At 37.7% G+C, this 64,376-nt stretch overlaps 3 protein-coding genes across 5 annotated transcripts; 1 reads left to right on the forward strand and 2 right to left on the reverse strand.

The window, feature by feature from the left end:
• Positions 1–5,870: 5,870 nt before the first annotated feature.
• On the reverse strand, positions 5,871–7,872 carry LOC129776538 (triokinase/FMN cyclase-like). 2 transcript variants are annotated; one of them, XM_055782243.1, is made up of 2 exons: positions 6,652–7,872; positions 6,429–6,593 (listed from the first exon to the last, which is right to left on the reverse strand). In XM_055782243.1, the coding sequence occupies exons 1-2, from the start codon at positions 7,708–7,710 to the stop codon at positions 6,567–6,569; spliced, it is 1,086 nt and encodes a 361-aa protein (XP_055638218.1). In that variant the 5' UTR covers positions 7,711–7,872; the 3' UTR covers positions 6,429–6,566. The 2 variants fall into 2 exon arrangements, with proteins under 2 accessions (XP_055638217.1, XP_055638218.1); XM_055782242.1 differs by having other exon boundaries at positions 5,871–7,872.
• A 7,331-nt stretch (positions 7,873–15,203) lies between these two features.
• On the forward strand, positions 15,204–17,158 carry LOC129779364 (inhibitor of growth protein 5). Of its 2 annotated transcripts, none has more exons than XM_055786781.1 (4): positions 15,204–15,376; positions 15,435–16,000; positions 16,674–16,829; positions 16,894–17,158. In XM_055786781.1, exons 1-4 carry the CDS (start codon positions 15,340–15,342, stop codon positions 16,993–16,995), a joined length of 861 nt encoding a protein of 286 aa, XP_055642756.1. In that variant the 5' UTR covers positions 15,204–15,339; the 3' UTR covers positions 16,996–17,158. The 2 variants fall into 2 exon arrangements, with proteins under 2 accessions (XP_055642756.1, XP_055642757.1); XM_055786782.1 differs by having other exon boundaries at positions 15,435–15,964.
• A 4,219-nt stretch (positions 17,159–21,377) lies between these two features.
• On the reverse strand, positions 21,378–35,825 carry LOC129779363 (zinc finger protein 300). Its single transcript, XM_055786780.1, has 4 exons — positions 34,891–35,825; positions 22,668–22,944; positions 22,499–22,599; positions 21,378–22,434 (listed from the first exon to the last, which is right to left on the reverse strand). The coding sequence occupies exons 1-4, from the start codon at positions 35,767–35,769 to the stop codon at positions 22,168–22,170; spliced, it is 1,524 nt and encodes a 507-aa protein (XP_055642755.1). The 5' UTR covers positions 35,770–35,825; the 3' UTR covers positions 21,378–22,167.
• Positions 35,826–64,376: the final 28,551 nt, after the last annotated feature.

Genomic DNA, 64,376 nt, shown 5'->3' on the forward strand with positions numbered 1-64,376 from the left:
CGAGAGTGAAATGTTGATCAGCAACAATCTCGTTTGCGTGTTTCCGTTCATTCACGACAACTCGCAATTTGTTCGGTCTAACCCTGCGAATTTCAGATACAGAAGTGTATCTGGCCAGATCTTTCATGATCTGAATCACGTTAAGGTTTTTTCCTTTCGGTTTTGGCCGGAGGAAAACAACCCAAGGGCCAGTTCCAGGTGCATCTTCTGGATAAACTCTGACACGTGGAGCGGAGACAACAGAGGGGGAAGACGAGGACGAGGATTGGGTTGGATCGGAAGCATCAGAAGGGGGAAGCGAAATCGATGATGGGAGAGGGGGAGTGGAAGTAACAGTGGGTTGAGAAGGGAGGCTTGCAATTTTCTTAGAGGGGGGCTTGGTAGGATGAGCGGATTCGTCCCCAGAAGAATTATCTTCCTTATGAGGGACTCGTTTATGTTTTTTCCCAGATCTTGTATGAGATTCATTATCGGAGATCTCCATCTCTGGAGATCCTCCACTATTCTCCATTTTACAAAAATTTCTGTCCTATTTCTAAATTATTATTGATTTTAACAATAATCTTAACAAAAAAAGCAAAAAAAAATTATGATAATAATATTAAACAATGAACAAATGAATTGAATAATAATATTAATAATAAATATGTGTACCTTAATATATAATGCGCTCTACTGCCCTAATCAGGGAGAGACAGAGGCTACGCGCTACGGAGACAACACAATAGCGTAAGAATAGCTTACGCAGCCACGTGATGATGAATCCCGTTTGCGACAGTCACGCGATGGCGATCCCGTTATGCCGAATCAGTTCAACAGCCGCAATCCGGCTCGCTGCAAGAGCGCTGCTTCCTTTATTCCTTCGTTCCACTTCACAAAAGGTCAGGTCGAAAGCGGACAGCAATGACCTTCACTCGAACACGATTCACTCGTACCAATAGCACAATAGCAAAAGTGGCAACGCACAATACCGACACTGAACTTTACTCGTCAAGAGTTGGATAGCGAATGTCATTTATGAGAATTTATTATCACTATATTTCATCAGATATTTGTCTTCCATCGTTTACTCCAGACCGTGCTCACTTCACCATCAGCAATTCCTCAATTGAATACGATCTGTCGATGAAACAAGCAATACTTGGGATTTCAGATCAGCTTCGACCAACTTTCATTCCCCGTATTTTTAACCGAAAGTACCAAAAAGTCAATTGCATGAAAAGATACTTCACTGATGGGTCTCGCCTCAATGGATCCACTGGCTTCGGTGTTTTCAATGAAAATTCAAGCGCCTTCCGTAAACTGCAGGAACCTTGTTCCGTTTATGTTGCTGAGCTGGCAGCAATCGACTTCGCATTGGGGATGATCTCCAACAAGCCTGCAGACCATTACTTCATTTTCTCGGATAGTCTCAGTTCGCTTGAGGCTCTCCAGTCGATGAAAACTAGTAGGCACCCATCTTATTTCCTCACAAAAGTGAGACAGCAGATGAGTGCACTGATCGAAAGATCTTATAAGTTAACCTTTGTTTGGGTCCCCTCTCATTGCTCAATTCCTGGCAATGAGAAGGCGGACACTCTCGCAAAGGTGGGTGCCCAGGAAGGCGAATTGTTTGATAGACAGATTTCATACGATGAATTTTTCCAATTACTGCGTCAGAGTTCTCCTTGAGTTGGCAAACCGATTGGGACACTGGAAGTCTTGGGCGGTGGTTAAATTCAATAATTCCAAAGGTTTCTTCGAGAGCGTGGTTCAAAGGTTTGGACTTAAGTCGTGACTTCATTCGTGTAATGAGTAGACTTATGTCCAACCACTACTCGCTAGATGTGCATCTCCAAAGAATAAATCTTGTTCAAAGCAACGTCTGTCGGTGTGGAAACGGTTACGATGACATCGATCACGCAGTTTGGCAATGTACGGATAATTACGCAGCCAGAGAGTACCTTTTGAATGCCCTTGAGGTCCAAGGAAGACAACCCTATGTTCCTGTTAGAGACGTGTTGGGAACTCGCGACATCTGCTATATGCAGTTGATCTATATGTTTGTGAAACGGTCTAGTATAAGTATTTAATGCTTTTGTGTTTTTCTTTTTCGTTATTAGTTTGTTTGTCTTGTCCCCCCATCTCAACGTCGCCCACCCTCGACAGCTAGTCGAGCACCAGATGCTATCCCTGGTCATTATGCACAATGCTACAGTGCGTGCGGCAACCCTCGGTTGAGACAACGATACCTCATATCCATATCCCCAACCTGACCCGTCCCACAAAAATGTTGCCCTTTTAACCTCGAGTAAACCGCGAGTATTCGGTCGAATCCTACTAAACATAGAAATTAGTTTAATTTCCTTATACCCCATCCTTTTCCTGAGAAAAATATGTCACCCTTTTAATCTCGAGTCCACCGCGAGTAATCGGTTTCCCACATTACTAACCATAGATTTAAGAAAATTGTTCATATATATAGTTTTAAAAATATATTTAAGATTTCGGCTCCTTTAAACTTATGTAACTGAGCCTGTAAAAATAAACGAATTTATAAAAAAAAAATAGAAATTAGTTGAAACTTTGTATAAACAAACCTTGAATTAGCGGCTCCGCAAAGCTTATGCGATTGAGCCTTACAAATAAATGAACTGGATAAAAAAAAAGAAAAGGGTTCCTCAAGATCTAGGTAGTGCGGACTGAATCAAAACGGCTGTCAAAAAAGATCCAATTGAAATGTCAAAAGAGATCCAACGATCAGGAGTGTTATTTTTCTTATGATAATCAACACTATAAAAGAGGTATTGTTGTCAAGGGCAAAAATAAGTAAAATTATAAAATGAACGAACTACATATTTCCGTCAATTGTTTAATTAACCATTGCATCTCTGAAAGAGCATCTCAGCCTTTCACTGAGCAACGTATTTTTAATGTCCCCTCTCTTTGTCATAACGTTTTTCCGAACGTAATAAAAACAAACAAAGTCAGAGTCACGTAAATGTTTACTCCTGCGATTTGGAAATATTCGATAAAAAGTGGAAGGAAGAGCTGCCAGATGATTTTAAAAAAAAAGTCTGTAAAAACATGTGAATGTCTGTTAAAAATGTGGAAAAGTCTGTAAAAGTGTGCAGATCTATAGAAATGTCTTTTAACGTTAATTTTCACATATTCATTAATACTTTGTACATCACGATGCACGTAAGATTGTATTCTGTATATATATATACAGCCATTCCATGCCAAACTAATATAGTGGTTCTCAGATCTTCGTCAAAAGTGGTAATTTTGTTCTTTATCGCAAAACATTAAACTCGTATTTTTTTAATTTGTCATTAGGGTGCCCATTTCCATTTTAGGGTGATCCCAAAAATCATTTTTTTCCACTTTTTCCCAAATGACTTTTATCAAAAATTTATAACTTTCGAACCACTCAACCGATTTAGATGATCGACATATCAAATTTAAGCCAATGAGCTTTAATTGAGAAATATTTAACTTGCATATAATATGGATCCTATTTTTAATATGGATTGAAAGCTGAGAATTTTTTACATAAAATATCTTGATATCAGAGATGCTATTTTTTTCGTTTTTGAAATATGATTTTTCAAAACTAATCGATGGTTCGAAAAACAATGTTTCCCCATTTTTTCCACTACAAAAAGTCATAACTTTCAAACTATTGGACCAATTCATATCATCGACATATCAAATTGAAGCTTACGAGTTATTTTTCTTTGAAAAAATATTACTTTTGCGCAAAAAATTGAATTTTGTTTTTGTAATTATTGATTTAGTTAGTTTTTCATAGTTTTCTCGGTTAAAGATAGGAGCGCTATATTTTTTTATATTTTTTATGGAAAGCTGAGGATTATTTACCTAACATATCTCGATATCAGAGATGCTATAATTATCGTTTTTAAGTTAGAATTATGTAAATTTAACATGTTTCAAGTCTTCGATCAATATTCATATGTGACTAAACTAGACCTATGCTACTAGAATCCAATCTTCCCGCAAGTGTGAATTTTGCTTATTGGCTTCAATTTAATATATCGATCATCTAAATCGGTTCAGTAGTTCAAATGTTATGATTTTTTGCAGAAAGTTATTTTTGGACAAATGGGGAAAAATGATTTTTTTTAAAATCATATCTAAAAAACGAAAAAATAGCAACCCTGATATCGAGATATGTTGTGTAAAAAATCCTCAGCTTTCAAGAAAAAATATAAAAAAATATAGCGCCCTCTAGTCGAAAGTCATAAAAAAATAAAAAACGATTACAATCAATAATTACTAAAATATAATTATTTTTTTCGCAAGTTAAATATTTTTTAATAAAAGGCTAGGTCAATTAAAAAAAGTCGATCATCTAAATCGATTCAGTGATTCAAAAGTTATTAATTTTCATTTGTCATTTTTGGGAAAAAGTGGAAAAAAATTATTTTTCGGACCACTTAATAACTTGGAGCCGATCTGGCGTGGAGGTAACATCCATACTTCTCACGCTCAAGATCACGAGTTCAATTCTCACTCCCGACATTCTTCCAAAATGGAAGGTAAAAGTGACGAACCAGCCAGAAGCGTTGAAAGTCAGTATAATACAGAAAAAAAAAAAAAAAAAAAAAAACTTAATAACTTATGTCCTGTAATGTGTTTAAATATTTCAACGATCTACACATACATACATACACATACATACGCGTTGTTAATTTTTATAAAAAACAGTATTTCACCGTTGATATATTGGACATCCACCAAGGCTTGCGGTCTTGTCGTTGATGAAATTTATAAGAAAATGCAGTGTATACTTTCCATCCGCCATGCAAGGCTATACAAGTTTTAGATCACCACACGGCCATGAACCATGTCTGTCGTAACAATATCGAACAGTAACCCATATTTCGTCATAAGCAGACCCGAAAGCAAATGTAAGTTGTTAAAAATAGAATGAAAATTTTTATTCGATGTTGTTTAAATACTTAGAAGACATAGTCCTGACCCTAACTTAACTATTTTTCAATAAATCTCCTTGCATTTCAGCAAAACAATCTTATCTAGAACAGAAAATATTTATCAGAGACAATTTTCGTTCAAGATTTTTCCTTACCTGTAGAGAATGCAATTTTTCATTAATTGTGAATAACCGTATCCTCTCTTTCGTCTGCAATGATGTCAAGGCAAAAGTTCATACACACCAGATGGGCCAACCAGAAGGACTGCTGGGCCGCAGGTTGAGTATCGCTGGTCTAACGTCATGTGTATTGATATATACTAAATATAATAACTTTTCTGTATTAAAACTATGGAAAAATGTCATATGGTGAGTCCAATATTTTTGATGTGATGAATAGATGTGAAGAATGTTTTACAGATATATCTGTAAATTTACAAACATATTTGGAAATCTGGCATCTCCGGTGGTCTGAGAATTTATTGCAAGAAATCGCTTGAAAACATGCATGAATTTGCTTGAGAATGAAGTGGATTGAGTCCGCACCACTTAGCTCAAGATAATAACCCAAATCTTAATGATTCCATTCGTGATCAACATTCGATTTCCTTTTTTCACTTTCATAAGCGGCCTATTCACTTGCGCAGATCATAAAATCAATTTTTTGCTCCTGTCAATAAGCTCCTACTGACACCTTAAAACAAACAAAACTAAACATGAGAATGGGAATTAGCTGACACAGTCACTATGTAGAGCGATAAAATATATATCAAAGATAGAAAAAAAATGACCGGTGACTTCATTTTTTCCAAATACCGCACAAAAAAAAATCGCATAAAAAACCGCACAAAAAACTGATTTTACTGTATAGATGAGAAATGAAAATGTTAAGATCTGTCATCGCAATACTGTTATTTTAATGTTGTAAATGAAATTGAACAGGTAGCTCAGTTGGTCACGCGTCGCCTCTGAGATGAATAGATGTATTTAATATTGTACATAAAAATCCAAATAATAAACATAGAGTTCTATTCCTATTCTGTAATTGTTTGTTTGCACGCTTCGAATAAGGCCCTGGCCCAAATCGACACTGCATGTGCTCCCGGATCAGGATATTGATAGGATTTTGACGTTTGTGAACTGGCAGAGTATGCTGCACGACCTGATTTAGGTATCATGAGCTGAGTTACACGTGCAGCTTCCTCACATCCCTTAGTAAAATTTTCTATGCAATCCAACACAGACATTTCCTGGCTGACGGACAGCTTAAGACGATTTTCACCTTCTCTCAGGGCGTCAAGCATTGTGCGGTCTCCGAGTTGAGTGAGAGCATATCTGACAATGGTATCATTTCCGTAATTCAACGCCTGATTCCAGTGATGAATATTCACATCTTGATTATTCTTCTCATCGTTTATGAAAGCCTTGGAAGCTCCCTGGAAGAAAAGACTATACAATGCGCCTGATGAACCACCCATTTCTTGTTGCAGAATAACACTGATTTGTTGCATCAGCCGCCGAGGATGTCTCAGGTCTAGTTTACCATCTTCCCACTGTTTCATAATCGAACCTGCCCCTTTTGCTATGGTAGTTCCAGTGTCACCATCACCTAATTCCTTATCTATGGCATTCAACATGTCTTTGCATGAAATAAGAGCTTCACAAACAAAAGTTATAATAGTGGATATAAGATTGGCGCCAAATTTTTCACTTACAACAAATGTTTCTTCCGATACTGTTGAATTCTGCAATTCAGGTGGGCCAATGATGATTGATTCGGATATAGGCAATTTAACGCTCAAAGACTTCCCAAAAAGTGTGCACGGAACTGTCACATCGAAGTCCAAGTATTCAATTAACTTAGTAGAGTATCCAAGGTTAAGAAGGGTAACAGAGATACCTTGCTGGCCCAAAGAGGACAAGTATGTCCCACAGTAGATTCTAGTGACATTGAAATGTTGTTCAATTTTGCAAGAAAACGCCTTTATAAAAACTCCCATCAGAAATTCGGACGTTCCACCTAAATTGTTCACCAGTAAAGCTACTTCTGCTGCCTTCGGTATGTTGCTAATGAGCTTGTTGATTAAAATGTCAATAACATCTTCAAATCCTCTAGTCGCATCCATTGTGTAAACACCAGGTTCACCATGAATACCTTTGCCAATTTCGATATTTTCCAACATATCATCATTTTGGTGAAACGTAAAGCCAATTGTAGCAATATTGTTTTTCAGCAATCCCTCGCCGAAGCTATACACATCGTTAATGCTGCATCCCATTTCTGCCATAGCACCTAATATTTTATGTACCATCACAACACCTGCCAATCCTCGTTTTCCAACCGATTTCTTTACATTACGGTCATCGATAGAACAGTCTTCTCCTACCAACAACATTCGTACTTTGTTGAACCCTAGCGAAGATTGTGCTCTCTCCAGCGCTATCCCAAAGTTCAATCGATCACCGGTATAATTCTTCACGATGAAGATAACACTTCCATCCTGATGAGCGACCACTTTCAAGCAGTCCAGTATAGCGGTAACAGATGGAGAGCTGAAGATGTTTCCACAAATCGCTCCCGTCAACATTCCTTTCCCGACGAACCCTGCATGAGCCGGTTCATGGCCACTTCCGCCTCCGGAGATTAGTTTCACTTTTTGATCGGTTGGATTGTTATCCAATCGAACAATACAATTTCGATCTTCAAGCAATTGCAGTCCACCGTGTGTTCGGATTAATCCTTTTAATGAAGATGTGACATCCGATAGGGACATTTTTCCGTATGAGCAATTCCCTGCGAGATATATTACATTCGTTCAGCGCCAGGGTAATCGAGTTCGTTGATGACCTCTAGCCTACGTTTTGCTAACTGATATTGTCGATATTGATTGCGGAAATCTGAAACACTGGAACAGAGCAAAACAGCATCACTGATAAACACGGTGTTTACAAACATCATGTGACCAATGCACGGCTTACAGAGACAAGGCTAGTTTTGACGTAGGACTACGTCTTTCATTTCTATACCGGGGTGTAAAATCAAAGTTTCGAAAACGAAAGCGTTACGCCGGAGACCAAGATTTTGAGCATTAATAGCTCCTAAACAACTGAACGAAATGGTATGATGAACACTTCATTCGAAAGATAAAATGTCTACGCGTTATATACTTGTTACTTTTTGATCCAAAAACTTGTTTCAATAGTCTTAAAATTGATTTCAAAACAGGCTATTGAATACACCAATCGGTATATAAGCGAGCGCCACTCGGAAATCCACTCAGTTCTAATTGAACAGCGATTGGAGCATGTTGTCGCTGTTGTGGTGAAGCTCTTAGTTTATCATGAAAGCGCGAATGAACGGTGTCACCAAGAGCCTGTTTGTGCACCTTATGCCAGAAGGGAATCCATCAGGAGGAGAGTGACGCCGCAAATGGTTCCCCGGGAAGAGATCGGAGCAGCCGCCACACACACACATACACGCGCGGAACTCTTCGTTTGGATGCCATTCAGCAAAATAATCTGCCAGTTCCCCTGGGTACTGAAAAATACATTCATGCGAAAGAGTTCATTTTAATGTTTTTGACGTAGGACTACGTCTTTCATTTCTATACCGGTGTGTAAAATCAAAGTTTCGAAAACGAAAGCGTTACGTCGAAGACCGAGATTTTGAGTGTTAATAGCTCCTAAACAACTGAACGAAATGGTATGATAAACACTTCATTCGAAAGATAAAATGTCTACGCGTTCTATACTTGTTACTTTCTGATCCAAAAACTTGTTTCAATAGTCTTAAATTTGCTTTCAAAATAGGCTATTGAAATCACCAATCGGTATATAAGCGAGCGCCGCTCGGAAATCCACTCAGTTCTAATTGAACAGCGATTGGAGCATGTTGTCGCTGTTGTGGTGAAGCTCTTCATTTAACATGAAAGCGCGGATGAACGGTGTCACCAAGAGCCTGTTTGTGCACCTTAGGCCAGAAGGGAATCCATCAGGAGGAGAGTGATGCTACAAACGGTTCCCCGGGAAGATCTCGAAGCAGCCGCTACACACACACACATACACGCACGGAATTCTTTCCGTTTGGATCGAGAAAGATCCGGAAAATAATCTGCCATTTCCTCTAGGAATTTAAAAATACATTCATGTGAAAGAGTTTATTTGAATGTTTTCTATCCATGTAACACTGTGACCAAATATGTTTCAATCAAGTGCTATTAACAGATGGTTATCGAGTTAGCATTAACCACTGGTGGGCTTCCAGTATCGAGGAAAATGTGGAAATATCTAATCGTTACTGAAAATAATCTGCCAGTTCCTCTGGGAATTTAAAATTACATTCATATGAAAGAGTTTATTTTGATGTTTTCTATCCATGTAACACTGTGACCAAATACATTAGGTTTTGTGATTTTTCAATCAATCGCAATCAACAGGATAGCTTCTGAAGATTATTCTTCCCCATCAGTAGGATATTTCCGTATCCAATATTGGATGCATAAACGGAAACGTAACGCTCTCGTTTTCGAAGTTCTCCAAATATTTATTCATTCAGAATGAATTCAGATTCAACTTCATACAAATGATCTCTAAATCAACGATAGTCCTACGTCACCCTTGCGGTTATACCATAGATATAACCCACTTCCTGTTTTTTAGCGAGTAAACATTTTTTTTGATGACGTCATCCAAATTGTCAGTGTAATGGCCAGTTGTATTTTGTTTTCCGACTTACGCGTAAATGTTCCTGAAATGAAAAATCGAAAATGGCTCAATGAGCTGTGAGCGAGTGTATAAATTATGAAAATGACATTATCGGGCCAAAAAAAGAGATTCTTTCGCTTTCCGAAAAACCGAGAATTATGTTCTTTGTGAATAAATGTTTTATCAAAATATTCATGGTGTTAAATATAATCAACTATATTATCATTGTTTTCAATGAAAATTCGAGCGCCTTCCGCAAACTGCAGGAACCTTGTTCCGTTTATGTTGCTGAGCTGGCAGCAATCGCCTTCGCATTGGGGATGATCTCCAACAAGCCTGCGGACCATTACTTTATTTTCTCGGATAGTCTCAGTTCGCTTGAGGCTCTCCAGTCGATGAAAACTAGTAGGCACCCATCTTATTTCCTCATAAAAGTGAGGCAGCAGATGAGTGCACTGATCGAAAGATCTTATAAGATAACCTTTGTATGGGTCCCCTCTCATTGCTCAATTCCTGGCAATGAGAAAGCGGACACTCTCGCAAAGGTGGGTGCCCAGGATGGCAAATTGTTTGATAGACAGATTTCATACGATGAATTTTTCCAATTACTACGTCAGAGTTCTCTCTTGAGTTGGCAAACCGATTGGGACACTGGAAGTCTTGGGCGGTGGCTATATTCAATTATTCCAAATGTTTCTTCGAGAGCGTGGTTCAAAGGTTTGGACGTAAGTCGTGACTTCATTCGTGTAATAAGTAGACTTATGTCCAACCACTACTCGCTAGATGTGCATCTCCACAGAATAAATCTTGTTCAAAGCAATGTCTGTCGGTGTGGAAACGGTTACGATGACATTGATCACGCAGTTTGGCAATGTACGGATAATTACGCAGCCAGAGAGTACCTTTTGAATGCCCTTGAGGCCCAAGGAAGACAACCCTATGTTCCTGTTAGAGACGTGTTGGGAACTCGCGACATCTGCTATATGCAGTTGATCTATATGTTTGTGAAACGGTCTAGTATAAAAATTTAATGCTGTTGTGTTTTTCTTTTTCGTTATTAGTTTGTTTGTCTTGTACCCTCATCTCACCGTCGCCCACCCTCGACAGCTAGTCGAACACCAGATGATATCCCTGGTCATTATGCACAATGCTACAGTGCGTGTGGAAACCCTCTGTTGAGACAACGGTACTCCTTATCCTAATCCCTAACCTGTCCTGTCCCACAGAAATGGTTGCCCTTTTAACCTCGAGTAAACCGCGAGTATTCGGTCGAATCCTACTAAACATAGCAATTAGTTGAAACTTTGTATAAACAAAACTTGAATTAGCGGCTCCGCAAAGCTTATGCGATTGAGCCTTACAAATAAATGAATTGGAAAAAAATTTGTTGTTGTGATAGTTTAGACGCTAAATAAAAACCTCTTTCATTGAAATATGTAGTGAAAATTGGTCAAATTTCTGATTGTCAGTTTGACATACGGTACAATGTACAACCAAAGTATGTCTGTCATGGTACGATGGTACCTGTACAACGCTGTACACGTACAACGCTAGTACAGCTGTAAGTCTGTCCATGATATTACAGCGCAAGTATAAGCCGTGAGATCAATGATTCTGTCATTGCTATCTACAGTAGCTCAAACTCGAATTCGTACACCACCATGTAGATTTCTTTCCCCTACAAAAAATCGTGGACAACGCATTAGGCCGAGGACATAGTGAATGCGATGCGATGTGGGCGTGGGCGCGGGATCGTTTGCGGGAAAGCTATTTTGTTTACGACTGTGGAAATCAAATGCAAACCGCCCGGACCTGACATAGTAAACGCGATGCGAACGCGATTTCAGTGCGACGAAACTGTGTGTTTCGTCGACGACGATTTTCATAATTTGCTGTTTCGAACTCATCGAACGAAAATAAAGATTGAGTTGTTAAATTATTATTTTCGTTTTGTTCGATGAATTAAATAACTTTATTCTAATTTACATATGCATTATGTAAATTAGAATAAAGTTATTTAATAATTTAGTTATTTAAAAAAATTATTTAATAGGGCCTGATTCTCGAATACACTTTACGGTGGAAACGAAATGAAATGTATTTGCGATGACAACGGTACTGTGTCGACATCTGGTTATGAAATTAGTTTCCCATTAAAACTGATATTATAATGATATTATAATATCAAATTATCTTCAGATAAGATTTTTGTATGACATTATCATACCACATGACGAGAACAAAGTTTTCCATTCACATTGAACAACAGTTTGATACGAAGAAGTTAATTTTCATTAATGATTTTCATTTGAAAAGTGCTCATTCTGCCTGAAAACTCATTATTATCTTCGACAGTTCACTAACTCGTAAAACGTAGTTCAGTGGCGTGCCGTTGATTTCGTTTCCACCGTGAAGTGATAACAATACCTCTTTTATGTTGATTATCATAAGAAAAATAACACTCCTGATCATTTGATCTTTTTTGACAGCCGTTTTGATCCAGTTCGCATTACCTAGGTGGGAACTACCTTGGAAAGTCCGGAAGTGATTTGTTTTTGAGTTTTAGGCGGCGGGGACACTGGGTGCAGAAAAGTGGTCGTACGAATTGTATGCAGTGAAAGTAAACAAACACATTGAGTTGTATTGGTGTGGCTACATTGCTTCGTTCGAATTCGTCAGCTTCAATCGAACTTTTTTTTTGTTTCTCTTCGTACAATCAAATTTTCGTGCGTAGTCCGACATTTTCTTAGTTCGAAACCAAAATCGAGATGTTTCACCGATCGTTTACATTTTGCGTTAGATCGTCAATTGTTGCGTATTTTTCTGAGAGGCTATTATACCCGTAATGTTTTTTCCGTGTCAGAATAGTGGTTTGTGATAAGAAAAGTAACACTTGATACCTTTAATTTTGATTGGTTTCATTTTGACAATAAATATGAATCTATTCGCAGGATGCAGACGATGCAGGTTTCAAAAGGGAACAATAAATATATTAGGGGCTGTCCACAAAACCACGTGAACAACTTTAGGTGGGATAGGGGTTACGAAAATGTCCACGCATTTCCACGGTGAGGGGGGAGGGGGTTAAGATAATGTCCACGTGGACACGTAAAGTATATTTTTAAACAAAACATTCATATTTATAGTCAAAATTAAATGAGATCTGCTCTATATTTACAAGATATTTTTATTTTTACGCCCACCCTAAATACTCTGTATTGAAAAATAAATAGACTGAGTTGCATGAGAGTGCTGCCCGGTCAGACATTCATATTTTTTCATATGGCTGGACTTCTTCCCGGAGATGTATATTCTGGAAAAACGCGCATGCACTAGCACCGATCAATTTATTCCAACCGGTAATAGAGGACCATGTATTCCGTCTGGATAAAGACACAAAGAATGTTGTAATTTTTGTAGTATGAAAAATCACGACTTATGTGCAGGTTTCGATTCAGCTTCTACTCTTGATGACAAAACGGCTTTGTATTTATTTTCCGAGAACTCCCAGCTTCTTGCATGAGTTCACGGGTTCGACTGAACTACTATGATATTACCGCTAAAACTGATTATTATAATATAAAATCATTTTTAGACATAACCTTCCTTGAAAATTTTTCACCCCTCGAAAATTAATATCATTTTAAATTACATAGAATACATATTGACGTGGGACTACGTCTAACCGGAATATATGGAGGGTAAAATGAAAACCTAAACACAGAACATGCAGGAAAAAATGAAAGATTTCGAATGCTTATAGCTCGAACATTTCGTACTGGATAGGAGAAATGTTTGCATCACTTGATAAGGAATATTTCTACGCATCTATCGCAACTAACAAAATGTTGTTTTTCATTAGATAAACAATTGAATAACTGTAACATATTAGGCGTTATCTAAACGCCCTAACTGCATCGTTTTGATTGGCCCGATTTACGGTTTCCCTAACACAGCCATCAAAACCAAGCAGCCTTGGGGAAATCGGCATTGCAAATACATGAAAGTAGGGGGACTTTTGTTCTCATCGAAAAATGTTCCCTAACACAGACTTTAAAACCAAGCAGCGAAATCGGCATTGCAAACACACGAAAGAGCCTAGAGGCGAGTGAACTGAAAAGTTTAAACCCTCTTAAAGCCAAAAAGAAGAAAAAGAACACACGAAAGTAGGGGGAGCTTTTGTTCCCACCGAAATGTGTTCCCTAATAGAGATTTCTAAACCAAGGTGCCTGGAGAAATCGGTATTTCAAATTCATGCAAGTCGGGGGTATTTTTGTTCCGACTGGAATGTGTTTCCCTAACACAGACTTCAAATCCATGAAGCGTGGGGAAATCGGCATTGCGAATTCATACAAATCGGGGGTATTCTTGTTCCGATTGAAATGTGTTTCCCTAACACAGACTTCAAAACCGAGGTTTCTGGGGAAATCGGCTCTGCAAATAAATGCAAACTGCGAGTACTTTTGTCCTCGCTTGCCTTCGTGCAGAGTGGAATATGTCTGTCCTAACATGATCTTCTAAACTTAGGAACCTGGGAAAATCGTGCAGCCACTAGAAGCGAATGAACTTCCCAGTTTCAAGCAAATTCGAGATTCGAGAAGTATGTACACTTTTGGGATGCAAACTTCGAAGGGAAATGTAAAATAAAATAATCGTTTGATAATTTTTTTTTGTCTTTATTAGAAAGATTTTCAGCCTTAGGCTGGTTCATCAAACGTTTGATAATTCTTCCGTACATATATTTTGTTCTAGTCATCATACCATACGTAAAAGGTCCGTCATTAAATTTACTTGTAACGAAGAACAATCAATCACAATAAATGAATTGACTTTACACGGCATTTGTTCATTTTTTTCACTCACAGAGCAAATATATTGAACTCAATTGAATTTGGAAACTGTTTTATTCAATCAAGAATTTAATCAATACAAACGAATGATTGCTAAGCTAAGGTAGTTCCACGTAAACCTTGCGGTTATATCATAGATATAACCCACTCATTTTTTGATACGAAGAAGTAAATTTTAATTAATAGTTTTTATTTCCAAAGTGTGTTCAATTCACCAATTCATTGTCATTATCCCTTCCCAATAACGAAGCACAAAGTTCAATGCAGTCTATACAAATAACGTTTATTCGTTTGAGTGACAATTCGGGTGTGTTGAACGATCCAAAACTAGCAATACATTACAACGATTACAACATTTAGACGGTTTGAACAGCACGATGATATCAACATCGGTGAATTCAAAACATATCGTTACTAATATAGCTATCAATTCTATTAAGAAAACATGTAATAGAAAATAGAAACAAACTTGAAATTAGATTTGAGCGAAAAATATAGGATTCTCTTGATTTTCTTCTAAAAACTGGAGAAATGTCCACGTGGTCAACAGGGGGAGGGGTATAAGAATGTCCACGCTTGTCCACGGAGGGGGAGAGGGGTGTCTAAAATCATGCTTTTTCTGTCCACGTGGTATGTGGACGGACCCTTACGGAATTAATAACTTTCGTGCCATCCCTAAAAATAAGGGTTCGTTTCCAATCGAGATAGTTGTCAAACAGCAGAGGCCAAACAAAAACAATTACCACAATTGTAATGGCTGCCTAATTTTCGCAAATATAAATTCAATAAATAGCGAGAAGTTTATCGTTTTTGTGCGTTACCTTTCGGTTTATTTGTAATTTTGTCGAAATGACGTCCGCTTTGTATTTGGAGCATTACCTGGATGGTGAGTAAAAGATTCTATGAGAATGCTGAGTATATGTTTATTCATTCATATGGAACAGGTTTGGAACATCTGCCAAACGAGCTGAAGCGTAACTTCACGCTGATGCGGGATTTGGACTCGCGTGCCCAAGTTCTGATGAAATCGATCGACGAGAAAGCCAACGAGTTTATGAAGCAGCTGGTCAACTCAAAGGAGAACTTTCCGGAAGACGCCAAAAAGGAGAAATTGCGTAAGATCCAGGAGCTGTTCAACAAGGCAAAGGAATACGGGGATGACAAAGTGCAGCTGGCAATTCAAACCTACGAGCTGGTCGATAAGCACATTCGCCGGTTAGATTCCGATCTGGCCAGATTCGAGGGCGAAATCCAGGACAAAACGTTGAACGCCCGCGAGAAGTTGGAGGAAACAGTCACGAAAAAGGGTGGTCGGAAAAAGGTGAAAGATGCGAAAAACGCGGCCAAAAAGAAGCGTACCCACTCGTCGGAAGATGAAGGCAAAGCTACCGGAGCCAGTGCTACCGGGACGAGCGGAAATACCGCTGGAACCACCAGTACTAACGGTAAAGGCAAGAACAACAAGAAGCAGAAGGTAAATCAAGAGAAAGAAGGTCGCAAGGGTAATAAGGTAGGATCATCGTTTCATCTCCATTATTCATATTTTATTTTCACGGATTTAACATTTGTGTGATGTTATGAATGTATAATGTATTAACACTAACTGGTAATGTTAGGTAGCGATGAGGGCCGATGGCTGTTTTTTTTTCGCGATAACAATGATAGCATTCTGTTCTGCAAGACAAGACATATAATGAACTCAAATATCATCTTTTGAAATATAAAATGACAGCGAGTTCGACAAAGCTTGTACGAATAAATGTAGGCTGCGCGGAGGCTCTTCTGTTACATAGTTTTAGACTTGTGTCATCAATCGGACATTTATTCTCACTAAAATTAGTTATAAATGTTCGGATGACTTCAAATCATACTGTTCTATTCTTTTTATTCTCATGTCATCATAACGACGGATAGAAATACTTTTAGCTACTAAAATATCTTGTATATGCTCCATTTCTTGGCTCATTATACACTTGTGCTTATTATCATCGATGAATTGTGAGGTATTTGCGAACAGAAAAAAAACTGCATAGAACTTATCGAATGGTAATCAGCAAAGTGTTAACTGGGTACCTAGAATTGCTTGTAAATTCCCTCTCTGTGATAAATGTAAAACATGAAAGATTTTATCTGAGGAAACAAGTTAACAAGTACACGCTTTGTTCTATTCAATTCCATTTCAGAAAAATGCAGAGCTAGACGATAGCGCACAGGAAGGTGGTCATACCACACCCCATCCGAGTGATGTGCTGGACATGCCTGTTGATCCCAATGAGCCCACTTACTGCCTGTGCCATCAAGTGTCTTACGGCGAAATGATTGGCTGTGACAATCCTGATGTAATGATGACTATTTTTTTTTATTTCGCGATCATTTCGCTAATAACTTTCGCCCTTCTTGCAGTGTCCCATCGAATGGTTCCACTTTGCCTGTGTTGGTCTCACAATCAAACCGAAAGGCAAATGGTTTTGTCCGAAATGTTCACAGGACCGGAAGAAGAAATAAACGCGGAATGCGCAGTATTAAGTATACCTAGCTGCTAAGATTTGATAGAGGCGAATAGTTTACGTGACAAAGGAATATTTTAAGCGAGTGCGAATGTTTCGGATATGAATGTATGAGAAATATAAAGATTATCTTGTATTCAAATAAAATGAAGGTCGTTGAATTGCACGGTTTAATCAGTTTTAATTTGAAGGAAAGGTCCTTTAATTTCTAACAGAACTATATTTGTCTAAACATATGCATTTCAGTCACTTGTAAACGAAATAATTAAAATATATGATTCTGGCTAATACACTGTGTTTCATAACTATAGAATCACTAATTTTTTCTAAGTTTTCAGATATATGTAAGAAGTCGGTTGAATTAAAGTATATAGTGCAGGATATAATAAGTATCTTCATATATAAAACTGGAAAACTGACAACTTCCAGAAATAATTATATGGGTCTACCTCAAGGCTCATGTCTCAGCCCCCTCCTTCATAATTTTTATGTGAAAGATATGAAAAAAAGTTGTTTGGCAGAACAATGCACGCTACGACAGCTTTCAGATGATGGTGTGAATTCCGTCAGAGGTCCCCATGCCGAAAACTTGCAAAGACCATTGCAAAATTTCCTAGATAACTTGTCTTCTCGGGCAAGGAATTTAGGGATCGAATTCTCGCCACAGAGAACTGAACTGGTAGTGTTTACTCGAAAGTGGTCCCCAGCCCAATTGCAACTTAAGCTTTTGGGCAGAAGCATTACCCAATCATCGACCTTCAAATACCTTGGCGTCTGGTTTGATTCAAAATGCACTTGGAATACCCACATTACGTATTTGAAGCAAAAATTTCAAAAGAGGGTCAACTTTCTCCGCTCGATTTGCGGCACGTGGTGGGGAGCTTATCCGGGAGATCTCATAACGCTTTATAAAACAACTATTCTATCTATCCTGGAGTGTGGCTTTTTCTGCTTTCTCTCAGCAGCTAAAAGTCACCTTTTAAAATTGGAACGAATTCAATATCATTGTTTGCTTATAGCTCTCGGCTGTATGCGCTCAACGCATAACATGAGTCTCGAGGTTCTGGCAGGAGTAACTCCTCTACTGAACCGATTCTGGAAACTTTCTCTCAGAAATGAAATGCTCTTGTGATTGAAAACTTTGAAAAAATTCTTCATCTAAATATACAACCTCGGTTTATGAGAATTTATCACCACCATTTTTCGTCAGATATTTGTATTCCATCGTTTACTCCAGACCGTGCGCACTTCACCATTAGCAGTTCCTCAATTGAATACGATCTGTCGATGAAACAAGCAACACTTGGGACTTCAGATCAGCTTCGATCAACTTTCATTCCCCATATTTTTAAACGAAAGTAGCAAAAAGTCAATCGCATGAAAAGATACTTCATTGCTGGGTCTCGCCTCAATTGATTCACTGGCTTCGGTGTTTTCAATGGAAATTCGAGCGCCTTCCGTTAACTGCAGGAACCTTGTTCCGTTTATGTTGCTGAGCTGGCAGCAATCGACTTCGCATTGGGGATGATCTCCCACAAGCCTGCAGACCTTCATTTTCTCGGATAGTCTCAGTTCGCTTCAAGACGGGTCTATGGCACTAGGTGAGGCCGTTTCGTCACTAAGTTGGTTAGTGGTGCGGTATATGAAAACAGTACGGAAGAAAGCAGAAGGGGAATTATTTCCTTGAAGCGTGAAAGAGACAAACTGATCACGAGCGAGCTTGGGCACAAGCGTATTTAGTGATCCCCGATAATCGTTCGATTAATCGATTAATCGAATACTTCCTATAGAAATCGATTATTAATCGAACGAATACTGCACGACCAATAATCGAAGCGAACGAATAATTTACGTTGATTAATCGATCCAAACGCAGAGAGAAAAAAACCTACGGCCGCTGCAGTTTTATCCTGAAAATCAATCATTATCTTTGGCGCTCCCTTAAGTTCGTAAACGAAGCTCAATGCCGTTAACGCGAATTGAGCTTCGTTTACGACTTTAGGGGAGCGTAAAAGATAATAATTGATTTTCAGGCGGAATGAACACTTTTTTGATTACATATGGCTTTCTAGCAAATGAGAAATATTAGTCAAACTAATTATTTCTCTCAGTGTTGCGATTAATCGATTAATCGATTATTTGGGGCGATTAATGGTATCGAATAACAAACTGCTGAAAACTATTCGATTAGCTGATGAACGATTAATTTAAAAAATCGGGGATCACTAAGCGTATTGTGTTTTGTTTACAAACAAAACACAGTAGACTTCCAAGGTGGCTGAAGAGTGGTTTTAGCAAGTTGGCCCACCTTAGGATATACCTCTACGCGCCTTGGTTCGCTTGAAGCTCTCCAGTCGATGGAAACTGGTAGGCACCCATTTTATTTCCTCACAAATGTGAGGCAGCAGATGAGTGCACTGACCGAAAGATCTTATAAGATAACCTTTGTATGGGTCCCCTCTCATTGCTCAATTCCTGGCCATGAGAAGGCGTACACTCTCGCAAAGGTGGGTGCCCAGGAAGGCGAATTGTTTGATAGACAATTTGATTATTCCAAATGTTTCTTCGAGAGCGTGGTTCAAAGGTTTGGACGTAAGTCGTGACTCCATTCGTGTAATGAGTAGACTTATGTCCAACCTCTACTCGCTAAATGTGCATTAGAGTGCCAATCAAAATATCAATCTCGAATTTTCAAAGCGAACTTGATTAAAAATGTTGGGTGATTTTTAGATTTTCAGAAAACCTAAATTTGGACATCTGCGACAATAATAAATGAAGTCCGAATGAGAATTTTCGAAAACCCCGATTTCGGTGATTTTTCGGTTTTCAAAAAACTCAAACTTTGACCGCTGTGCAACAATAGTAAATGAAGTCCGATTGGGTTGATGTTTTGCATAGGACAGTTTTTTTGTGGGAATTAACAATTTTATTCAAGCTCGCTTTGAAAATTCAGGGTCACTTTTTTCCCATACATCCAATGGCACTCTAATGTGCATCTCCACAGAATAAATCTTGTTCAAAGCAATCTCGCTTATCCCGCGCGGCGAATGAGGTGAGATGGGCCAAGTCACTGCATTCCCGTAGGCGAATGGCGTGACTATAGTTTATCACTAGGTGAGATTTGAAGTCGTGTCCTCATATGTTATCGACTCGGGTATCAAAAAGAAGTTTAAAAGTTAAGTACCTTCCACAATGAAGCGAGAAACTTTGCTATCTCACGTCACTCGCCGCGTAGAATAAGGGGGAATGTCTGTCGGTGTGGAAACGGTTACGACGACATCGATCACGCAGTTTGACAATGTACGGATAATTACGCAGCCAGAGAGTACTTTTTAACTGCTCTTGAGGCCTAAGGAAGACAACCCTATATTCCTGATAGAGACGTGTTGGAAACTCGCGACATCTGCTATATGTAGTTGATCTATATGTTTGTGAAACGGTCTAGTGTAAGAATTATATGCCCTTTTTTTTGTTTTCCGTTATTAGTTTGTTTGTCTTGTCCCCTCATCTCACCGTCGCCCACCCTCGACAGATAGCCGAACACCAGATGCTGTCCCTATCCTATTATGCACAATGCTACAGTGCGTGCGGCAACCCTCGGTTGAGACAACGAAACCTCATATACATATCCCTAACCTGACCCGTCCCACAAAAATTGTTGCCCTTCTAACCTCGAGTAAACCGCGATTAATCGGTCGAAACCCACTAAACATAGATTTAAGTTGAAATTTTGTATAAACAAATCTTGAATTAGCGGCTCCGCAAATAAATGAATTGGAAAAAAATTATAAAACTGGTCGTTTGAACTTTATTGTTGAGTCCTGGCGCGAAACATTAAAAAAACTAAATCTCCAGTGTTTCATAACTATAGAACCAGATGGAAAAACTCTCATTCCTTTACAAAACTAACTTTAATTTCACATGAATTACAAGAAGTTTCTAATTCGTAGGTCATCTTCAGTTCTCAATAACCCATTTGGGGTGGTTTCGACCAAGCTGTGCTATGTTGTAGTATGTATCTCGTTCTACACAGAGGATACTGCTCGTTTAAGCTCTTCAAATCGCTCATACTGCTTGTAATGAACGAATGAACAGTCAGAAGTGCAACGAAGTACTTCAGAAACATTTACTTCTGTTTTGCTTCGAAAACAATGTGATAATTGGGTAATGTGGCATCAATTAACACGTTCGACGCCCAACGCGACGTTTTTGAGTTTCTTGCAGAGCCCAACTTGCGATTAAATTATTAAATGAAGATCAAACTTAGCTTATAGATAACTTTTACATGATCTAGCAATGTTTGTTTTCAATTGAAGACGAATTGATGACAATAACACATGCCAAAGTCATAGTATAGGGGTTTTGCAAAAAACTGCAGTACAAACCATCCGTACTATAAATTAATAAAAAAGTATAGTATAAACAGCATAATATTATGGTTATGATTTTATTATTTTTCTCCATATCCTATAGTTACATTTAGATGCCTATTCTACCTTCTGAAAATCCTACTCAATTCGAGCGAGGAAAGTGTCACCCATATCTGGGTGACGGGGCGTCGAAAGTGTTAAGAAAATCCGGAAAGTCATGACATCGTTTAATGAATAGGGACTTCAGATTCTGGACTGGTCAGCTTGTTTACCAGATCAGAACCCTATCATGAATAGGAGCTTAGACGAGCAGTATCCTCTGTGTAGAACGAGATACACCCTACAGTATGGCAGAGTTTGGTCGAAACCAATCCCCCCATCCCCAGTATCCTCTGTGTAGAACGAGATACACCTCCCCCCCAATGGGTTATTTGAACTGATTGAGAACTAAAGATTACCTACGAGTTAGAAACTTATTGTAATTCATGTGAAATTGACCTTAGTTTTGCAAAGGAGTGAGAGTTGTTCCATCTGGTTCTATAGTAATGAAACACCGGAATTTAAGTTTTTTGAATGTTTCGCGCCTGGACGCTACAATAAAGTTAAAATGGCCAATCTTATAGATGAAGATAGTTATTATATCCTACTCTATATACTTCAATTCAACCGAAGTCTTGCATATCTCTGAAAACTCAGAAAAAATGAGTGGTTCTATAGCTATGAAACGCAGTGTCTTGGGAAATTGCTACATTATTGCTATTGTTAAATAATCCTCGATCTGCTTCGAGCTATGCTCCATACTACGAAGGTAAACTGGGTGGCTTGAACTGGCATTTCTTCGCATGCGTTCTCATGTTGCTGGACTGGGTGAAGGTTTGGCCACAATTAAGATGAGGGCATTTGTACGGCTTGTAGCCCGTGTGATAGTTGAGATGTGTTTTCAGATGATGCTTTTTAGTGAATGCCTTGGGGCATATTGGACAAGCGAAAGGTTTGATTCCTGAGTGCAACCGATGGTGTAGCGTCATGTTGCTCCGGTCAGCAAAGCTTTTGCCGCAAACTGAGCACTGTGAATGCAAGGATGAATTAATGTAATCCTGGAAAACATGTTATTATTTGTTCGTTCTATACCTGATAAGGTTTCTCGCCTGAATGAGTACGCAGATGTTGTTTTAGAAGCATTTTCCTGGAAAATCTCTTGCCGCATTCATTACATTTGTGAGGTTTTACGCCTGGAGGGATCGAAGTGTGACAATGAAGTATTTGAGACTCTTAAATAATTAATGTTCGCCAGACGTACCTGTGTGTATTCGAATGTGCATGTTAAACGCTACCCGCTGATTGAAAGACTTTGGACAGTGCGGACAGGCGTACTCTTTTTTGTTTCTATGTATTTTCAAGTGACTGCTCAGATATCCCTTGTCGTTGAATACTTTGCCGCACTCCGGACATTTTGCGGCGAATTCCTTCGTTCCACGGTGGACGGATATGTGGTACTTGTAATTGCGCAGCTGAGAGAACCCTTTTCCGCATTCCTCACATTCGAAGCGGGGCGTTTTGTGTGTTTTCTCGTGCGTCTGTGAGAAAATCAAGGAAGAGAAAATAAATGAACACTTTCAATGTACACCCAAAGTTAATTTTGAGCACATATTATGGCATCCCGATTTATTACATTAAATGAGCCGAAAAATAGCAGAAAACGTTCTACTCCCCAATACGTGTATATCATTTGTATAATATACTAGCTGCCCCGGCAAACTTCGTCCCGCCCAAAACTTGTTTTTTGTTATTAATACCTTCAAACATTCACATTTTCTTACTAAGTGCAAATTCATGGGTCCAATCGTAAAACTGTTCATTCTTCTAATCGACCCCGATGAATTTACCTTTTACTATAAAATGCCTAGTACTTCTACCAAAACTCATCATTATAATATCAGATTATTTTCACACACAATTCTCGTTCAACATTTTTCAATCACTTGCAAATAACATGTTTTTTCGTTACATGGAATAAATGTTTGATACAGAAAATATAATAGAATAAAGACAGACCCGTCCCCTCTTCTCCCATTACAGAGGGGGGAGGAATGTCTATTCACCATGCCTCCTCCATGCCTCATAAAATCTTCACATGTCAAATTTGGTTTCGTTTGCTTGATTAGTCCTTGAATTATTCGGAAATGTATGCGTCATGTGTATGGCAGCTCCCCTCCCTCTCAGAGAGACGGGTGGAGTGTCTATTCACCATAGAAACGTTTTGTGTTTCCTAAAACCTTCGCATGCCAAATTTGGCATTTTCTTAATTAGTTTTCGAATAATGCAGAAATTTGTCTTTCATTTGTATGGCAGCTCTTAGAGAGGGGGTGGAGTGTCTAACCACCGTGAAAACATTTATTGTGCCCTAAAACCTCCATATACCTAATTTGGTTTCGTTTGCTTGATTGATTCTCGAGTAATGCAGAAATTTGTGTTTCATTTGTATGGCAGCCACAATGAGGTGTAATATTTTCAAGCTTTTGTATGACAGCACTCGCAGCTATATAGATAGCGTGATCGTGTGAAATAACTTTGCATTCCAGCCGGCCCCCATTGACGTCGAATGAACTTTTTTTGGGCACAATCCCAAATGAAATGAGAAAAGAAAACAGAAAGAGATGTCTGCTCGCTTACATACAAACCTTTTTTTAAGCTTTTCAAACAGCTCATTATTTGCGCATTTTACCCTCCAGCACACGAAATGGCATTATTTCTGCCAAAGATGAAAAGTTTTCAGCCAACGCTAGTTTGGGTGTATGATTGGAAATACAAGTCGGACTCGATTATATATAATTCGATTATGTACAATTCTAGATTCGATTATATACAGTTTGAATTATTTTTTATATTTCGAATATGATTTATTTCATGAAAAAAATATAATGTTTTAACTAGAGGTGAAACGATATTCGGTAATGATTCGTAAATCGGACTATCCGCTCGGATACCGGGTATTAGAAAATATAAATAATTTCTTATTAACACAAGATAAACCATAACAAAATAGCTCATTAACATCATTCATACATAATTAAAAATATTGTTTAATTACATTTATTCCCAGAATAAAATTAATATAATTTCTAGCAAATCTGTGTAGTTGAATATACTCCTCAGAGTGCCGCCAAATTTAAGGATCGTGATTGCTTCCTATATGAAAATGTTTTCACAAAACAATGGGTTTTGTTTGCATTTGAATGTTTTTATTGAACGCGATACTGACCATTATTCTTGCTTGCCATTTCGTTGTAACAATCTAAAAATGTGTCATAAACTTCTCGTGTAAGATTTCGTCTCTTTGCTTAATTTCAAGAAATTCTAAGTAGTCTGATATAATCCTCGGGGCCAAAAAGGTTGTATTAAGTAATTTGGATCTTCTTCCATGGCTTCCTAATAGGGTTACCATCTGTCCTGATTCAGCAGGACATGTCCTGATTTAGCAGGACATGTCCTGATTTTGTGATATATTTGGGGCGCCCTGATTTATTGTTCACAATCTAGCCTTTGTCCCGATTTTAATGAGAAATTCAATTTTGTTACAGTATCAGAGTTTTGTGAGCATATAAAGAATAGCAGTTGTATCTTCCACGAGATTTTTCAACTATTTTCATTTTGAGATTTTGTTTCACTGGCCACGGTGATGTTTTTCTGTTTCGTCTCGATATTCCAAGATAATTTTCTTCAAATTTCTAATCGAAAGTGTCATTAAACCGACGAAATGCACCAGAAGTACCTCATTTTCACAAAAGAACATGACGATTATGATGCCAACGCTGCATATATGATTCAAAAGTGTCGGTGGCTTATAGCAGTATTTAGTTTAGCCATTTTGTTGAAACAGAAATTTGAAATCAACAATGAAACATTATAGGTAGATCTAATTAGGAAAAGCATATCTATACACCGAAACATTGCCAGAATATTTGATTGGCATCCGCTTCCAAATCCATGTTGAACTATATGAGCTTGAGCGTGGGTAGACTGTACAATTCGTGATTGACCTGAATCAGCGAAATTGCACAAAAACACACTGAATGACGCTTGGGAGTAGCATATCATTCTCATTGTGCAAGTTTCGGTGAATCGAGCTTTAGATAGTCAATAACGACGCCAGCCACGTCCTTACAGTCACCAGGGGAAGGGAAGGAATGTTAGTATGATATTCGCCGCTCGAAAGCCAGAAGGGTTGCCTCTATAGCGTGGTCCCCTAGCGTTTATCAAGAAATGGCTAGTTGTTATTGGGGCAGGGTTAACAGAATCAGGATTCACTGTGATGAGTGATGTGATTCATCGTGCGTAGTGTATAGGTATTTTTTCTGACCTTATAAGGTCACTGAGAAAACTCCCTCAAAAGCTCTCGAACTATACATCTTTATTTGTCCCTCTCGTGTTACGCTTGAAAATTTTTGGCAACCTAAGAAGGTCGCCGAGAAACCCTTTCAATATTCCTCTAATAGAACATATATTCATTAACCTGAGAAGGTCATAGAGGGAACTTTTATAAGATGTTTATCCATTTTCTTATCCAAATATATAATTTAATAATTAAAACGTTAAAGTAGTAAAGAATTGAGGAAATAATGAATGGGAGAATTAGAAAACAAACAATTGAAAATCAATTAAATTATGTGTGTATGAAAAAAGGAAACTTATCTGACGCTACTGCACTTATACACTTCTACGTCGTCATGTCTCTCCTTGAGCTTACACTCAGTAGATGATTCGTAACGTTCAACACTAGGACACCAACTCATTTCTCGCACACAACCCAAAATGATTGCACAGGCTTCATTATCTATATCGAACACAACCATAGCGAACGCGAGCATATAACCGCTCTAATACAAAATATAAACACTCGAAAACAAAACGCGCACGATTCGAAGAAGAGACACTTACCCGTATCCCGAATCCATGCTGAACTATGTGCTGCAGAAATCCAGCCGCTCAGAAAATGTGAGTTGCAGAAGGAGCTCTTGCGTTTCAAACACCTGGCTTGTACTGCGGTACTATTGCCCTGGATGTTTGACTCTCATGGTCAAACATTCTGGCGGAATATGGTTCGCCCAAGAAATATGTTGAATAAATAAATTTTACGTGTTTTTATTTATTTATATCTCAATGAATCACAATGGTTAGGTCATAATCGTAACTGTGACAGGTGTCCTGATTATTAACTCCGACCAGATCCCTATCCCTAACCATGAGTCATGTTTGTGGTAACAATATCAAACTTTCACCCATATTCGTGACTCCGACTGGTTTGAAACTCGATCGAATTTCATGATTCGATCGAAATAGATTTTGTGTTCTGAAATCCGTTCGACTCAAATTCAATTGTTTTATGCAAATGCGATAACCTATTCTTAGCGCAAAACAAACGTCAAAATGGAGCAATTTACTATCTATTAGCAAAGTGTTGAAATTTAAATAAAAATTTTTACTCGATATTATCTGAATCTTATCTTAGAAGATATAGTCCTAACTTAACTTTTCGCTTAAATTTTCGCTCAAGATTTTTTCCCACTTCCAGAATTTTTTTTCTCTATTATTGTGACTTTCAACACATTTCGACTGGTTCGTCACTTCTACTTCCATTTTGGAAGAATGTTGGGAGTGAGAATTGACCTCGTGATCCCACTTTCAGAAAATATTTTATTCTATTACATAGAACATATATTTAATACAGTAGCTCTACTTTCCTTTATTTTTTATGTTTGTTTCTCTGTTAGGTGTGCACTACGGCATCCAGCTTTTTATTCCTACTACGCTTCAAGCTTATCTTCTACTTATTGATGAAGGAGTAGACTGAGAGCTGCAGCGACTAAGGAATAATCTGTTTGATGAAATTTATAATCTTGATCGGCGACATAATCCAATCATCCTTGGGCTCCAGAATAACCTTATCAGGGTGTTGATGTCTGCATCTTGTTAGATGTTCCGACTCGGAGGTTCCGAGGCTTTCGGCATTACAAAAGTGAAATTCCATGCCAAATCGATCAAAAACAGCAAATTTTGACCCGACCCTCTCCATTTTTTTAAAAAAACTTGGTATCTATAATGGCAACTATTAAAATTCACAATTTTCATTGTCATATGACCAATTTAAATTGACCAATTCAAATTACGAGGCTGTGTTGGCGTTGCTCATGATAGTGTCTCGCAAGTGTAATGTATTCTTCTTCTCGCTGCTTCTGTTGATTGTGTCGCAGTCATTAGCTCACTACCTTCGCGTTCGAGTACACTATGAATTGTTGGCACAACCACGACATCGTAGAATTGACGTTGTCCTGACTGCATCGAATCATCATACGATACAAATACCAATGCAAATCCATCGATCACACGAGCTCTTGTTTGTTTCATCTCCTGTAATCACATATTCATAAATATTTATTCAAAATGAGCAATGAGGATCATAATGAATGAAGTACCTGTAACGGGATCTCGTTGTTGAATGCTATTACAATATGAATCTTAGGAGAGGCCGGAGATTTTTCGTAAAAAAAACTTCTGACTTGCTCTGGGTCGCACCTATTCTAAACCTTGTCAATCAGAATACATAAAAGGCGTAATAGAAATTGGAATAAAAATATCAATTAAATACTAATAAATATGTCGAAAGTAATTGTACGATTAGACGGTGAAGTTCCTCTAGTAACGTTAGTTCCATTGAAGGACCAATTGAAGTTTCCATCAACGTCTCCAACAACATGGGATCTACAGACGTGTTCTCCATCTGATGTAAGGATTTTTTGTAAGGATTAATGACAATAGCGTGATTGTCATTTTGTAATCCGAGCACTGTGATTTGAAGAATTTCAATAATCCATTGAGAGGCCCCCAACTCGCAAATTGAGGTTACTTGCGCCTGTGTGGATGGAAGATCGATAACTCGGACGAAGGGCCATTTGTCATTTAACAACGTGAAAAAATTCGTTCTGTTTGAAAAACGATCGTCGGTTAATTTATTTGGATATTGATCATACAACAAATATAAAAGCGCGGTTGAAAAATAGTGGGACATGTCTTAAGAGGGTGTAAATATGGGGTATATGTGGGCTAATTCAAATGAAAAACAATCTAAAATAATGTTTTTCAGAAAAATGAAAAATTTCGATGCATCCTAAAATAATACGTGATGACCAAGCGGATTGAATAATATAATTTAGTTTGTGATATTTTGAGTACACCACTAACTTATACCAATGTCCACTTTGAGCAGCCTATTCGTATTTAGAAGGCTAGAAATATCATTACTAGCTTCGGTTATTCTCTAGTCAAATCTTTGCCTCACGTGGTTTAGCACGTAGCACGTTTAGCATTTAGCCTGCATCAAGAGCGTTTGCACAATATCAGGATAAGGAGATGGATCGGGAACAGTGGGATTTGGCTTACCATCACCGTCATGATTACTTTCTCTGTATCCTCGTGGATTGTGTTCCTAGCGACAAGATACAACAGTCCAAGCAAGTGACGTGCTTATAATCACATCACCGATTCTGCGCTCTCAAAATCGTTACAACTTTCGAAAACAAACCATATATATTTTTATTTTCTTATTTTGAAACTGTCAGTCCCAGTCAGTCAGCGCTTTCTTATTAGAAAGCTCAATGTCGGCCTCTACCGACCGTCATGGTAATTCATAGCGCCGTCTCGATGTTAGGATAAACTCCTTTGAGAGAATATCTGAGAATAATATTTAAGATGCTTAAAGGCGTCGAAAAGTACAGGTTAGGGAATAGGTCCTTCATCTGCGTCCTGAATACTTCCACCTTTGATACAAGTTCCTCAGTATCAAGTAAGTTTTCGTAGATAATTCTCAACAGTAATGCTCAAACGAAAAAACTATACAATGAATCGTCAAATGGTCAAACGACGAAGGTTCCATTAAAGAATATGAATTTCAATGAAAAGCATACTCGATTGATTCAATTTGAATGAAAAAATTCTTTCAGAAACTATCTATATCATAAGCAAATGTCTTCATAACAACTTTATGTTCATTTTTCTTGCGTTTACAGTAATTCAGTTCTTGAATTAACTTATTATACTACCTATTGAATTTTTGCATTATGCATTTGCAATTATGGGTATTAACGTAGTACAATGTAAACAACCATACTCTGGTAACTATATAATCTTCCATTACACCTAAATGAAGCATGCATATAGAAGTTATAGCTTATATACAGCTTATATAGATTTCAATACAGGTTTTCGGGGAAAAAATAAGATAAAAAGATTTTTTCAGATTAAAAACACATATTTTATAATGGCAACCCTGCTCATGATGGATGTTTTTTTACTCAATTGAAAGATGAAATTAAACCCGGGAAAATATTGCTATTGCAAATTCTTGGATTTTGGCGTCACAAAGGGTTAGCCCCCCCGACAAATTCCGGATTTGCCACCCGCACACTACGCTGCTATGTAGAAATACTGCAAAATTTCATGTTGTCATGTTCTTGAAATGGATCTTTCAGTAGGATAATAATTCGAAACATGAGAGCAGACGTGGGAAAGCATAGTTTCAAGGCAACAAAATTCATGTGATCGATGGTTAGCTCAGTGACCTGACTACACACTATCGAAAATTTGTGGGCTGTCATAATAAGGACAGTTTATGAAGCTACGCGGAAAAATGAGGAGCAACAACAGAGAGTAGTTCGCCGTGGTAAGCCCGGCCCCATAAGGGAAAATATTGTTTTGTGAGGTCTGAGGGCACATATTGTTATGCTTTCCTCACAGAACTCACTAGATTATTTTCCATGAGATATAAAAAATAGCAGTGCTTTTAAACGGCAATTTTGCAAGTAATAGTAAATTTTTAAAGCTGACATAAAAACAGAGTTCATCAACTAGTTCGGGTGAAACATGGGATTAACACCGACACCCTCGATTTGTCAATGAATATACTTGACACCAGTTAAACCAGTTCTAATATGGCAACCGCTCAATGGGAGATATTCTTATTCTAGATGTCGTTATCGGATATGGATAGAACCGCTCAACTGATTCCGGAGATATGGTCCGAACAAGCTCCGGTGAACATGGAATATGGAAAACAAAGGAATTTGATATTAGACAAATCTATCATGTGGCACCTCAAACCACACCACAATTCAATTACAATTCCTTCCGAGGGCTGTCTTTATTCGATCATATTTTCTGTATAAAACATTTATTCCATGTAACGGAGAAACGGAGTACCAATTTTTTTCTCAGTGTTTATTTTTTCACATTTTAACATCAATACTCTGTAACTATTTCTAAGACACTATTTCGGTAGGACTCATAGTTTTTGAGATATAAATTATCAAAGATTTCTCTTACTAAAATCGATACGCCCTTTTAAAAAGTTACACATGAGTCAAAAAAATCCCAATTGCTGTGGAAAACTCATATTTCCTCCAACCAGGGTTGCCACATTTAATTCTGTAATTTTTTTTGAAAAAATCTGTATGTCTGTATTTTTAGCCAAAAAATCTGTATCGGAAAGTTAATGGGAAAAAATGAAAATAAAGGTTTATTTTCACTTTGAACTTATTTTCCTTATTTATGAGTTGTTAAAGTCGTGTCAATGCAACAAAATAAATCATAGAACAGTTTTTCGCCTCTGAATTGTATGATGTTTTTACATGATTTTTTTTTAACTTTGCCTTCAAATTTTCCGTCAACTTCATCCTTGACGCTCCTCCTTTAGCCGATACATAGTTCTCCGCTTTCAAAATAAAGTCCATAATTGTGGGAGCCAACCGATTTCCGGACTTTTTTTCACAACAAATTCTTTTACAGCGAGGTCAGCTCTCCAAATATAAGATACCCAACATGATCAACAATAACACTCTTTTCTCATTATAAAGTTCGCAATTGAGAACTTTCTGATTGAAAAGCGCGATTGGCGTTATTGATGAGCAAAGTTTAGGAACAGTATAAACGATTTAGTCATAGGATCGTTTAAATGAGTCAATTGGCGAGTTGCTTATGATCATACTTAACATGGAATGAAAAGAATAGTTTAAGCTCTTCAAATGGCTCAAGATTTCGCTTAATAACTGCCTCCAACGAAAGTCATTTCATTGCATTGCGTTCAACTTTTTTATAAATCAAGGTATTTTTGTATGCACTGTAATAAATTTAAAATTTAGAATTGAATTTGAAAAAAATCTGTAAATTCAGTATTTTTTGCTGAAAATCTGAAATTCTGTATATGATGATGATGGTCCCCCCCCCTTTCCCCTACAGATAATTTATTTATTTTTTCTCAACATTGAAATCATTTTAACTAACATAAAAAACGAACTGATTTCATTTACAGATAACAAAATTGCAATGTCAAAAGATAAGCCAATACTCAGGCATGTCCGCCACAGAGCCGATACGGTCCCGACGAGGCCCTTGCAGCCAAGTGGTCCACCAAAGCACAAGTCCAACCGCCAGCCTTGTTTTGGATTGACTATGAATACCCTCATTCAGAGAAATCGAGAAAATTTCCTTTACGAAAAATTCCTAGACCGGAACTTGAAAAACTTTCAATTTAATATCCTTTAGATCTGTGTCTCGCGCGCGGCGCTCAAACTTTTGTAGACTACTTTTATCTTTTTTTAACTAATACAACTATAAGAACGACAAAATAAAAATAAAAATAGTCCATCATCACCAAGGTGACAAACATAATAGAAATCAATACAAATTTAAAAAAAGATAATTTAAAAAAATGAAATAATCTACATAATATAATCCATTCAAAAAAAACTTCGTCAGATTCATTGAAAATATTGAAAACAAACTGCAAAAAAAATTGTCCACAATAAATTATCCGTTCGTATAAAACTTCGTCAGTAAAGATCTTCGTCATAAAAATAGGCAAAAACTCGTTCGGCTGTTAATAAAACACAGCTTTTACATGTGAAACACAGTACCTCTTAAATTCTGTAAGTGTTGTTGCACAATTAATATGTCTTGGCATCGAGTTGAACACATTTATTCCTTTGAAGTACAACGAATTTTGTGAAGCACATGGCAAGAAATTGGGTGTTCCTAATTCATTCGCGTTTCTAGTGTTATAACTATGATAGTCACTTCCTCTTTCAACTCGATCACACAAATATCGAGGCAGCAAACCGTTAATTCCTTTAAAAATGAACACCATAGTTAAATAAACAATTCTTTGCTTCAAGGATAACCATTGCAGAGCGTCCAACATTAAAGCTGAGGAAGTGAATCTGTTACATTTTAGTATCAACCGCATTATTTTGTTTTGCAAGCGCTGTAATCTCGATATTTGTGTGTCATTGGCAAAAAATTAAATGGAAGAGCAAAAGTCTAAATGAGGAGAGATGATTGATTTGTATAGCTGTATTTTGCTGCAAATAGTTAAATCGTTTTTCAATCGACATAAGATTCCATACTTTTTGGCAATTTTCTTGGTGACATTGTCAATGTGAGTGTTGAACTTGAGTTTGTCATCAATAATCACGCCAAGATATTTAATGACCCGAACTCGATCAATAGTCTCATTATCAATAACGATGGAGACGTTTTCATTTAAACGATTACGCGTATATTTAGTTTTACTTATGTTCAATTTCAATTGCTTATACTTCAACCATCTACTTAAAGAATGGTAATCTCCATTCAAATGTAAAACGACCCGATCTAAATCATTAGCTGCAACGAATAACACAGTATCATTTGCAAAAAAAAATGATATCACAAAATCGTAAAACTCTTCGCATGTCATTGATATACATAATAAATAAAAGGGGCCCAATACACTTCCCTGAGGTACTCCAAGATTATTCCCTAGGGGATTGGAAATTGAATCATTAAAAATAGTCCGTTGAGTTCTGTCATTTAAATAGCTTTCAAACCATATGCAGTACTCGTAAATCCAAAACGCTTGATCGTGTTCAACAACAAGGGCCTAGAAATTGTTTCGAAAGCGCGTTTTAGATCCAAGAAAACAGCAATAATATTCTCTTTGCACTCTAGCTTCTCTTTCCATTTTGCTAATACCAAGTTCAATGCGGTTTAACAGGAATGACAGATTCTGTATCTGAAATTTGGCGATAAATCTGTAAAATACAGAATATTCTGTATATGTGGCAACCCTGCTCCCAACCCAAACGGAATACAAACTTTCATTCTAACGAAAATTCTCATGTTTTGTCATTTATCGATTTCATTTGGAATTCCTCAATTCCACTACCGAAAAATTACATCCGGTTGCACATCATCGGCACTTGCGTTTGTTTTGATTAATATATCTTTGTTTTTTGACGAACCATGGTGGGTTGAATTTGATTAAAACGTCTAAAATAATAAATACTAACATGTACTGTGTTCAAAAACATAGTTAATTGATGTTTTCTAGTAAAACTCAAGGGGTGACGGTCTTATCCCCAGTGACGGTTCCCTCGGTTCCGCTACCATAGGGAGTCCGAAACTGATAGATAATATGCCAGGAATATATGCAACGATCATAAAAACGAATGCACTACAAAGCACTAACAGCAAAGTACTTGAGCTCCCTATCCACGAACCTTGAATTGATCCTTTTATTTGTTACTTTTGTTGATTGATGTTTTTTTGTGTTATTGTTCTGAACGTGTCAAACATAAACTTTTAACTGACCCGAATCTTTTTTTTTAACCAGAATTAAATATATTTTATTACGCCATCAATGCTCCATCATCAGATAACATAAATTTGGAGAATTAAATTTTGTACAGCACTATAAATGGATTTTGATATGTCCCATTTATTGATTACATGCTTTACATAGAATTACTTTTTGGTGATGGATGGAAGCGCAGAAGCGAAAACTAAAATGCCGACGGTTGTCACTTCACATCCATATTGACTATGATTTTTTTTCTAAGCTTCTTTATTGTTGCGTGTTTTTTTTATCCCATTTGTTTGTTGAAGGCTCATTAGAATTTTAGCTGTAACAGAGCCAAATTTTAATCGTGTACATGTCACATGTTTATCATATCCATAATTAGCACATAACACAGTTGCCACTTTTCGGCGTAATAGTATTCCTTCTATTCTATTGCATATAGTACATTACATTTCACACTAGCCATTAAGGCGTAAGAGTATTCGTTCTGTTCTTCCATTGTCCAGTTAGACCGGACAGCGGAGACAGTTGACATGATCATTGTTGAGTTATTAATAGAATAGCAGCCCGATGTTTCTTGCAGAGCAGAGCAGTTGTATGGATGAATCGTGGACGTAGTTATTCTGTAACAACACAAAGATCGTCAATGAGGGCCCTGAGTTTTTGAACTCACGATCGATCGCTTACTAAGCGAACGCGCAACCAATGTGGCTACGGAGACACCCTTGTTGCGTGTTTGTAGTTTATTAATTAGTGAAACCCTACTATTCAAACTTACACTTTTGAAAACACGAATAAAAGAACTCAAACGACCGAGAAGCAACGAACAGCGCTATATAAAGTATCTATCACTTACCAGAAGAGTATCATGGGTGCCAAAAATCTTATCACAAATTTGGCAGTGAAACGAGTACTCCGGGAAGGCCAGTGGAAACGAGCCGACGGGCGTCGCTGTCTTTGGTGGCAGATTGTACCCCAAAATATCCCCAGTATCCAGTCCGAAAAATGGACGTATATCATTTCCGTTAACACTCGTGCTGGCGCTGCTCGAAGCACTAAAAATACTGTTTTGGTTTTCATCACTTTTTTCGATTTGGCATACGCTATTCAGGACGCTCGGAGTTGTGACACTGTTTGGATGTTGCAGTTGATGCTGTTGCTGCTGGTGATGAAACTGTTGGGTCGCCATCGATGCGGCAGCAGCATAGGCATTGAAGAGCCCAACCGGATAGGGATAATTGACAGATAATCTGTTTCGTTCAATTACACCGCTATTAGCATACGCGCTTAGCATCACTTTTCTCTCAACTTCCGTTTTTATCAGAGGTATCAACGAGCTGCTGGCAGCAGGCGCTATTGGTGTTGCCGTAGCAGCAGCTGCGGTTGCAACGGTTGATTCGATGACCGTCGCTGGTTTTACGCTGGCTGTAATCTTTGGGTCAAACATGAACGGTCCTCGGGAGCACCAAGGATTGGCAAGAACTCGATTCAGGGGCCGATGGTTAGGCGTCGAAGACGATGGCGCCGTCGCCGATATGAAAGCAGATGATGATGGTTTGAAGTCATTATGTTCGTATTTCACACAAGTCTTCACTGTAAGATCCACTTTGTGTTCGACTTCCACTGTCCTCGCAGTGGAGCTTGTATTTTTCAACAAAATATTTTCGATACTGAAATTAGTGTGTTTCTTCGGAAGAAAATTCAAATCACTCATTTTGCTAACGGAAAATCCCATATTATAAGGAGCAAAGATCACCGGCTTCGATCCGGGGGAGCTCGCTAAATCACAGCCACACGCGCGCGCTCAAGCCTAAAGCGTAATATTCGAAAACAAACCGCATGCGCAAGAGCGGTAGCCGTTGGAAAGCTCGCGCAAGCAACCATTAACGTCTGTTTATTTAGATAAACTGTTTGATTACGATAAAGCTAACCATCTGAGAAGGCTCTGTTGTTGACGATCGCAACACGCTCGCGCCACAGACGCCGAGCATCTCTCTGGGATGCTGCCACCGGTTGACGTGAGTTGAGTGACAGATACAACAAGATTAACTCTGAATAATTTGTATCTCACTTCCTCGCGTGGCTCTCTGTGTGGCTGGTTGTGTATATTCTATTATCTCCCTGGCTGTTGATAGTCATTCATTCTTCCTCAGAAAAGAGGATGAGGCGATGGACAGTAGGAAATAATCGGTATCACTCATATGATCATATGACTCATATGTCGGTGGATTTAACGATGATAAAAATTTTAATTTTTTCGTGAACTATTCAAGAGTCTAGTAAATCGAGACTGATACATTAAAAACATAATTGCAATATTACGAAAGAAAAAATTCTTGGGTCCGTCCTCCAAAATGGTAAAATTACAGACGCTCTCTGAAATGAAACGACAAACAAGTAGATTATGGCCATCGGAATACACATTCGCCCGCTTTGCCCAAAGTTTGCTGGTTGCCCATAGGAAAGCGCCGCCGGCTCAATGGTTTCGATTCTTCGTGTGCCTTCTTCTGTCGCGTGCGTTTTATGATCCTTATGGCTATCGGGAGACACCAGCGAAGCTTATGATGTGCCAAAGAGACAATCATGATGTGTGGTGGATGTGATCTTGTTATTCTCTGTCTTATCGTTTGGAGGTGAAAGCTACGACTTGTGAGAGAGAAAGAGAGAAGAAAAGCAATACGGAGAGCCAAAAAGCTAAGGAAGTTACTATGAACGAAGAGTCAGCCGCGATTGGTGAAGATGGGATGCTTGACGATGACGAGATCGTACGTTTATCTTTGGGGCTCGATCAGGGTCTAACGCTATAATATTTGACATATTTTACATTTGACGACGATATGTGGGCTTTTTGATGGCTTGATATTGCTTTGTTGAGCGGCGAACGGTTTCGATGGAACGGAGGAAATATCGAAAATATGTAACATCGCGAGCATCGCCATATCCACTAATCACGGACACTCCCGATGGGGATGACCACCGGAGTGTTAGTTTCGAAAGCCCGAACGGATCATCGAATGGAAATGACTCGCATGGGCGCAGGAATGAATACATTTGTGTATTTAGACGTTTCCATGATCGACATTTATGGGATTTATATCCGATCGGATTTAATGCGTTGCCTTTGGATTTTTGCTTATTCTGTTTTGGAAACGCAAATATTTGTTCGTTTGTTTGAAATGTTTGAAATGTGACATTCCGGTCACAAAATTTCTAAGCATTCGATTTCTCCCAGCTTCAGACGTTTCTTTAATCCGTTACAGTACGGGTGTTCTATTCAACCGATAGACAATGTTTGGGCGAACCTCGAACGGAGGATCTATTCCAATAATTTGGTGGCTCAAGCGGAGAAGCAGCTGATCTTTAAGGCCACGAAAGAGTTGAAGAACATGCCAACATCCATCATATCATGGGCCATGGCTAAGGTTCCGTTCGATTGTAGTAAGGCCGCTCTCATAGCAGGGCGTCGATTTTTTTCTGTAGACCTAGGAGATAAGGACATAATGAACTAATAAACGTAAGATTTAAGGAAAATTGTTCCATTTACTTATCTTTTGTAGTTTATCCGTTGATTATTCTACAGTTGTTGAAGGTCGAATTTTCGTGGATTTTTTCGGATGTTACAAATAAAGTGAAGTGTTCGGGTATTTTGGTTATTGTTTAAGGTATATTTGAAGATTTATTTTCCATTTTTTGAGTGTACGGATAATGATTATTACGCTGTTGACAGCTGGATGCGTCGATGCTGTCTGAAAATCGGATCTTGCAGGTGGTATCGGTTCTGAAGCACCGGAGTGTCGTAGAACAAAAAGAATATTGTGAAACATTAGGACAATACCTAAAGCGTTGCATAGGCGTTTTTTGAAAATTCGAAAAATGAGATATTTTTCATGAAAAATCACTGTTTAGAAACTCATAAAAAATCGAAAAAATATGATATCAAAAAAAGGCTATGTAACGCATTAGATAATCCATTTTTACATGCTGATAAAAAATTTCAGCCAAATCGGTCAAGTATATCCTGAGATATCGATACCACCAGTTGAAAAAACATGGTTTCGAGAAAAACGCGTTTCAAAATTCGTACAGCAATACTATATCCCTTGAGGTGACTTTATACTTTTGGCTGAAACTTTCCAACGGAATCAAATATCGAAAAATTCTTTTAGGACAACATTTCTGAGGGCATAATCTTCCCAAAAATACAAAAATCAAAAATTCGTTTTTTTCGATTTTCCAGACTGAGGTCCCCTCTTAATATGTAGTTAACAACACCTAAACCGTTTTTGGGAAAACAAGGAATCCAGACCAACATTTTGACCCCGAGAGACTAGCAGAAATATGGTTAAAAATTCTACGGTGTTCTGTCAAAAACTCAACAACATCAGTTAGGTGTCGGTCCATCCCGGTCCATCCCTCTATGGGTGACACCCATGACCATGATATGCAAGGCATAGTCATTTTCAACTGAGGATAGTCAGCGGACTATGAAGAAACCCCCCTTCGTGTTCAATCGGAAATGACTTTTGGCTTCTTCACGCAATTTCTTCGTCAACATGACTCAAGTCGTAGACTAGACGACTAGACTATCTCATTTCATTCTTCCCCGTTAAATGGACTTCATTGCATTTTTAAGAGACTCCCAGAGATGCCAGGTTTGAAGACATTTGACTTACTGTGAAGACATTTGATTTTGTGAAGACATTTCAGTATTATAGCGTATGTGAATTTTTGAAAGATACTATTTCCATAAAATTCTCTCGCTTTTTTCAAACTTTTCCAAGCAGAATATCGACAAGTATATAGAATGAATTCAACAACAAAGCAACTTTTCCTTCAAATTATGGAGAACTTCAAGCGCTCTGAATATAATATGTCTCTAGAAGATATTAGTTTATTTGCTCTCGAGAATTCGAATGATTGTGACATTTTATTTTTATTATTTTGGGACTATACTATACAACAGATTAACCTACATCTTTCAAATGACCACTTCACAAATCAATGGTTTTCCGGTTACATGCCGTTTCAATAATTAGTTGTTGGATAGAGTTTGAGCTATTACCAAAGCTTCAAAGTTGAAATAAACAAATTGAGTGATCGCAGTTCCGTTTTTGTAGAAGAACGGGGGCGATATTCACTCAATCAGCGGTATATTAAGCCAATTTTCATTTCTGAACTCATGAAATGTAGTTCGCTGTTGCTGAATATATTTAAATACAGGTCGGACTCGATTGTCCGGAGACTCGATTATCCGGGATTCGATTATCCGGAATTTTAGACTCGATTATCCGGAGTATTTTATTTTTGATTTTCGGAAATTTTTAATAATTTGTATAATAATTCCATATTGAATAGCCAATATGGGTATCAAATGAAAGGGCTTGTCCCGTTGAATGATTGATCTGAAATTTGGAACATACATTTAATTCTACTGTCATTATAAAACTGCGTATTCCATGATCTTGAAAAATTCAATTTTTCGCTAAAAATGGCTGAATGGCTTGATTTGGAGAATACACTACCCTACGAACAACATTAATTTCGAAAAGGTCACCGCCACAAAATGTATTTTTGTATCTGTATTTTTGTCTGTGTATTTTTAGCAATCCCCTCAATATTAGTATCAAATGAAATGATTTGACTAATACAATACAGTATATCATCAAAATATTCCAAAGAAAGTTTACCTAAATAAAAATTAAAAAAATATTTTTTTAACTGGTTTTAATGTACTGGTAAAATATACTAATGATACAGGTAATTTACTAAAAACTAGAAAATAAAATAAGTAAAAAAAAAAATTAAACGGTTTAATGTACTAAAAGCTAGAAAATAATTAGAGACGAAGCAGTTTGTAGTTATTACATCCGTTCCTTCATTAATCTAGGGCGATGATGAGACTAAAATAAAATCGTGGGGAATATGATGAAACAACTGACAACAACAACTGACAACTGGATAATGGAAATCCAACGTTTATTTCTTACCTAATTTTCATCGGAATATTTTCACGATGTACTGTATTCTATTAGTCAAATAATTTCATTTGATACCAATATTGAGGGGATTGCAAAAAATACATAGTCGACCATTTAGTGGCGGCGACGTTTTTGAATTTATGTTGTTTATTATGTTTCGTGTTCTCCAAGTCAAATTATTCAGCCATTTTTTAACGACGGCCAAATTGAATTTTTCAAGATCATGGAAAACGCAGTTTTATCATACCAGTAGAATTAAATGTATGTTCCAAATTTCAGATCAATCAGTCAACAGGAACGGGGTAAATTTTCTATTAATGTGGGACAACCCTACAAACATTCAAACATACATAGTAACAGGTCAAGCTGAAAGAAACCATTTAAAAAGTAATTAGTTGTTTGGGGACTGCGGCCATCTTAGAATTGGTTTTTTCATTATCTGCTATGTTCTACTAGTCGAGAAGTTTCTTTTGATAACCATATTGATGAGGTTTTGGAAATATATATATATATGGATTAGCATTTTTCATGAATTCATGTTCTGAGAAAAATTGTAATCCGCCATTTTGTAGCGGTCGCTATCTTGGATTTACATTTTTCATAAATAACTGTATTCTACTAGTCAATCCCTTTCATTTGATATACATATTGATGAGGTTCAGAGAAAATTTGTAATCCGCCATTTTTTAGCGACCGCCATCTTTGATTTACTTTTTCCATAAATGATTGTGTTCTACTGGCCAAGCCCTTTTATTCGATACCCATAGTGATGGGGTTTTGGGAAACCCCATTTTGATGGGATTTTGAGAAAATATGTACATAATCCGCCATTTTGTAGCGGCCGCCATCTTGGATTTTCAAGATCATGGAATATGCAGTTTTATAATAACACCAGAGATAAACATGTGTTCCAAATTTCAGATCAATCGTTCAACAGGAAGGGGGCTAAATTTTTATTAATGTGGTACAACGCTACAGACAAAGTTACAAAGTCACAAACATACAAACAGGTCAACTTAGATAAAACCGTTGATTAAAAAAAGTGCAAATCATAACTATATTACGTTTACCGAGAGAAAATTAGTTTTTTTATGACTCGATTATCCGGAGTGAAAAAAAAATCAATACTCCGGATAATCGAGTCCGACCTGTATAACTGAAATAAACACTACTGGTGAGCTGAATTATCGTACACGAAAATTACTCACACGTATAAAATAGCGTGCAGCGTGTGTGCGCTATTTTGTACAAGTGAAACACAATTTTCTGCATTACTCGAGAATTATTCAAGCAAATGAAATCAAACTTGGCATGTGAAGGTTTTAGGGTGCAATAAATATTTCTATGGTGGTAAGAATATCCACCTCCTCTCTAAGAGGGGGCTGCCATACAAATGAAACACAAATTTCTGCATTACTCGAGAATTATTCAAGCAAATGGAACAAAATTAGGCGTATTGAGATTTTAGGTTGCAATAAATGTTTCTAAGGGGGGAGAGGGTCTGCCATACAAATGAAACACAAATTTCTGCATTACTCGAGAATTAATCAAGCAAATGAAACCAAATTTGGCATGTGGTGGTTTTAGGGTGCAATACATATTTCTATGATGGTTAGACTCTCCTCCCCCTCTCTAAGATGGGGCTGCCATGCAAATGAAACACAAATTTCTGCATTACTCGAGAATTAATCAAGTAAATGAAACCAAATTTGGCATGTGGAGGTTTTAGGATGCAATAAATGTTTCTATGATGTTTAGGCACTCCTCCCGCTCTCTAAGGGTGGGTTGTCATACAAATGAAACACAAATTTCTGCATAACTCGAAAACTATTGGTATTGATAACAAAAAACAAATTTTGGGCGGGACGAAGTTTGCCGGGTCAGCTGGTATATATATAAAAATGGAGTGATGTCTGCCTGTCTTTCTGTCTTTCTGTCTGTCTGATTCTTATGAACTCGGAAACTACTGAACCGATCGACATGAAAAATGGTATGTAGGGGTTTTTGGGGTCGATGAAGGTTCTTATGATAGTTTGAGACCTCTCTCCTCTTTCTAAGGGGGGGCTGCCATACAAATAAAACCCAAATTTCTGCATTACTCGAGAATTAATCAGGCAAATGGAACCAAATTAGGCATATGGAGATTTTAGGGACCAATAAATGTTTTTATGGCGGTTTGACACTCCTTTCTCCTCTCTAAAGAGGAGGAGGGGAGGGTGTTGAACAACTCGAGAACTAATCAAACAAATTGAATTGAACTTAGCATATAGAGGTTTTAGGGATCGATGAACGTTTCTATGGTGGTTCGACACTCGACCCTCCTCTCTAAGGGGAGGCTACCATACAAATGAAACATAAATTTCTGCATAACTCGAAAACTAACCAATCAAATGGAGCCAAATTTGGCATGTGAAGGTTTTTGAATAGACAAATGTTTCTATGGTGGTATGACACCCCTCCCTCCTCTGAAATTGAGAGGGGCTCTCGTAAAAATGAAAATAAATATTTCAACCAAACATGACAATTGAATTTTTTTTTAATGTGATAAAACGCACTCCTATATCTTCTTCTATCTATATAAATAGAAATGGATCACCGAATGTGTTGATAAGAGCAAAACTCGAGAAATAATTGTCCAATTTAGGGTTGTCTTTATTCTATCATATTTTCTGTATCAAACATTTATTCCATATAACGGAGAAACATGTTATTTGCAAGTGGTTGAAAAATCTTGAACGAGGATTGTGTCTGAAAATAATCTGATATTATAATGACGAGTTTCGGTAGAAGTACTAGGATTTTTTTTTTGTAAAAGGTAATTTTAAAGGATAGATTAGAAGATCAATCAATGAACTGCTCTGCGATTGGACCTATGAACGTGCGCTTAGTAAAAACGTGAATGTGATAACGAAAAATAAATTTTGGGCGGAACGAAGTTTGCCGGGTCAGTTCGTTGGTTTGAGTTCACGGTGGTGTGACAATAAACCGTCCATTAATGGTGTAACTACTTTTTTGCATCAGAAATTAAGTTTTCTTTTCACTTTATATGGTCGTAAAAATAAGTTTGAATGACAGTTGAATGAAGAGGCAGATTAGTATTCATTAGTCACGTCAATTAGAATAATCATTGACTGGAATAAAGGGTGTGTCACATCAAATTGCATCACGGAAAAAACGCTGTAGAAATTCGCCCAGTAGACCGATCCTTTTGAAAATTTTAGACAGTAAAATAAAAACTATTAAACAACTTTTGGCATTTTCTTTTTATTCATACTCCGAGCCCAAGCCCGTATGCTCGCACCTTCCTCTTTACCCCGTCCATAAGGTTCTGTACAACGTCAGGTTGTATTTTTTTTTGAACAGAAATCCATTTTCTCTTGAAGTCCGCCTCCGATTTGACAACTTTTGGGTTCTTCCGGAGGGCTTGCTTCATAATCACCCAATATTTCTCTATTGGGCGAAGCTCCGGTGCGTTGGGCGGGTTCATTTCCTTTGGCACGAAGGTGACCCCGTGGGCTTCGTACCACTCCAACACGTCCTTTGAATAGTGGCACGAAGCGAGATCCGGCCAGAAGATGGTCGGGCCCTCGTGCTGCTCCAATAGTGGTAGTAAGCGCTTCTGTAGGCACTCCTCAAGGTAAACCTGCCCGTTTACCGTGCCGGCCATCACGAAGGGGGCGCTCCGCTTTCCGCAAGAGCAGATCGCTTGCCACACCATGTACTTTTTGGCAAACTTGGATAGTTTCTGCTTGCGAATCTCCTCCGGAACGCTGAATTTGTCCTCTGCGGAGAAGAACAACAGGCCCGGCAGCTGACGAAAGTCCGCTTTGACGTAGGTTTCGTCGTCCATTACCAGGCAATACGGCTTCGTCAGCATTTCGGTGTACAGCTTCCGGGCTCGCGTCTTCCCCACCATGTTTTGCCTTTCGTCGCGGTTAGGAGCCTTCTGAACCTTGTATGTACGCAGGCCCTCCCGCTGCTTGGTCCGCTGGACGAATGAACTTGACAAATTCAGCTTATTGGCGACATCCCGGACCGAACTTCTCGGATCACGTCTAAACTGCTTAACTACGCGCTTGTGATCTTTTTCAGTGACGGAGCATCCATTTTTGCCGTTCTTCACCTTCCGGTCGATGGTTAGGTTCTCGAAGTATCGTTTTAGTACTCTGCTGACCGTGGATTGGACGATTCCCAGCATCTTACCGATGTCCCGATGTAACAACTCCGGATTCTCGAAATGAGTGCGCAGGATTAATTCACGACGCTCTTTTTCGTTCGACGACATTTTTCCAAATTTACGAAAAATTAACAGTGAAGCATGGCCAACGTGATCTATACACTCTTATCTGATTATAAGCGATAGCTGAAGATATAATTCCTAAAAATTAAATTTCTACAGCGTTTTTTCCGTGATGCAATTTGATGTGACACACCCTTTAGTTCAGTCGACCTCGCTCACACACTCTTCAATTCACTTATAGCCAACCCAATGCATGTTGGAGGCGAATGCTGGAGTAGTGCTAGTCGAAGTGAAGCGACTGAGAGGAGAGTCGATATTTATTTTTCATCTTCGAAGATTTTGGGCCCTAATGATAAGTATATTATATTGAAAAAAATCATGATTTTGAATTTAGTTAACCGATTATTATTCATGGTATTATCTAACAAAACAAGTCACTATGGAAAAGTTTTTTTATGTTCATTATTTCTCATACTACGTCTTTCTTTTCTGTACTGGGGTGTAAATTCGGAGTACAAGGTTTTGAGCGTTGATATCGCTCTGCTGATGAACGAAGTGGTATGAAATAACTTTATTCGAGAGATAGAAGGCCTACGAGAGATGTTTTTTTTTTACTTATTTGGGTGTCGAACGTCAAAAAGAGATCATAAGTGAAAAAATATTGTTTCGTGTGTGTTTGAACAGACCGCAAGACAATTCCAAGGGAAAAAAATATCCATTCATCCATTTATTGAGAATTGATTTAGAGCAACTTCAAACAAATGATTACTAAGCCAATGGTAGTTCTACGGTTATATCACAGATATAACCCACTCCTAGTTTTTTCGTTTAGGGTGGGAAAAGCTGTAGATTTGAATAACGATATCATTCAACATTTGGGAGGTCAGGGTTTAATTTTCATGAAGTCCTGTACACAGGCTATCGACGGCTCCAACCATGTTATAAGAACAACACGATTTTGCTAAGAATCTACAGTGTGTGACTTTTTTAAAACCGTTTAATCTGTTTATTCGTTTTTCACAGTTTCAACTGGTCGCTGAGAAATGTTTCTGAGCCACACAGGTGTGTTGGTAAAAAGATTGTAGCAAGCTCGATGAACTACACCTTATAGTGCTGTGAAACCAATTTAAGAGCTGATCACTCCACTGGAGTTTTGTGCGACTCAAATAGTGGATCAAGTGCACAGTCCTTCCTACCAGCAGTTTATAATTTGATACTTCTGTGTTATCTGTTCTTCTGATGCGTTGTACTACATGAAGTAGATCTATCGCAGAATATTTGCAAACCAAAGGACCATCTCTGAGTAACGTAGTGATCAGGCTCAGTTCACTGGTAATATTCATCATTGTTGAAAGGAATAGCCCCAGTCGACATTGCCATTAAAAAGGTTTTATCAAAATCCAACGATCAAAAATTTCGAAAAAAAATCAAAAATACTGAAAAGAAAATTCCTCATACGATTAGCAAACCAGATGAAAGACCTTTCGGACCCAGGTCAACGATGGAGACGGGAATGTTGGAATGCATTAGACATTTTTATCGGGAATTACAAGAACGGTCAAAATCGTCTAAAGGAGAAACCGAAATTTTTAAAGCAATTCAAGCTCGACACATGGTATGAGTACCTGACAGCGAACTGAAAAAGTCGGTTTGACAAACTGGCAACTACGATGTTTCGGAGAGCCAGCTTTTGCTAGAGATACCAAGACTCCGTAGACATTTGAAGGCCGCGGGAATCAATTCAAATGATGCCATTAATGAAAATGTATTAGATGTTTTACAGTTCATCATGAAGTGGGACTTCCAAGAATCGCTTCCAAATCTTACAGTGATTTTGAAACTATTTCTAGCCGTGTACGTTTCTGTGGCATCTTGTAAAGAGATTTATCAGAGTTGAATTTAACTGAAATTTTGCGGGCAGACATGTTTAACACGTTGAGCCCCGTACTGTTATTGCTGCGTATTCATTGAGCCCACAACAAGAGAGCGAAAACGCACTTAACGGGAAGCACTTGTACAATATAGTAATTTTTGTCCAGTTTCAACCCCAGTGCCAAATTAATTGCTTTCAAAACTCTTTTTTATTCACTCAGTTTAAACCTAGTTTCGCACTAGGTTCAACCCGAAAGCTGTTAGTTTTGCACTGAGATGTTTCACAGGTTGGCAATCGGATTCACCAATACAACTATACTGTCTGTCAAGTTCCGAGTATTGTTTTGGAAGATAAAAATAAACACTATGGAAATGGAAAACCTGCTGCTTTTGCTTTTGTATCATTGGAATCGTAATCCAATTCGGATTCTGATTTTGAAGAGTATCTTCGCGTAGACGGCATTAAGCTTCGTGTGCTTTCATTGGGAGGCGAAAATAATGATGGATATTAAGGTGGAATAAACATGCTTTCAAAATCAAAATTATGTTTTTTTAATTTTATGTGATGAAATAAGAGGTTTTTTCCGAAATTGTAAAAAAATATTGAACGAAAACTGTGTCTGATGATGATTTCATATAATAATAGTAATTATTTGTGGAACAAACAGGGAATGCATCGACAAAAGGTTAAGTGAGTGTCAGAACTACATGCGTTGGGTAATCAAACAATATGAAGTAGAAATTTTCATTCAAACTTTTCAAATTTTTTTTTATATTTATACTGCACTTGCCCCTTCTAATCTGATAGAAAATAATTTACCTCCCAAGCACTAATATCGCCACCAGACGTCGACACTGTACATTTGTCATCGCAAATATAAACAAATCAGACTATATAACCCACACCAACAAACCGCAGCATTCGTGAAACTGGGATCGTTTTTTTTATTACAGAGTCAGTTTGGAACCAGCTCAATTTAAAAGGAATTCGCTATAACTGTCAGTCCCAGTGACCATCGCGTGAAGATTTTATGATTTCTTGTTCGTCAAATCTAATATTAGGCTGTCAAAAAAGTCCTGCGGTATTTCCGCGAGGTTGTCGTAGTTCTAGTTGTATTCATTGTATCGAGTCATACTATAGCTTGTTGGAAAGGTATTTTTGCTATAATATAATATAGTCCTTGACAGCGTTTTGTTTGGTTAAGTCGTTCGTGAGTTATAGTGTCGCAAATATGGAGCAAAATAAAGAGAAAATCCGACATAGTTTACAGTACTACTATGACAAAGGCAAAAATGCATCTCAAGCTGCCAATCAAATTTGTGCAGTTTATGGACCCGATACAGTTTCCATTTCCTCCGCACAACGATGGTTTCAACGTTTTCGTTCTGGTGTAAAGGTCGTCGAAGATGCGCCACGCTTCGGAAGGCCTGTCGTCGAAAATTGTGACAAAATCGCTGAATTAGCCGAGAAAGACCGGCATAGTAGCAGCCGTAGCATCGGCCAAGAGCTGGGGATAAGTCATCAAACCGTTATTAACCATTTGAAGAAGCTTGGATTCACAAAGAAGCACGATGTATGGGTGCCACACACGTTGACGCAAAAAAAAACATCTTTGACCGTATCGACGCATGTGAATCGCTGCTGAATCGCAACAAAATCGACCCGTTTCTGAAGCGGATGGTGACTGGCGATGAAAAGTGGGTCACTTACGACAACGTGAAGCGCAAACGGTCGTGGTCGAAGCCCGCTGAAGCGGCTCAGACGGTGGCCAAGCCCTCATTAACGGCCAGGAAGGTTCTGCTGTGTGTTTGGTGGGATTGTCAAGGAATAATCTATTATGAGCTGCTTCCCTATGGCCAAACGCTCAATTCGGACCGGTACTGCCAACAACTGGACCGCTTGAAGGTAGCACTCATGAAGAAGAGGTCATCTTTGATAAACAGAGGCCGCATTGTCTTCCATCAGGACAACGCCAGGCCACACACTTCTTTGGTGACGCGCCAGAAGCTCCGGGAGCTCGGATGGGAGGTTCTTTTGCATCCGCCGTATAGTCCGGACCTTGCACCAGGTGACTACCACCTGTTTTTGTCCATGGCGAACGAGCTAGGTAGTCAGAAGTTAGCCACAAAAGAGGCCTGTGAAAATTGGATATCCGAGTTTTTGCCAATAAGGAAGCGAGCTTCTATAACAGGGGTATTATGAAGTTGGCATCTCGTTGGGAACAAGTCATCGAACAAAACGGCGCATATTTGACTTGAAACAGATGATTGTAACTAATTTTATGAACAAATGAAAATTCAAAAAAATACCGCAGGACTTTTTTGACAGCCTAATATTATAATAAATACGTTTCATGTTTCGATAAATTAGATTTTTCATTCTAAAATGAAAACTAAGTATTATTGGAGGGGTGACACCCTAGTAATCCGCTCCGGGTGTCACTGGTTTAATGTGTACACCCTGTAAGTTGATTTTATCAGGTGCGCGAGAGTTTTCAAAATGGCGACGAAAAAACAGTGCGTGCGCGAAAAAGTTTTGCACGAGTATTTCGAGAACAATGATCTGTCGCATCGTGCCATCGAAAAAAAAGTTGGGAATCGCGAATTCCACGATGCCTGGTATCAAATGGTTCGAGAAACGTCTGACTACTGTAGCTAAAATCCAGAAAAAAAGCCGTCAGGCCAACGAGAACGACCACAAACGCGTGCTTGGGGCCTTGAAACGGAAACCGAACACCTCAGTTCGAGACGTGGCTAAAAATTTGCATAAAATCAAAACTCGAGCTGGACTACGTTCGTTTATGGTTCAGAAGATCCCAAACAAAGTTTTGTTTTTTACTTTTAATTGACTTTTCAGACGAAAATACGACCGACTGCCAAAAAAATCTATTTTTGACAAAAAAAAATTGTCAGGTAACAATAAATCCCGACGTTTCATGCAATTTTAAGACATTTGGCATCAACATTCTTTTGTATATTTTGTATTTGATCATCAAAATTTCATGAAAGTAGAGAAACAGGAAAACTTGTGAGAACTAACGATGAGACTAGTAAAACTTTTTTTTTATTTTATAATTTCCCGATAATGTCAAGAACGGCCGTCGACAAGCCACGTAATGCAAATTAGCACTCTCGATGCTAAGCAAATATTTTTTTATGAGACGTGTGGACGGCAAAGTGTTAATATAGAGCCTAGCTTATAACCTATTGAGCAATAGAATTGCCTGCGTTCTACGTGCAATAAACTATAAGGTAGAGATGGGCGAGCGCTCACGAGCCTCTCATTTGAGCCAGTACGTCAGAAAGAGCGTACGATCCACGGTTCTTTAAAAATGAGCCGCGGCTCTCAAATGAACGGCTCTTATTTGTACGACTTTTGAATGAACCGCGGTTCAGAAAAGAACTGCGGTTCATAAAACAACAGTTTTTTTTAAAGAGCCGGCTTATTGATAAAGAACCGTGAATCGTACGCTCGTTCTGACGAACTGTGGCTTGCGGCAGTGTGGAAGAAATATATGTTTCCTATGCTGCTTTTTAAGCGGTTTCATTTAACTGTTTGTATGTTTGTAAATTTTGGCGGATTACATATTTTTTCGAAACCCCCTCAATATGGGTATCTAATGAAAGGACTTGACTAGTAGAACATAGTTATTTATGTAAAATGGAAATCCAAGATGGCGGCCGTTACAAAATGGCAGACTACATTTCTTCTGAAAACCCCATCATATGGGTATCAGATGAACGGGCTTGACTAGTAAATCCCAGTTATTTATGAGAAATCCAACCCCCATATGGGTATCGAATTAAATGATTTGACTAATATAACAATATCTAATATAACTAATATCAAGTGAAATCAGTTCTGGTGATTATAAAAATGCTCTGTATGAATTGATTCCAGAGCTGGTAAAGCGATCTACAAATCTTGAGTCAGACAAATTAGTGGCCTAACAAATACTGCTAGATCCTCGCTTCAAGCAGCAAGGTTTTAGGGATAACAGAAAGTACAAATACGCACACCAGTCGTTGATAAGGATGCTAAAAATTACATTTATAGAATACACACCTACGAAACTACCACAAATCGTTGGTGATGCAGCACTGTCATCTGTATGGGAGGAGTTTGATGCATTGGTTGGCAATCTTCGACCCTCACATGATCCAAAAGCTGCTGCAACATCTATTGTAGATAAACATTTAGCGGAACCATATTGAAAGGAAATTTATCTCTCCGCGGCTCTATCCTTTTTTTTTTTTTTGAAAATATTATGTATTCCGGCGACTTCAGCACCATGTGAGCGAGTTTTTCCGTAAGCAAGACAAGTTTGCAGTGAAATATGTAGTAGACTTTCATCAGATAACATTGAAAATATAATGTTTATAATTAAAAAAATAAAGAAGATCATTGTGATGGAAATATATCAGAGAAAACCTTCAGTAAATTTCTTTCTGCACATTATTGTTTTAAACCTTATTTTTTACGTTTTCCATTCTTTACATATTCGAATAAACCAGTTCTAGAAAAGAGCCGTCGAGCCGCTCAAATGAGCCAGCTCTTTCCATTGAGCGCACGGCTCTGAGCCGCTCACTGAAATGAACCGTTTTTCCCATCTCTACTATAAGGTTGTAAATTATAGCGTAGTGTACAATGGTCAATCCCTCAATACGATTTAAATGGTATGCTGCGAGGAAGATACCTTATAATAGGTTCATTTGTGAGTAGGCCAATTAAGTACCCTCGAAGGGGGTAGGAATGGGTCAAAATGGTATTTTTCGAACTTTTTGTTGAATAACTATCGTAAATTAGAGTAAAATTCAATTCTGATTACGCAGATACGTTCTCTAATGATGAACTTACGAGTTCAGTGAATTGTTGAATAATATGAATTCTTGACTGAACTGCGATTGAATGAAAGTTGACCCATTGTCACCCCCTCTAAAGGGTGAGAATAGTAGTGAATACTTTCTATTAAGAATTGTTTTTATAAATCAATCTCTCAATAATTTCAAGATAATTTGACAACATGTAAGTGTCTTCAATGATTATTTGAGTTACGAAAATAGAGTCAATTCACCATTCCATGCCAAACCGATATAGTGGTTCTCCAATTTTCGTCAAAGATGGTAATTTTGTTCTTTATCACAAAACATTAGACCCGTATTTTTTAATTTTTTTTATTAGGGTGCCCGTTTCCATTTAAGGGTGTTCCAAAAAAATTTTTTTGACTTTTTCCCAAAAAACCACTTTTTTAAAAAATTCATAACTTTTGAACCGCTGATTCAATTCAGATGATCGGCATATCAAATTGAAGTCAATGAGCTAGCCTTTGTTTGAAACTACTGAGCTTGCAAAATAAATGGATTTTATTTTCGTAATCATTGATTGTAGTCGTTTTTATTTGTTTTCATGGCTGGATGGCGCTATATTTTTTATATTTTTTCTTGAAAGCTGACGATTTTTCACATAAAATATCTCGATATCAGAGATGCTATTTTTTCGTTCTTTAGTTATTATTTTTGCTAGCTGATTGGCTTTAATTTAATATGTCGATTATCTAAATCGGTTCAGTGGTTCAAAAGTTATGAATTTTTGAAAAAAGTTATTTTTGGGAAAAAGTGAAAAACATTGATTTTTCGGACCAATGGAAATGGTCACCCGATTTAAACTGAATTTTTGGTGATCATTTTTGTGTGTCTCCTTTTTTTCGAGTCTAATCTTTCAAACAAAAAAAACACAGGAACAATTATTGACGTTGAGATGGCGAAGTTCTTCTGGGAGTGTTGGTGCCATTGAAGAATTGGAAAAATAAATTGAGTCGTGCAGGCCATTTAAGCATTTGAGCAAATATTCAATGATACCATGCAGTATCGTGTGTGTCAAAAAATTAAAATGATAATATTATTTATTTTTCTTTATTAGGATCATTTGCTGGATTGTTCAACCACAAAGCTAGTAATATTCGCAGACCACACTAAAGCATAAAGTTTATTGGGAATAAGTTGCGGTGGGATACTGACCACCCAAAGTCATGTCCAAATACGAATTCTCCGCCGTGACTATTTCGAATAAAGTGTGGCATAAGTATACTGTATACTGTTTCTAAATGTGCTGTTTTAAAACTATCCCATACCACCAACGTAGCCTTACTACGCATCGATCCGACCGAGTTACGAACAATCCATCCATTTTCGGTCGTAAATAGGTAACGTCGTCGGTTTCGTAATGGATAATGCGTTCGCTTCTTTGATATTCTGGAGGAATAGATGCCACTCGAAATGCAAAAATAAAACACTTCAAAGTCCACCCAAGACAGTTTTGAGGCAGTCGACTTGCCCAAATTTTGACAAACCAGTGCCACACACAGAGAACCCCCAAATAGATAATGGTGATAATCGTTTGAATGGCGACCACCAGTACAAGAAAAGGCATTTTCCTCCGGTGGTTGTGACGCTCCCTCCCAATGAAATCAACATAATTTCATTTATCCACAATGGAAACCAATCGTAAAATCCTGCTGAGCGACAGTAGTGTCATATTTATAATTCAATAATATGTCGTTACCGAGCGGCTTATTATTCTTGTGATAGTCGATCTTCGGTACTTTTGCTGAAATCAAAACTAGTCTTCCGAGTGTGCTGCTGCTGGCACTCACGCCGGGATACCAAACCGTTCGGCCCGAGGTGTCAATAGCAGTCTTCTTCCGCGTCTGGAGTTTTCGAGCTTGGCTTTGCCGTTGCCTCTCCTTTCTCGTATGGACGATTTGATTGAAGCGGGTTAGAAGAGCTCGATATTATTAACATCGTCGTAAAATATGATCATTATGATTCGTGTCGTGAAATAAATAAATGTGCCGTATGACAAATTCCAGCACACGTTGGTGTGACACCCGGAGACCCATCCGAAAGAGCTTATTTGCATAATCTAATAGAAACCAGCGCATGTCAATGGAGATACTGCCATTGAGATGATGGGTTTTCCTACACCCGAATTGGTTCTTCGAAAATAAATCAAAGCCGGAGGATAGAGCAGATAAAAACAGAAGTGTGGTGCTAAGAGACATGTGTCATACGGTTGTGATTTTGAAATGCCCCCCAATCCAAGCGGACCGAATATTGGGGTGTTGGCGAAAATTTGTTTTTTACATTGAGATTGGAGGCCGCCAGAATCGTGTCATTTCCATAACTCTAAATAACGATTTTGATTGCTTTGGAGAGGTTTGGTAAGCCGCGATGGACTGTCAACAATGATGCCAATTGTTGGCGAAAGATTGACGCGATCGCGTAACGCACGAACAGTGGTTGAAGTACAGCTGTCACATCATTTCGTCACGCTGTCATCCGCATAAAATATGGAAATGAAGATATTCCCAGTATGAATGAAAATCTCACACGTTGTTCGGGACACCACAATAAAAGTAGGAAAGAGTTTCGATGAAAGCGAAAGTCTGAACCGATTAGTTCGACAGCCAGCGGCACCAGCAGCATCATGACAGTGGGTCACGGACGAGAGGTGACAAATTGTCTCTAATTTGTTTGACAATGGATTCTTTCATTTGGTTGGGTGTCGGTTTCGTTATTTCGGAGCTTATATAATGCTTAAATCTTTGCATACGAAATGTCTTTTTATAATTCAAGATAATCAAGATAATCCGAGGATGTATTAATGGAGGAGTTTATTTACACAGACTTTTTTTCCTATGATACGCATATACCGTATTAGTAATAAAAAGTTGCTTGAATTGTTGTATGTTGTAGGATGTCAAACGTTGTGAATTTGAATTGTTTACAATATTCTAAAATTAATCAAATTTAACTATTATAAAACTACACACACTTATATAAAACTTTATGTGCATTCAATGAATACTGTAATATTCGGGACCCCGACGATGTATTCCGAATTAAGAAATTATAACCATCAAAATGCTGCCCCTGAGAAGAAATTAACCTCTTCCGTTTTGTCTCAAATTCCGAACACTTAAGCTTTTTTTCCATTAAACATTGTCAGAGTATTTATTATTAAATTATTGAAAATATTAAAGTTCAGTAAATTTACATTTAAAAATGAAGTGTTCGGAATTTGAGACAAAACGGAACTTTTTGCATCTTTTTTATAACTTTACAACGACCTTTTTTGACATAGCACTACGTCTTTGATTGCTATATAGGGGGGTCACTCCACGAAATTGAAAATGAGGCATGTAACGATTCATTAAGAGATTTTAAACGCATATTACGCAAAACCGTTTTTTATGTTGTATTTTGAGACATTTGTTATGTTGTTGGTGCTCCCGTGGCACAATTTGACGATTAAAATGGGTATATTATTTCGATTTTACTAGCCACTCGTTTTGCCCCAGCAACGCAACGAGTTATTTTTTTGCCTACAATTCGGGCGTTAGCTCACAATGTGAGTCGATGCATATTATGAATTATTCTCCATTTGCCGATGACTTAATGTCTCCGTGAACAAGAAAAGAAGAATAATCCATTTACCGGCCTGGCCTGGCATTTAGCCTGGCTAAAAAATTAAACGTTGACAGAGATTTTATTTAATTGATGTTCAGGTTGTTGTCTAATCTATTCGTGCTCAATTCACGTTTTTATAGTGTAGGTTTTGCTACTAACAATTTATGTAATTGTGATCCAGGATATCATGATATCGAGCATGTGGTTTGGTAATGTAAATAAAGAAATTAAAGAATTTAACTGGCTGTTGATTTAGAGATTTGAAAGAGTGTACTCACACATGTCAGATCATGATAGCTTAAGTAGTTTCGATCTTAATATTATGGCTTCCTTAGAAATAATTATGTTATTATTTTGCCCGCTTCACTTCCCTAAACGAACTTGTCCGTTCTCCATTCCTTTCCCTCTAAATAAGCAGAACCTAGCACCCGATGAGATCAATTTACTACAGCAGCTACAAAATTTATCCAGCAAATTTGTAGCTGCGCTAATAAATTGCTAAGCAGCTACACGAACTTCCCAAGAGTGTATTCATGGACATAGGATACTCAACACATTGCGGACCACTCACGAGTTTTCTCGTGTTTCGCGTTCCGTCTGTAACGGATGGATCACGAAATAACCCGTGTTTTCTTCACTTGAAGGTTAAATCCTTGGTTTGCCAAGAATCTAACACGGCCTACCGATGGCTCGATCTCATTTGTGGAATCCGAACAAATGAAGCGTTCAAGTTTGCCCCAAAACGTGCGGTCCTTGATGTGTTAATATTCATCACCTAGCTATGCATTTATTACAACCCTCTACGAACAATGTTCCGGACAACGTGGCAACGTAGGAGAAAATGTTTTTTTATACTATTTCTGTAGTTGAAGATTTATTGGACTTAGGTTTATATCTATATATACCTAAACTATTTAGACTTGTGTTCAGAAATGCACTGATAAATGATGACTCTCTCCCCTTTTGCATAATTAAATAAATAGAAGAAAAGGGTGGTAATGGTCAACCTACCATCGAATGAACAGTCAGAAGCGCAACGAAGTACTTCAGAATCATTCACTGCTAGTTTTGCATCAAAAACAATATGATTATTGGGTAACTAGGCATCAATTCATAAAATACGGAAGGTCCTGGCATGGTTCGATGAATAAGCGCTTCAGATTCTTGACTGGCCAGCTTCTATACCAATTCAAAACCCTGAAAGGAACTTATGAGGAGCGATCGAACAAATAGTAAATGCAGTTTACAAGCAGTATGAGTGACTTAAAAAGCTTGAACGAGCAGTATCCTCTGAGTAGAACGAGATACACAACATCAAAGTTCATATGGCTTATAAATGAAGATAGTTATTGTATTCTACACTATATACTTCAATTCAACCGACTTCTTACATATCTTTGGAGACTCAGAAAAAACTAGTGGTTCTATAGTTGTAAAACGCAGTACATCTTTCATTTCTGTACTGGAGTGAAAATTAAAAGTCTCGAAAACGAGGAGGTCACGTTCGAAGTAGGGTAAATGATCCTGGTTTGTCCGATTTAGAGTGTTCTTACGCAACTAGTAAATGAAAATCGATTTTTCTTCACGAAAATCACATAGAATCGATACAAGTTTGGGTTTATTGAAAAGCGCCAAGTCTCTAGTTGCTAATACTATTCAAAAAACGTTGAAATTATTCAAATTTGTATGTTTTTTAACGATTTTTCTCAAAGAGAAATTATGACCATGGTTTGACCACCTCTGATCATGGTTTGTCCAAAAAATGATCATGGTTTGTCCGGTTTTAGAAATCAACATTTATGAATGAAAAAAATCGAATTTTCAAGTAGATGTGGCATTTATCATGAGTTTGAGTTTACTGTCATCATATTGATCCAATCATAATTTAGGCTTTCTTCAGAATATTGCCTTTTCTCGGGCATTTTAAAAGAGTTCACCTCAACACACTCAACAAACAACTTTATTTCTGCTATGCGCGAAGGACACAGTAAACAAACTGCAGCGCACCAAGCGGTTGCCATAGAAATCATGTGGACAAAACAACATTAGTGAATTGAACAACTCATGATCAGAATTGAGGTCATTGAAATGCACTAATTTAACGGCTATGGTTATACTTGATTTTACAAATGTATGCTGAATTAGAGCAATCAAAAAAGTGGACAAACCTTGAGCTTGAGCTTGGGTAGACTGTACAATTCGTAGTTGCTCTCCGTGATTGACCTAAAAGGTCAAAAAAAAAGTGGACAAACCTTGATCATATTTTTGACTGGACAAACCAAAATAATTTACCTTACAAGGTTTTTAACGTTATAATCTCTCTATCGGACGAACGAAGTGGTATGAAAATAACATCATTCGAAAGATAAAAGATCTGCGAGAGATGTTTTTTATTTATTGGCCATAAAAACATGCAGTGGAGGCGATCTGGCGTAGTGGTAACATCAGTACTATTTACGCTAAGGGTCACGAGTTCAGGTTATCGACCGCTTCAACCATGTTAGGATCAAATGAAGGAGTTCAGGATTTGTTGAGAAAGCTCAATTCAATTATGGAAGAGTAAATGTTGGCGTGCATTAGTCATTTTTATAGGGAATTAGGAAAACGGTCAAATCGTTTGAAGAAGAAGCCGAAATTTTAGAAGCTAAAAATACGATTATTGGATCCCTTCCCCCCCTATGTAACAAAAAGTAAAGCGAGACAAACCTCCCTCCCCTCATGTTACGTAACGCCAATCTTTACATAAAGTCAAAGTCGTTCGTTCAACATGAAAAAAAATTGGATATCTGTCCAGGTCGGAATCAAATGTTCTTACGGAAGATCCTTATATGCAAGTAGTGATATCGGAAGAGCTATCGACAAGTTCAAAGAAAGTTGAACAAACGTAGACGGAAAATTAATGCTGACATCAGTTGGGATTGGTGCTTTCAACCCATTTGGCGATAAGCTGAGTGGATCATGGACTGATATAAAGTTATTTAGATTTACACTACTCCTTGGTTGCAACATTTTATTACTTGCAAAAGGCCCTGGAATGTCGAGCGAACCACTCGGTTTAATATCGTACAAATTCCGCTTCATCGATTTTGGAGTTTGCGAACTCAATATATTCTGCTTTGAGGGAATATCCGTCGATCGCTAGATTATTCCACACATCAGCTAATGTTTCCCCTGCATACTTAAAATGTTCCGTTTCTAGTTGAGATCCCTCATGATCACGAGGAAGTACTGAACCTACTAACTTCCGGGGAAGAGGAGCCATCCGACATTCAACGATTGAGAACACTGCGTCCTGGAGCATTTATGGTAACGCGTATTGAATCAAAATTCAATTGATCAAAATGATGAATCGAAAATATCTATGACCTTTTTGAAACGGGTTCTCGTCTGGTCCTCCATCCACATTATTTATGATTAGCTGACCCGGCAAACTTCGTCCCGCCTAAAATTTGTTTTTTGTTATCAATACCTTATGACATTCGCGTTTTCTTACTAAGCGCAAGTTCATGAGTCCAATCGCAGAACTGTTCACTAATCGACTCCGTTGAATTTACCTTTTACTATAACATTCCTAGTTCTTCTACCAAAACTCATCATTATAATATCAGATTATTTTCAGACACAATTATCGTTCAAGATTTTTCAACCACTTGGAAATAACATGCTTCTCCATTAGATGAAAGCGGAAATGTATGCTTCATTTGTATGGCAGGCCTCCTCCCCCCTCAGAGGGACGGGAGGAGTGTCTATTCACCATAGAAACGTTTTGTTTCCCCTAGAACCTTCGCATGCCAAATTTGGCATTTTCTTGATTAGTTTTCGAGTTATGCAGAAATTTGTGCTTCATTTGTATAACTTCCCTTAGAGAGGGGAGGAGGAGTGTCTAACCACCGTCAAAACATTTATTGCACCCTAAAATCTCCACATGCCAAATTTCGTTTCATTAGCTTGATCAATTCTCGAGTAATGTAGAAATTTATGTTTCATTTGTATGGCAGCCCCCCCTTAGAAAGGGGGGAGGGGTCTCAAACAATGAAAACCTTCCCCGGCTCCAAAAATTCCTACATACCAATTTTCATGTCGATCAGTTCAGTTGTTTCAGAGTCCATAAGAATCAGACAGTCAGACAGACAGAAATCCATTTATATATATATACATACACATACATATATATATATATATATATATATATATATATATATATATATATATATATAGATTACTGGCTTGATTATAATAATAAATAAGAATTATAAAAAAATATATATAAAATATTTATATAAAAAATTTTTATAAATAAGAATCAGACAGACAGACAGACAGAAATCCATTTATATATATATGCATTCAAAGAACAGTGCTTTCCTGAACGAACTGCAACGTACGTTGGACCACTGTATTAAACTGCTTCAGCATGACCAAGGCGCCCGAGTATCCTGTAATTATAGACGCTTAGCTTTTGTTTAGGAGTCAAGACAAAATCAAGATCTGTGTTTTTGGTCTGAAAAAGTCGTTTTATCTTAGCTTTTTCTCAAAAAATCTGTATTGGGTTTATAAGTTAAATTTTCAAGCATAATTTTAGCTTTAGTATCATTGATTGGCATGGAAATTATTGATTAGACGATGTTGATGGTATTCACGTAATGCCAGGAAACATATACACTGCGGTAAAAATGCATCGCTTTATTGAGGTGCAATGGAGATTTTTTCGGTTACCATGCTGTTTCACATTGCGCAACTTAAATACCTTCATTTTAATATATTTCAGGTACAAACAATAGTGTAATGGTAGTAATAAATTAAAAGGTAGTATAACAAGGCTAAACTGGAGAACTGCCAACGCTTGAGCAGGGCACATAAAGTTACTATATAGCTAATTCTTAGGATATGGACAGGAAAGGAATTTTTTATTCTGAACAAATTAAATGGTTCAGCAGATGGCCCTTAAAGCTATAGTTTTGTTCCCGCCCAGTTCAGGAACTTCTATTTCTACATCTTCAACGCCTACGTAGATATCTTCAGATACTTTTCTAAATCTTCAAGCTCTGGTCTGATTTGATGCATTGTTCTTTGCATATGTTACTCAAGAAAGTAAGATAAAGTATTCTGGTGTCCGAATTAATCTGAGTGAATTCAGGTGCCTCAGTTGTTTTTGTTCAGTTCAATAATCAATAGCAAAACGTAGTTGAAAAACAGTAAAATAGGATTTTTGTCGTATAAATCTCTCTAGGTTATGTTTAACGACAAATTTCAGTGAGAGCGGACGAATTCAGCATTTTCCATGGTTCGAGCTTCAATATTTCCTGAATTGATTCAATCCCTTCTTTTCGGTTTCAGCTGTACATTTTCAATTCATTTGAAAAATTAGCTTTCAAAGGAAATGAATTTTCACGACAGTATGAGTGCACTTTTTAAATTTACATTCTCTGCGCTTTAGTAAGAAAAAGATAAACGATGTTATTTATTTATTATAACGCAATATGAATGAAATAGGTGAGATGGTAAAAAATATTATTAACCTAAAGCCATTATTGCAACGTTATTTTAAAAATCTGTAAATTATGTATGAAACACAAGAAATTTATAATATGTATCTACAGATTCATGGTTCAAAAAAGCCTGAAAAAACTGTAGAAATACAGATTATTATGTAGATATGGTAACACTGTTTGAGATACATCTATCGGTGCTTGCTTACTGACTGCTGTTAAACCCGTTAAAACGCGTGCTTTATCACCTTGGTTAAAAAAAACAAACCTCATTTGGTCCCAGAATCGTAGCTAGCTGCTCAAGCATATAGGGGCCCGTGAATTTATTTAGGAATAAAAAAGGAATTTTGTTACGTAACGATCACGTCTACCTACCCTCTACCCTATGTAACATTAAGTTTCAAAACGATATCACAACATATCATGTCCCACTGTCGGTTCATGTGAGCTTTGGCAAAACTCAAACGTCTTCCGAGGTGAGATGGTGTAAGATGAGGAGTTTTAACCTTTTGAGCCCTCTTTATGTGATGATTTTTTACCAAAATTTGATGAATTGTCACCCGAGCAGTTAAGTAGTTGAAATATTGCTTCATTTTCACATGCGATTGTGAGGTATTCGAACCTGTTCTAGTTATTTGCTTATCCCGGTCAGAGAGTTTCAATTTACGTAGAGCTCTCTCTTTTTCTTACCGTATCCTTGAGGATTCGCCAAATGATTGAGCACTACTTGATTGGATCGTCCGATCCGACGAGAAATTTCTCTGATACCAACATTTTCTTAGTGGAATGCATCGATTTGTCTCTCTTCTCTCTCCGTGAGGATTTTTCTCTTCGGCAATTTCCAGATTAAAATGATCAAAACAACTAAAACAATGGAAAATGTAACTGGTCTTATAGAAACTTGACAGTTGAAAATACGAAAACATTCGTTTACGCTCAGCGCTTGCACACACACATATGAAAATCATGCAGTGTATGGTTTGTTCACAATGACACAAACATCATCGCCTGGTCTTATAGAAGTTGGACAGAGTGTATTACATGTACAATGGGGTAAAAATCGTGATTTTTGAAGATTTTGCTTGAACTTTTACCAAGAATTGTATATATCGATATTGCAGCTAAATTAAGAACGATAGAAGTTGGGTGTCAAAGAACAAATTGTAGAGCGGTTAAAAAGTTTCAATTTGATTGATAAAAACAATCTAGTTTAATATAAATTTTTAGGATTAAATTAATAATAACACATTAAAAATTATCAAATTTTATGGTTTTCACTTCCAAAATGTTATAAAAATCCACTAATTTAGATGTTCCACTCCTATATCCTGTACTAAATTTTCTCATCTTTCAAATGAACGTAGAGCCAGTTTGAGGCAACAGAGTCCGAAATTAAAAAAAAGTTCTATAACTCTATCATTGTTGAAATTCGAACATATGCGTAGAAGGATTTTTTGCGTCAAATATGATCGTCTATCGCCTTCTGAGAGAATCTGGATAATTTTTTTTTCATGTGAGAAAGGTGTTTTCTGACTTAGAAGCCTCTTTTATATTCAAAAAACAAATAATACATGCAAAAAAACCATTAAAAATATTTTTTTAACTCATATAATCGAGGATTCGATTCGGATTCGATCATATACATTGAAAAGAAATCAGAAACTGTATATAATCGAGTCCGCGCTGTAAATAAATGATGATGTCTTAAAAAACAAACAGAGTTATTTGTCAATGCTGCCTAACTATTCAGCTTTCAGACTATTCCTTCAAACTTATTAAAACGATATGGTGTTATGAAAATTGTTGAATAGAACTCGTCAATAGGAAGTGCATCGTTAGAGACCCACAGTGAGTAGTGGGACAAGCGGAATGGATTATTTTCTAAATTACCAACATTATTTACGGTATCAGATCTTTTGCAAGCGGCAGGACATTGCTCTAGTTCTGTGCCCAGATACCGGTGTACGTGATGATTTAATTATGTTGATATCGATGAGCAGCAATTTCTCCGTGCGCTGTAAGCTCTACGCACTTGTTCGTTTGAGTACGCCATGGGGTTTCCGAAGATAACATGCAACGATGTGACAAGTTACAACACATAGTAGCAGTCCTTTGCGAAACGCAACAGGTGATCCGCGTGGCGTTAATAGCACGTGATGATATAAATTATTGTAATTGATCCTACAGCAATTACTGATCACCCGCTTCATTCATGGTTTTCTGAAGCCTTCTTGTACGCATATGTGCTAGCTTAACCATGAAGAGCGGTAGCAGTGGCTGCCGGACGACGATGAGCTGATTATCATTAATCCGCGCTGTTTACCGGTTTCCTCTAGAACAAGTTACCTTTTGATTTGAATATCTCCGCACGCAGACGTTGGTGGCTTCGCCAGGCGGTGCTGTTGACGGCAGTTAATCATTGTCGCGCCTATCTTTAATTAATGCATGAGCTGCTGCTCCCGATCGGAGATGGTGCAGCGGTGATAGCTAACGTGCCGGGTTCGATGATAGGTAAGAGGATTTAGCTCTAGATCAATAATCTAACAGCATTTATTATTTTCTTGAGTTAAAGTCAAAATATTTGTGTCAATAACTTCAAACTATATTTGGAACGAGGACAGAAAATTACCTATAATATCAGATTGGAAAAAATGAATTGATTGTTGACTGATGTAGTCTATAACTGTCATGTAAAATTTCTCCAAGACAAGGAGTGAAAAAATCATATTAATTGATCTCACTTCCTACTCAATGACGATGCTGCCGATGATAATGATATGCTAAAAAGCGGACGCTGATGAAAATCGGAAAAAATAATGTCGCCGTTGAGGCTTGTTTTTCAGTGTGTCGTAATCATTACGTTTAGTGCCATTTTCATCCAGAAACTGTGGCAGAAGAATCATCGATCGCTTCAGCGCTGTCATGCAGAGGATGAAAAATTATATGTAAACAAATAATTTACGTTCAGTCATATTAATGACGAAGATAATTAAAATATCTATCGTTAACTAAATTATAGTCCAATGGTATCCTGTTTTGCTTTTCTGCATTTCTTCTGCTGGATCCGATTTACAGTTGCCTTCCTGAACACACGAATGTTATCATATCGTTGTGATGTTACAAACAATACGAATGATGGGAGCTATGAACAACGGAGACACTTTTTATCAACCGTTGACACCTTACAAGTACCTGTTAATTACGGTGCCTTCTTAGCACCCATTACCCATTGTCGTGTTAGTTAAATGGAAAGCATGTTCAGCCCCGATCTGGGTACCAGTGCGTCCATGTCTGTTTTTGTTTCCACGAAATTAATTGTTTTAATAAGTAACTTGTAGTGCATTGTGTGATTTGTTATATCGTTACCAAATTTATTCAGAAGAACTGTACATGACTGGGTGGACGAGGAGGTGATGGTTTTCTTGCACCTCCTGGTATCTTAGCAACTAGCATCAATCACACTGAAGTGTTCTTATACCCTCGCCAGTTTCAAGGGAAGGCTATTTGTCACTTGAGTGCTCAACACGCTCATGTTAACCGTAATTGTTGATGATGAAGTGGCCTCAGAAACACTGGTCACCGTTTGTCATATGCTTACGGTGTGCATTAATTGAAAAGAAAAAAAAACTGGGAATTCCGGTGGCATACAATTATCTACGACAGTAGCGGATTCAATAGTTTAGTTAATCAATTTGGAATTGACCAAACTCCGCATACATTGAAGAATCAAACAAATTTTGAATATGAGTAATTTTCAAATGAAATCGACAAATGACAAAATATGAGTATTCGAATGAAAGTCTGTATTCCGTTTGGGTTGGAGGAAATATAAGTTTTTCACAGCAATTGGGATTTTTTTCATTCAAGCATAATTTTTCAATAGAGCGTATCGATTTTAGTAAGTCGTATCGAAATTGTGTCTTGAAATGGGTGGGTTATATCTATGATATAATCGCAAGGTTGACGCGGGACTACCTTATCGTACCAATCATTTGTTTGTATTCATTAAATTTTTTATTGAATGAAACAATTCTCGAATTCAATTGAATTCAATATACATATTCGCTTTATGAGTAAAAAGATTGTATAATTGCATATAAGGTAAATTCATGCATTGTGATAGATTATGTTCTACATTACAAGTAATTTTATGACAGTCCTTTTACGTTTGGTATGATACCTAGGACAAAATATGTGAACGGAAGAATTATCAAACGATTATTTCATTTTACGTTTCCTTCTGAAGTTTACATCTCTCAAGTGTACGTACTTCTCGGAAGACCGTGTTAAGGAA

Source organism: Toxorhynchites rutilus, chromosome 3, assembly GCF_029784135.1.
Source record: "Toxorhynchites rutilus septentrionalis strain SRP chromosome 3, ASM2978413v1, whole genome shotgun sequence".
NCBI lineage: Eukaryota > Metazoa > Arthropoda > Insecta > Diptera > Culicidae > Toxorhynchites > Toxorhynchites rutilus.

Bases quoted from the DNA above. Each gene is read 5' to 3' on its own strand.
- LOC129776538 (XM_055782242.1), bottom strand. From the start codon at position 7,710: ATGTCCCTATCGGATGTCACATCTTCATTAAAAGGATTAATCCGAACA.
- LOC129779364 (XM_055786781.1), top strand. From the start codon at position 15,340: ATGACGTCCGCTTTGTATTTGGAGCATTACCTGGATG. The intron at 16,001-16,673 runs GTAGGATCATCG...ATTCCATTTCAG, and splicing joins AAGGTCGCAAGGGTAATAAG to AAAAATGCAGAGCTAGACGA. The intron at 16,830-16,893 runs GTAATGATGACT...CCCTTCTTGCAG, and splicing joins TTGGCTGTGACAATCCTGAT to TGTCCCATCGAATGGTTCCA.
- LOC129779363 (XM_055786780.1), bottom strand. From the start codon at position 35,769: ATGGGATTTTCCGTTAGCAAAATGAGTGATTTGAATTTTCTTCCGAAG. The intron at 22,600-22,667 runs GTACGTCTGGCG...CGATCCCTCCAG, and splicing joins GCACATTCGAATACACACAG to GCGTAAAACCTCACAAATGT. The intron at 22,435-22,498 runs GTATAGAACGAA...TTGCATTCACAG, and splicing joins CAGGCGAGAAACCTTATCAG to TGCTCAGTTTGCGGCAAAAG.